The sequence below is a fragment of the Monodelphis domestica genome, chromosome 1 (assembly GCF_027887165.1).
Source record: "Monodelphis domestica isolate mMonDom1 chromosome 1, mMonDom1.pri, whole genome shotgun sequence".
In the NCBI taxonomy this organism is placed as follows: Eukaryota; Metazoa; Chordata; class Mammalia; order Didelphimorphia; family Didelphidae; genus Monodelphis; species Monodelphis domestica.
The window spans coordinates 408,990,640-409,062,264 of record NC_077227.1 but is presented as its reverse complement, the minus strand read 5'-3'; the positions used below and the strand labels follow the sequence as shown (position 1 = coordinate 409,062,264).

Genomic DNA, 71,625 nt, shown 5'->3' with positions numbered 1-71,625 from the left:
GACGGGCTTGTGCTGTGGTATTCGACTGCAAGTTCATTGAGACATCAGCAGCCCTCCAGCACAATGTGACTGAGCTTTTCGAGGGCATTGTGCGCCAGATCCGCCTGCGTCAGTTGGATCAAGAAGCTAATGGGCCCCGTCTTCCAGACCCTCGCCCCAAGAGCCTCAGCCAGAGGGCCCGACGGTTCCTGGCCCGGCTGGCCATACGAAACAACAGGAAGCTAGCACTAAAGGCCCGATCCAAGTCCTGCCATGACTTGTCTGTGCTCTGACACTAGGCTCAACATCACTGAGCTTCAAGAATGTAAGAGGGAGAAGGGAGGTACCTGGAATAGCTCCAGATGTTCCTCTAGCCACTTTCCCCATCCTTATAGCCACCTCCCTCCTGCACTGAACCTATTATCTTATCCTCCAAATATCACTGACATGACCAACCAGAATGATTTCACATTGGAAGGAGAGAGATTCCAAGCCTTCAGAGGACAAGGCAATTTGGAAAGGATAGTCTATGTCTAAGGGGGTGAACCTAGATGTATTCTCCAATATTATGAGGCCCCCTCCCTGTTCATACCCCAAAATAGGGAAGCCAGTGTGGTCTGGTTCATCCAAAGAATGGAGTACTGGCACCTCTGCTTTGCCTGGGAATCAGGATAGAGAGTGCCAATGTTGACCAAGTGATCCAACTGCCAGCCCTGAACTCTCAGGAGCAGTAGGTAGGTAGCAAGCTAAGGGAAACAACAGGTGGTAGCCAATAAGGCCAATAAAACCATCCTTTACAGGAGTAGAACTCCCTAGCTGGAGACAGGATGGGCAGGAGGAGATATATGGCACCATTTATACCTTTTTTTGTATTACCTGTCTCATCACCAAGCTCTCCAGCCAATTATGGTCCCAGAAGTTCCTGCAATAAAGCAGACCTAATACTCCCATCCATTAGTTGCTGTGTCTGCTCAGAGACCTACTTTTCCTTTTTTTTAAGTCAGGACAGAATCTGAGAGAGAGAGAGATTGAGAGAGAGAGACAATTAAAGGATTTATTTCTCCCCTTCCTAAATCTGGCTCCATCAATAATACTTCCCAAACTAGACCTCTGGTTGGCCTAGGATACTCAAATTCATTTATCTGGGCAATAAGAACATATGGAATTATAGCTGTGTGTTCAGCTTGGGCTAGAAGTAATGAAGAAACTGGAGCATGCCAGCCCCTGGCCTCAAAAAGCCCTGACAACATTTGGTACAGTTCTGTCTTAGTAACCTATTTTACAGATTAGAAAAATTCAAGAGCATGTTAGAACTGAAAGGAATAGATTGTTGGAAAAAGAAGAGTCTTTAGAAAATAGAATATTTGAGTTGAAATTATCCAGTCCCACTCACTCATTTCATAGAGAAGAAATCCGAAACTTAGAAAGGAGAAGGACTCACCCAAAGTCACATAGTGGGCTTGTGACAAACTTCCTAGGATCATGCTTTTTCCATTATAAAATGCTGCCTATCTACCAACTCTAATGGAAGGTGCCAGGGTTCCCCTCCCTGACAACCCCAGATGTGGGGAAGATTGGAAGCAGCCCAACATCTGGCTGATGGGGGTTGGGAAGAGGAGAGAATGGTTCCAGGGCCAAGATCAGCCAAATATGGAGTTTCCAGCTAGAATGGACTTGAGAGGCCCCAGTGAATTACTGTCTCTTGTTGGGATAAGGGGAATGGAGTTTGTGATGGGTACTGACTCTAATCCTGTCCTAAGGCAAAAGTCCTTCCTCCACCATATTCACACACACACACACACACACACACACACACACACACACACACACACACACACACACACACCCCTCTTCTAAATCCACCCCAGACATCTTCAGCATAAGTATCTTTACTGCCCCTGAAATGATACAAGTAAGCTGGCAGCTACAGCAGGCACCCAGAATCCTTGGATGGAACTCATCCTTCCCTTCTCACCCCCTCCTCACATACACACAGTAGAAAACCTGATAAGGATCTTCGAATATAGGATGTTTATGACAAAGGAATCCTTAGAACAGAGGATGTGTGCTAGAAGATCCCTCAGAACATAGAACAGTAATTATAGAACTTTAGAACATAAGGTAACAGCCAGAAGGCACTTTAGAACATTAGTAATAGAAAGATTTTTAGAACATAGCATATTGCCTCGGTTGGATGGTGGAGAGAGTGTGAGACTTAACAATCAGGAACACTGGAGTTTAACTACCTCTAGATAAAATGGTGATAATAACTGGGCTTACCTGCTGGAGTTGGGAGGATCAGATTCATTAACATATGTAAAGTGCTTTGAAAACTTCGTAGTGGTTGTTCAGTCGCATCTAACACTTCCTGACCCCATTTGAGGTTTTCTTAGCAAAGATACTGGAGGGGTTTGCCATTTCCTTCTCCAACTCATTTTCCAGATGAGGAAAGTGAGGTAAATAGGGGTAAGTGACTTGCCCAGGGTCCCAGAGCTAATGTCTGAGGTCAGATGGGTCTTCCTGACTTCAAACCTTGCACTCTATCTGCTCTCACACCTAGATATCCTTAAACACCTTAAAACCTCCTAAAAATGCTGGCTATTACTATTACCTGAAAGGAAATTTAGAATACAGAATTTGAAACATCAAAGGGATGTTAGAACATGGAATGTTGGAGATTATAAAGATTAAAAAAAAATTGAATGTTAGCAAAGTAAGGTTCTTAGAACAGAGAATAGCTAGATGGGGAGCTCATTGCATAGCGTCCAAGCTGGAAGAGCATTTGAATGTAGATCTAGAAGAAATTTGAAGACATTGAACATAGGACGGAAGAGTTGGAAGGACCTTTAGAACAGAGAATTATTGTCCACCTTCCCTGCCCCTCCTCCTTCCTAGCCTTAGGTTGGCCCATCCAGGCAGAGGGAGCTAATAGACCCAGGAGCCTGATGGAGCCTTGAGCCAGAGGGGTGGAGCCCAGCTGTAATTGTGGAAAGTTGGCAGGAGACAGCAGCGGCGGGGAGAATGGAAAGAATGATATCAAACCCAGAAAAATGTAACCCAGATAATAAACCCAGCAGACCCCGCCTGAGATGAAGGAGGGAATGATGAGCCAACCCATTGGTGACTGGAAAGGGCTGAAAGCAGAGAAGCTTTTGGAGCTGGTCAATCTATCCCCATATTTCCATCAGGGGAAGGCTGGGTGGGCAGCTTTTGAAGGGATCACTGCCTTGGAGAGCATGGGGAAGCCCACCTGGTCCTAGGGTAACCTGTATAAGGGATCCCTCATATGCTGGGAAGTGCTAGATGGACTGTGTTCTAGGAAGGCAGGAGCCAGACTTCCAGTTGAGCTGAGGGGATTTCTAGTTTCCCTAAAAGACTCAAATCCCACATCAGCTGGGGAAATTGCCCTTCTGTTACCAGTGCCACCAGCCCCCGCCTAGGCTTTGAAGGGTCCAGATTCCCTCAGTTCATTTATCATATGTTTGGCCAAAAGTCCTTCCCTTAATCTCTCCAAGATAGTCTCTTTTGAAACTAAACTTCACTTGAGAATTAGAGGGAAAAGGGACATTAAGAGGGTACAAAGTTTATAGTGGTTTAGAGATCTTTTACTAGAAACTCGGTCTTTTTTTTTTAACCCTTACCTTCTAACTTTGAATCAATACTATGTATTGGTTATAAGGCAGACAAGTGTTAAAGGCTAGGCAATAGTAGTTAAGTGACTTATCCAGGGACATATGGCTAGGAAGTATCTGAGGTAGGATTTGAACTCAGGATCTCCCATATCTCTTCCACTGAGCCACCTACCTACCCCTTCACTATATCTTTAGGCAAAGGTTTTCCCCCCTCTCTGCAGCTCAGTTTCTTAACGGATTAAGTACCAAGTCTAGAGTCAAGAAGACCTGAATTCAAATCCAACTTAAAACACTTATTAGCTGTGTGACCCTAAGTAAGTCATTTAACTGTTTGCCTCAGTTTCTTCAACTATAAAATGAGCAGGGGGAAAAATGGCAAAATAATCCAGCATCTTTGCCAAGAAAATCCCAAATGGAGTCATAAAGAATGGGACAGGACTGAACCACAGCAATACTCTGTAACCTTAAAAGCCTCTTCTACCCTGTGGTCTAAATTGTCCATTCAATGATTGGACCATCCACAATCTAATCTAGCCATCCCTTCCATTTCTTACATTCTGTGTTCTATATTCTAAGTTTCCTTCCAGTTCTAATGCTCTGTGACCTTTGCTGCAGCCCAGGGACATGACTTGTTTGCTTAGAAAACAAGTGGAGGGTAGAGAGACATAGTGAGTCTTCAGCTTCCAGAGAAGGTAGAGAGAACAGGGAAATAGGATATACCCACCATCCCTAATCCCTCACCAAGGTAACATGACAGCTCCTGCAGCAAAGTCAGTCAGTGAAACATTTATGAACCACATACTATATGCTGGGTGTAGGAATTAAATGTTAATGGTTTGACTAAAATATATGAAAATTATAAATAATATAGTAGTTACTAATTTAAAATATTATAGCTCAAAGTCAAAATGACTTTTAATAGCTTTTATTTACAAAAGAGATGGAAAGAGTAGAGAAATACAAAAAAAGGAATAGAGAAGATGTCTAGCCTATCACACTAAATATTGTTCCAGTGCTAGACTCAGTCAGGCACAACTTGTTAACCCTCTCAAACAAAGTTAAACTCTCTCTGGAAGTCAGGAATGGAAAGCCAGCTATTCACTCACCCAAGTTCCTGCCAAGAGGCAGGTCAAGACAACTGGAGCTGAAGATGACTGCTGAAGCTGACTCTTCCTGAAGTCAACTCTCTTCTTGAAGCCAACTTCCTTCTTGAAGCCACCCAGCCCCAGAAATTCAGGGCCTTTTATAGTGGCTTCTTGTCCCTTCCTCTCTTCACAGGGGCCAAACACAGCTTCCAAATTGCCCAGCACTCTGGGGGAGAGAGGAGGCTCAGTGTCTTGTGGGATCCACTTCTCACCTCTGGAGGTGTTCATTCTTATTATAGGCCTCTGAAGGTGTAAACCTTTTTTATCATGGGATTCACTCATTTCTGACTGATTGGGTTAAAAGGGTGGAGCTCTCTTTACTTAGTAGAGGTACTAAAAGAGTTGAAGTGTAAATTCAAAGTAGACACAGAGAATAAAGAATTCCCTTTTACAAGTGTTAGCTCAATATAGACAAAGCACTGTGCTAATCAAAAGATGGTTCCTAACTTTAAGAAAAAACATAAGCAGAAGCAGCTAGATAACTCAGTGGTTTGAGACTGAGGCCTAGAGATCATAGGTTCAAATCTTCCTCACTGTGTGACCCTGAGTAAGCCACTTAATCCCAACTGCCTAATCTTTACTTTTCTTCTGTCTTGAAACCAATACACAATATTTATTCTAAAACAGAAAGGTAAAAAAAAGATAGATAGATAGATAGATAGATAGATAGATAGATAGATAGATAGATAGATAGATAAACAGTGATATCCCTACTTAATACATGGGGAGGAAAGTGCTTTGTAAGCCTTAAAATGCTCTAGAAAGATGTTAGTAGTAGTAGAAGAGAGCCCTGGATTTGGAGGCAGTACTGCTGAGTCCCAGGCCTAGACACAAGGCTTACTAGCTTTGTAACAAACCTTCTGACATGAGGCTGAGATTCCTCATCCATAAAATGGACAGTGCAATCCTTATGATACCAACCTCAGGGAGCTTAAGAAAGGATTTTGTAAATCTTAAAAGACTAGAGAAATTTGAACTATTATTAGATTTATTATATTCCACCAATGCCAAGGTCGTGGCCATGTTTTCACTTGTTTCCTCACCCCAACATGGCCCTTCCCTGGTTTCTCCCTAACTGCCTCCCCTACCCAGAAGAGGTTTCCTATCTGGCCCTGCTGAAAGCTGAGCTCTCTTCCTCCAGGCATGTTCTTCCCTGTCTGGTCCAGCCTAAGCCTGACCTTAGAGAGATGTCAGCACCCTACCTACCACCCATCCTTGATAGCAGCATCTCATATTTCTCTAGGATTCCTTCCTTTCAGAGGACAGAACGTGGTCACCCGCACCCTGTGAGTCAAGCTCAGTTAAAGACTACCCAGCTATAATATCTTTTGCTTCCATTTTCCTATCCAAGTTGCAATTCCACTCATTAGTTTCTTTCTTTTGGGTTAGGGCCCTGTCCAAACATGTTCTATTGGGCATGAGAGTGGAAGTGAGGGTCATCAGAGACTATCTGGAATTTTGGTTCCACTTTTGGCTACCATGTTTTATCAGAAATGATGATGATGACTCAACAACTCCCATTTCTAGGTAGCACTTTATTGTTTACAAAGTATTTTCTTCACCACAAACCTGTAAGGAAGAACAGGCAAGTGTTATTATCCCCATTTCATTTTATAGGTAGGGAAACTGAGGTTTGGAGAAATTAAGCACTTTTTGTAAGTGTTAGAATCAGATCTCCAACCAGTTCTCCTGACATCTCAGGCTCTTCTGGAAAGACTGCAAGCATAGTGTAGAAGACCCCTAGTTTTAATAATCAGGAGGCCTACATTTGGTTTGAGAGGACTCTCAGAGTGGTTCCAGCTTTCACTGCTACTAAGCTACAATCTTGGCTCTGCCTAGGAGGCCTAAGTTTGAATCTTCGAGTTTGCCATTGACTAGCTGTGTGACTGCAGGCAAATCATATCATCTTCCCAGCCTCTGCCTCCCCAACTGTAAAATGAAGAGTCTGAATGAGCTCATCCTCACTGGATCCCTCCCAACTCCAAGAACTTCTGTTTCTATAATTCACACCTATCTCTCTGTGACTCGGTTTCCTGGCATGTACAATGAAGATACTAATACTTGCATGCACTACCTCACACACAAGGTTGTAATAAGGAAAAACATTTTTCAAATTTTAAAATGCTATCGAAATAGAATCTGACATAGTAGCAATACTGGCGTGGTAGGAGTTCTAGCAGTGGCAATTTCTTACTCCATCACACTGCCTAAACCTGGAGCATGTCCAGAGGGAAAGCTGCCAGGTTGAGGAAAGCAAGTGCGTAAAAGAGGGACATCCTCAACACAGAGGAAGTATGAAGGAGGAGGCTTCTCCTCTCTGGGGTTCCAAGATTTGCCTTGGAGAACTTCAGCAAATTCAGAAGGTCCCATTCTGCATTCGGCCCAAGGGCAGAACTTTCCATCCTGAAGGGATGGGAACTGTTATGGAAAAAGTGATAAATCTCTGGACAGTCAAATGTCTCCCCAGGGCCTGCCTCACTCCTTGCTACCAGAGAGGGCTTGCACGTCTTCATGGTCTTAATGAAGTTTGGATTTAGGGATTTGGATCAAACCAGCCACCTAGCTCCACCCAGAATTTCCCAGAATAGTGAGGGTGGGCCAGCAGAGGTCCTGGAAAACAAAAACTTGTCCCAAAACCTCTTCCAGGACATCTCATTCTTTTCATTTCTCTGAGACACTTGCTCTAGCTCTGGCTTCTCCCCGAACCCCACTGAACTTAGAGCAGTTCTAGTCCTGAGGAATCTGTAATTGAGGCTTAGGCAGAGGGTTGAGGATCAGAATGGAACCCAACAAATGAACAGCAAACTAGCCAGAAAAATGTGTCTCCCATCCAATTGTCCTGGGAAGAACTGACAGGAAGCCAGCTGCCCAGAACGGAAAATTTGCTGTTTTCAGGGAGGGAGCCAAGGCTGGAGAAACTGTTGATTGAGAAGAGGAATGGAGGTAGGGGGTAGAGTGGGTGGAGAGGAGCAATAGATAAAAGGTAGTTTGCACCAGTTCAGCCCTGGACCTCCAGAGAGTTTGTGGAGGGAAACACGGGGTCCACTGAGTTGGCCTTTCCTTGGGAGACATTATTTCCTTGCCTATTCTTCTGCTCTTCCCCCTTCCCCCTCTCTCTAGTTTTCCCTATGTTCTTTCCACTGGTCTGGGCATCATCAACTCCTGGATCAGAATAGTTGGCAGCCTCTGAAATTGAGCATGGGCAGGATTTGAGGTGGGAAAATATGCAGTGCCTGAAAATCTCCTAGCATAAGACTAGACACAGGGAAAAGTTAAGGTGCATTAAAAAGCAACAGACTTAATCAGGAGGCCCAGTTTTGAGTATAGTCTTTGCAATAACTAGCAGGGATTCTACCAGACACCTCTGTATTACTTTGGGCAAGCAGTGTCACATTTCTTAACTTTAATTTCTACATCTGTATAATGGGGTAATAATCACTGCCTTCCTTACATGGTGTTTTGTCAATATAAAATAATATAAGGGGGCAGCTGGGTGGCTCAGTGGATTGAGAGCCAGGCCTAGAGACAGGAGGTCCTAGGTTCAAATCTGACCTCGAACACTTAACTAGCTGTATGACCCTAGGTAAGTCACTTAGCTCCCATTGCCTAGCCCTTACTGCTCTTCTGCCTTGGAACCAATAAATAGTATAGATTCTAAGATGGAAGGTAAGTGTTTAAATAAATATATAAATATACATATATGTGTATATATGTATAATACTATAAAAGCCCATAAGACTTTAAAACTGAAATATAAACATCAACTCTTATTATTCTCTCCAGGAAAACAGCTAATGTTTAGTTCCAAATTCACATTTAAAGAAAATTACTCTAGGATCCCTGGAGGGTCATGGGATCTGCCTTGTACTCAGTGATCTTGTTTTTGCATAAATTTTCCCACACTCCCAATGAAGTGACCCTGAATTGCTGCATGAGCTTGGGGAAGTCACTTTCCTCTCCAGGCTCCAGTGTCCTCATAAAAATGATAAGTGGTATAGCACTGAGGACTATTGATAACAACAAAAAAGGGTGGAAGGTTTGGGGAGGCAAGAAAAAGATCAAAGAAAGGATAGGGCTGCCAGTAGGGGTGGATGGGATGATAATAGTAAGTCATGGAGAGAGGGCAGAACAACTCAAATTTTATTTTTGCCATCCCTTCCTCTGCCAAAGAGAATTATCTTTGAACTGGGAAGGATAAAAACCAAAATAGTTCATAAAAAGATGAAACCCAGGTGGGAAGATGAGAACCCCATCAGAAAGAGTCCTTCCTTTAGGTTGACATCATTCTACAAATGGACTCTTAGGATTTCATTCCCTTTCAGCACCTGAACACTCCTTAGATATACATCCTCCACAAAGTTACTTCAGATCGAATGTACTCTGTACATCATAGTTGATTAATCACCCAGAGAATTCATTACCACTAACTATCATTAATTCATTATTACCATTAATAATAAGTAGCATTTATGCGATGCTATTTAAGATTTACAAAACGTTTTACAGATATTATTTCATTTAATCCTCACAACAACCTTGGGGAAGTACGTGTTACTGTTATCTTCATTTTATAGATAAGGAAACTAAAGCAAACAGAGGTAACGTGAAACGTAAGGATCATGAAGACATTAAGTCTGAACTCAGGTCTTCCTGACCTAAGGTCCAACACTCTATCTGCTGCACCACATTAGCTCAAAGCAAAAGGTATATCTATTTAATCAGTCAGCTAGTGAGTAAAGTGATGAGAAAAGACCCCCCCCCCATGCACTCACAGAGTATCTGCTTCCACAAGTTACTACACTACTAGTAGGAGAAGGCACCTACACAGAAAACACTTGTGACCTGGGCACATTCATGGCAGGTACCCCGATACACATGGAGAGGCATGTTTGGCTGTGACATATCCTCAACTGGAGCAATTCACGGAGCTGCTGAGTCCTCTAGTGATATCAGAGCATTACTCCCCATTGCATTGACTCTGGTGGGCATCTCCACTGGCTTCAGAGTTACCACTAGGGTCTCTCTTTTTGCCATCTGCTAGACTTTAGCTCCTCTTTGAGGCCAGATTTGGTGATACAGTGTCTTTGAAGTCTCTCCCTGATAAGGGCAGGCTGGTGGTGTTTCAGTGTATGGTTTATGTCTACAAACTACCAGGTGACTAATCAATAACAACAGCAAAAAGCCCCAGACTAATGTTAATTGTGTCCTGATCATCTTCCTCTTCTGCAGCTTCTTCTGACCATTTCAGTTGTGTGACCCTGGGCAAGTCACTTAACCCCCATTGCTTAGCCCTCACTGCTCTTCTGCAGTATAGACGGTAAGGGTTTAAGAAAAAAAAAAGAAAGAAAGAAATCATTTCATCCAGTCCTAGTAAATGACTCCATAAACTGCAAAGAAATTGGATGAAACTATGTTGGGAAGGTTGCTTTCAATTTCTGAGCACATCATGCCTCCTTGTACTTTGCAAACCAGAAGGTTGAGCTAAGTAGAGACAACTGCAGTCATCCATCCTATGACCCCATTTAACCCAGGAATGAAATGGTTAAGATTTCTTTCTTTGTACTTGCTGCCTTTTTATGCGACAGTTTAACAGCATCTGGCATGAGTTTCTCTACAAAAACATTGTGAAACACAGATCTGGTCATTTGACTAGTTCTGTATTCTCCTAACTATGCCTTGTGAGCTAACCTGAGTTCAAGTCACCAAGTCTGAACAATCCTCATGCCAGAGCAAAGAAAGACCTGGCATATATGATCACAGAGCTGTTGTCACTGATTTTTGAAACTTTTGGAGAACAAGAGGTTGTCACAGGATTGGATGGGGGGGGGGGGGTTTGCAACTTAAAAAAAACTTAAAAAAAAAAGGTCAATGTTTTCTTGTCATTGACTCTGACTTCAATTCCAGGCAAAATTCTAGAATGTATCAGTCAATGTATTATGAACATACAGAAAAGCAAATTATGTGTATTATGAACAGATCACAACATACTAGTCAGTCCTCTTTGACAGTTATTACACTCATAAATCAGGGAAATGCCACAGACAATCCAATTCCAAATTTCAGCAAGATGTTTGACAAAAGTTCTCAGTGCTACAAAATGGAGAATTGTTGACTATACAGAGAATAGTTCATTGGAGTCATAACTGATAGAGAGACCAGATCAGTGCTTAGAAAATATTTGCTGAGGAGGGCAGCTAGGTGGCTCAATAGATAGAGCTCAGGGCCTAGGTTCAAATCTGCCCTCAAACACTTCCTAGCTCTGTGACCCTGGGCAAGTCACTTAACTCCTATTGCTTAGCCCTTACTGCTCTTCTGCCTTGGAACCAATACTTGGAACCAATTCTAAGACAAAAGGTAAGGGTTTAAAAGAAGGGGGAAAAAAGAAATATTTTTTGAGAAGATGTAGCAAGAACCAAAATATAAACACCCCCCCCCAACCAGAAGCACACTGGTTCCCATACCCCTCTCATCAAGGGAGGGCTCAGCATTAAAGAGGTTACTACCAGCATTTCCCCCACCAAGCTGACTTCAAATATGGTGCTTGCTCCCTTGCTTTTAGGACTGGATCCCTCAGAATGCTCCTCTGGCCTTCAGTGGGGCTCTGGGCTCAGTTCAGAAACTCCCCCATCTCCAATGCTCTTTTACCTAAGAGTGGGAAAGAGCAGACAAAAGAGAGGCAGAAGGAACAGCAGAGCGAGGTCCCCCCAGACAGCAGCCCAGGCAGGTCAGAAAGAGTCCATGGTGCCTCCTCACCTTCTTCCCTTGGCACTGTGGGGAAGGAAGGAGACAACATGATTTTTTGGGTTACTGGCTTCACATACATATTCAGTTCCTGCTTGGCAACCAATCAAAGGAATGCCTTTGCCACACTGTAATTGGACAGAAAATAATTCTTGAAAACCTTCAGGTATTTCTTAGCCCAGGGTAGGGAACTGCATTAGGCAGGGTGTGCTTATAAGGTCTGAGCTTTTATTAGCCAGTCCAGATAAAAAAGATTCCAGGTTTGGAGCTGGAAGGAACCTTAGAGACCGCTAGTCTAACATCTTCATTTGACAAAAGCAGAAACTAAGTTCTAAGGAGAATCAATGGGGTAAGCATTAGAGAGAGGTTATTGTAAGAGAGGAGAGCAGATTCATCATACTGGAAAGCCAACTCAAGCAGGGGAAGGGCAGGAAGGAGAGAGAATTCTGGAGAAGGAACAGAGGAACTGAGAAGATCCAAACAGTTGAACTCACTTCTCTTTGGGAAGCCCACCAGAGAGGTTGATCTGAACGAACCTCTGAGCCTCTGAGTATCCTCCTGTGAAACCAGACCCCAGCATCCAGGGAAAGACAAACAGGAGTGAATAGGATTTGCCAGAAAGCTATCCACCCTGGAAAGATTTCCTCTCTATCCCCTGGAGCAGTCTTTGAACTTGATATCACAAATAAGAAGTTAGGACAGCTCTCACAGTTGACCCCAGAAGTTCAGGCAGATAAAGTCTGATCCTGCCGGATTTGGGGAGAAGGGGTCCAATTGTTATCTTTAGGGACTTCCTATTCTCCACCTTCCTATTGCCTTATCCCCCAACTCACTTGCCCTACCTTTCATGTGATCCTTTAGAATAAATAGCTGTTTACTAGATCAAGTGCTTGCTTCATAGTATCCTCGAAGGGAGACCTGGAGTTTGGAGGGAGGAAAGTTACACTTCTCTCCTCAGAGAGGAAGAAGTTGTTGTCTGTCCTGTACTTTATTTCAACTCAGTCTCTGAGGGAACAGTAACCTGTGATTCTGAAGGCAACCAGAGTGGGGTTTACCAGGGAAAGAGAAAAGGAAACCAATCTATCCCCTCTCTCCACCTTTTGGCTCCATTCCATCTCTATCATACTCTGGTCCTGAATTAGGTAGTGGGGGACTCCATTTCTCTCCCTCCATTACATTATGAACCCAGATTATAGGGTTCTGTTTGCTCATCTCCCACCCTCACCTCCATCCCTGCCCAGAAAAGAAAAGTAAACCTGAACAGATGCAAAGGGAAGTGAAGTGGAGGGAAAAAAAACAAAACAAAACATGCACAGTGATTATTATCATTAAAATAGAACCATATCAACAAAAACCCAAGTGCTATGGAATTCCAGTTATCAAGCAGAAAAGGAAGGAAGGAAGGAAGGAAGGAAGGAAGGAAGGAAGGAAGGAAGGAAGGAAGGAAGGAAGGAAGGAAGGAAGGAAGGAAGGAAGGAAGGAAGGAAGGAAGGAAGGAAAGAAGGAAGGAAGGAAGGAAGGAAGGAAGGGAAAGGAGGGAGGGAGGGAGGGAGGGAGGGAGAAAGGAAGGAAGGAAGAAGGGAAGGGAAGGAAAGGAAAGACACCCCATCCCCAACCTCCAAACCTCTCATTGCATATACTCCTAGTCTCAGGTCATATTTTGACTAGTTTTGCTGAATTCTTTTTTTCCTCACTATTTTAAATTTTTTGCCCATGGGATGACTCACTCCAGGTAGTGAAGAGAGAGGGAATTTTTGTTTTTTTGGAAATGAAGATACTATGAGGACAGTTAGGTGGATCAGTGAATTAAGAGCCAGGACTAAAGACAAGAGGTCTTGGGTTCAAATGTGATTTGAAACATTTCCTAGCTATGTGACCTTGGCAAGTTACCTAACCCACATTGCCTAGCACTTAGTGTTCTTCTGCTTTGGAACCAACACACAGTATCAATTCTAAGGTGGAAGGCAAAGGTTAAAGAAAAAGGAAATGAAAATGATGTAAACACAAAATGTGTCCATAAGATTTACAAAAAGAATAATGTGTTAAAAAGGGGGGGGGAAAAGATGAGCTTTGGCATTAAGAATTATTATGGGAACAGTGAAAGCATGCTATCATTTCTGACATACAATCCAGCCCACTTTCTTTGTCCAATTCTGGGCCCAGCTCATTTTCTTTCTTCAGGGTTCAGCTAAGATATATACACTTATGAACTAACTCAGTGGGTGGTCCCTCTAACAATAAATCATAATTTACACTATAAACATTCTTCCTTCAATTAGTTTTCCATTTTATTTTATCCAACATCTTTTGAATGGCCAGGGTTGTCATTTGGGACACTCTCTACTGAGCCTGGCCTTGAGGCCAGTAGCACCACATCATTAGCAAACAGCAATGTAACAAGAATGATAATTTTTTTTCCTCTTTAGCAAGTGTGGCAATTACCAAGGGAACATTTAACTTCCCCTATACATCTCCTCATCCTAGATGTTGGGGAAAGCAGCTCCAGGAAATTTTAATACTTCCATCCATTTGGCCTCAAAGAGACTAAAAGGACATAAGGGACAGCTAAGGAGAAATCAGGTTTTGTTAACCACACTTTTAAACCATGGAAAGTAACGATAAGGCTGAGAAAGCTGGCAGAATAAGGAAATCAAATGATTCTTCTAATTACTTGTCATAATTGCATTCAGCATCTTCTCCTAATCTTTATCCTCTGTTCTAAGTTCAGCCTGGATCTTCACGCTGAAAAATTCCTGTAGCCTCTGCTGCTTCTTCTGAAACCTCCATTTTAAAGAAACATCCAAGCCAAAGGTAGCCACGTTTATTTTTTTATTCCTCTTTCTTCTCCACTCCTGAATCTCCAGACTTCTTTCTCCACTGTGCTCCCATACCCATACCTTGTTTCTTCTCCCCTAACCCCTTCTTAGCTTCTTTGTATGTGTAATGTTCCTGTTAGAGGGTAAGTTAAAAGAACTGTCATGTATTTGTATTCCCAGTACTTAGCACAATGCCTGGCACATAATGCTTAATTAATGCCTATTGACTTTACTAATTTGATTTTCTCTTATTTTTCTTTTTTTATTACCAACTTAATAAACATTTTCATAAACAAAAATCAGAAAGGAAAAAGATTTTATAGGGAATTATGGATCTTTTAATATATATTTTAATTTTTTGTAAATATATATTAAACTTTAAAAGATAGTACCAAGGTGCAGTTAGATGACTCAGTGGATTTAGAGCCAGGCCCTGAGATGGGAAGTACTGGATTCAAATTTGACCTCAGATACTTCCTAGCTGTGTGACCCTGGGTTAGTCATATTGCCTAGCTCTTACTGCTCTAGAACCAATACATAATTTTGATTCTAAGACAGAAGGCAAGGGTTTAAAAAAAAAAAGATATTACCCACACCGTCCTGCTTGTCAACCTAGGTCCCTTTCTGAATTTCCTCTGTTCTCTGCTATGATTTTTTTTAATGTTTCAACTTTTTTAAATTTTTATTATATTATATTTATTATTAATTAATTAATCATATTAAATTTGTTTTTAATTATCAATATTAATTTTGACCTTTTCCTTAGCAAGTCAAAGACAGGAATGTGCACAAATAGCTGATTTTGAAATGACTCCCACAGTCATAACCAGTCATTTCCAAACTACCAGGATGTGGTCCATCTCATTTTTGTTACCCTTTTCTGTGTGAGCTAAGTTTAGTGCTTTATGGCTGTAGAGGGGGCAAAGCCTGAGACCCCATGGAGCAAAGCTCTGGAGGAAATAGACCCTCAGTTAAAGCCATAGCTCAGCTAAAGTTAGACACATAGCCTGAGGCTTCAAACCTCTCCTTTTCTACCCCTCCCAGCTGTACCTGCAGTAACTGGATGTTCTTATAAAAACCTACTGAAGCAAGCATTTTCTGGAAATCTGGGTTAGATGGTTACATATTGACATACTGATTTATTAGCCTATAGAAAACTCTGTCTAGATTTGATGAGGTAAACTAAATCCTTTGTACTGATATAATAAATCATTACCATTAATTGTGTATGTGAAAAGCTTACCTAATTCCTCAACCTGTACCAAAAATCTCTATATAATAGCAGCTGTGATCAATAAACTTTGCAGTGATTCACAACCAAAATTCTCTAGCTCTCCTAATCCCAAAAACCTATTCATCTCTCCCACCCGGTCTTGGGATGTGGATGAGAGAGATACAGCTATTGAATATACCAATGGAAAATCTTCTTGGGTGGATAGTCTCTTATCTTCCCCAAAGAGAAAAAGTGCTGTGATCCCTCATCAATCTGAAGAAATCAGATTAGCCATCCTTCCTCAATAGTGGTGGATAGAGACTTTTTCCCTTTGGGGAAGATAAGAGACTATCCACCCAAGAAGATTTTCCATTGATATATTCAATTACTGTATCTTTCTCATTCACAGGGACCCACAGTAACTTTGTGAGTAGGTCTTACATATAACTGTAATATTTTCAAAGTCATATTATACAAATGAGCAAAACATGAAAGAATAGGGCATTGCAACCCAAAATGCCAACTTGTTCTTGGGCTGCTTCATTAAGAGAGACTGATTCCAGAGCAGAAAGAGGTAATAAGGACTCCCACCCCATCTCATCACATCTCATATACTGTATTCAACTCTAGACATTACATTTTAGGAAAGACTTTGACAAATCAATGTGCAGAATTTCTTTTTGAGCTCCTCTCCTGATTCTCCCAACTATCCTCACCATGACACAGCAGCTTCCTCACCTCATAAGATGTGGAGAAATCAATAATGAATTGGAGTATTAGTATGGTTTCTCCTTTTGGCCCCCAAGAACAGTTTGATTTTAAAGCTCAAAAAGGTCTTCCCTAGGCTATGAAACTGAATTGGGTCCTCCCTTCTTTTGTCTAAATCTTTTACAGGAGTGGAGACCTGTTCCTAATTTATCTGTAAACAAGGAATCCCTTGGGTGATGAAATCAGCTCTAGTCACCATCTTGGTATGTAAATGGAATTATTCTTCTTTGTTTATTTTAATTGAATCAATCAAGAACTTGGAGTGTCCCTCCTTTCATACTTAGTCAAACACTTAAAGAAACTTTTACTAGAAAAAGAAGTTCACACCCTCAGAAACCAGAAGTGAATCCCACAGACACTGCCCCCCCACCCCTACTCCCCCAGTACCAGGCAAATTAAGAAACTATGATTGTTTCCCAAGATGTGATAGACCAGACCAGACCACAGTGAGAGGAAGTAGGAACCAGAGAGACAAGAAGGGACATGGGGAAAGGGCTATAAAAGGCAAGATCAAAGAGCTGGAATTCATTCTGCCTTGGACTTCTGCATTGGAGGCTCTTGCTGAAGAGACTACCACTACTCCTGATTGAATATTGGGACCTGAGGGAGCCTTTGTCCGAGTTGAACTGGATTCCCAGGATCAGCAATTATAGGGTATTTAGTTAGGATATTTAGCTAGGCAATATTTTCTACCTCCTTCCTATATTTCCCTCTATTATCTCTAATTTGCTGTAATAAAGCTACTAACAGCCTCATGACTTGAGTTAATTTTTATAAATAGCAACCATAACAATTTTTAAAATTCTTATATTTGTCAAACCCATTTAATTCTTACATTGGGAAGCTGTATGGTGAGTCTCTTGGCATCCTTGGGACATGCCTCTTCCTGTGGTAAAGAAGTTCAGATCTCTGATTCCACTTCCTATGTGACCATTTTCCAATCAGAGATGTTCTGGGGAGGGATTTAGTGATGACATTAGAAGAGATAGATATTGGTTTACATGACAAGAAGTTGGCCTTTTGGGGGGCTCACACAGCTCTGCATCTGCAGCTCCCTCCTCAGATGGGTTGCTTCCAGTCAGAACTTCCATTATCCTAAACTAACCATGTTCCCCTTTGGATTCCCCTCCTGACTTCTGGGACTTTCTCTCTGTTATGTTTCTACACACATACATTGCCCCCTCACACTCTTTAACTTCCTTTAATATGTTGTCTGTTCTGTATTACAATTACAGTATGTAGCATACTAGGCATCTTAGCATCTGGGAAGACGCACTAGCAAAGGACAGGCAAATTCTTGGGCTGGGCCTTGACAGCCATGCTGCCCTGGCTCCGAGTACATTCATTTGCAAAGTGCGAGGTTTCTATTAGGGCATTAACAGCCATGCCATGGCTCAGAGTACATTCATTTGCAAAGTGCAGGTTGGATTAATCTCCACCTCTTTGATCTTGTCATTGTCAATTCAACCAATGTTAAGACCTATGCCATGTTACATATTTGTTGATCTCCCAATCCACATTCCTAAAACCTCCAATAAAGGCTGGGGAACAAGCGAAAATTCCCCTTCTCTCCCTCCTTGTCTCTTACTCTCTTACTTCCTCTTGTCTTACAGCTCTGACTTCCCTGTATCTTCAAAGTGCTCTGTTCTATCTTTTCCTGCTGATCCTCACGACGCTGTCGCCCCAATGCTTCCTATTAGTGCTCAGACTCTCTTGTCTATAGGAGGCATTAAGGAGTTGGTACTCCCCATGTATTTTCTTATTCCTCTTATTTCCCATTAATTCTCAGTGGGAAATATTTCCAGAATTCGTGTTACTCTCCATGTGTTATAACTCGCTGTCTCTGAGTCTTTATTATTTACCCATTTCCTTAGTCTCCTCTCCCCTTCTCAGGTTATTACACACAGATAAATAATATAAGGCTCCTGTGGGGGGGTCTCTATACAGTAAGCTCCTTAAGACAACTATTTCTGCTGTATTTGGATTCCCAGAACTTAGCACCATACTGAGCATGTTCATTTGTTGACTTGTTACAAAAGAATGTGATATGGACCGTGGTATCAAACTCAAAAAGAAACAAGAGCCATTACATCTTACATGAGGATTCTTGCGGGCCACATATTGACTTAGAAAACTATACATATAGGTCAAAGGATATGAATAGGTAGTTTTCAGGTAAAGAAATCAAGGCTATATATGATCACATGAAAATGTTCTAAATTCCTCTTGATTAGAGAAATGCAAATTAAAACAATACTAAGTAACCACCTCACACCCTTCAGATTGGCTAATGTGACAGAAAAGGAAAACAATAAATTCTGGAGAGGATGTGACAAAATCGGGACACTAATGAACTGTTGGTGGAACTGTGAACTGAAACAATCATCCTAGAGAGCAATTTGGAACCATGCCCAAAGAGCTTTTAAGCTGTGCATACCCTTTGATTGAACAAGACCACTACTTGGTCTACATCCCAAAGAGATTTTTTAAAAGCCAAAAAGACCTTTTTGTGCAAAAATATTCTTTTTTGTGATGGCAAAGAATCAGAAACTGAGAGGATGTCCATTGGTTGAGGAATGGCTAAACAAGTTGTGGTATATGATTATAATGGATACTGTGTTATAAGAAATGATGTGAAGGATGACTTAAGAAAGGCCTAGAAAGTTCTACATGAACTGATGCAAAGTGAAGTAAGCAGAACCAGGAGAACACTGTACACAGAACTAGAAATATTATATAATGAACATTTATAAATGACTTAGCAATTCCTGGCAATACTGTGATCCAAGAGAATCCTCAAGGACTTATAATGGAAAATACGATCTGCCTCCAGAGAAAGAACTGATGGAGTCTGAATACAGACCAAGATATACTATATTTCACTTTATTTATTCTCTATTCTGTCATTTGTTTGAGTTCTCTTTCACGAAAGGATTACTATGGAAAGATGGTTTACCCTATTACACATGTAAAATATACATCAGATTGCTTGCTGACTCAGGGAGGGGAAAGGGAAAGACAATGTTACATAGCAATATTAGAAATCAAATGACATGGTGTTTTGTTTTTGTTTTTTAACTCTTACTTTCTGCTTTTGAATCAATACTATATGTTGGTTCAAAGGCAGATGAGTGGTAAGGACTAGGCCACTGATCAGCAACCTTTTGAGCTTGGTGTGTCAAAATTTGCCCAAAAAAATCATAATTTGGGTGGTGTGTCACTTTGAGAAAAAAATAATAATTTTGTGATATTTATAGTTTAAATAACAAAAATGTATAATTGTAATATATAACTGTACTTAATAAACCAAAAACTAATTAACTTACCTGCTTAGTAACTTCTTTGTTCATGTGTCAGTCGGTTTCTTTTGTTGGTCTTGATATTATTTAACTTGGTGGGGTGATGTGAACTAAGAAAAGTGAGGGGGAGGGGGAATTCTTTAACTAACCTGCCTATTAGTGACTTTTTTGTTGCTGAATTTCATTGGCTAAATCTTCAGTTGAAGGTTGGTATTTTGTACACTTCAAGCCCAAGCAAACGCTATTAACTTCATCTGTCAATCTGTTTCTTTGTTGGTTTTGATATTATTTAATACTGAGAATAAGGTCTCACAAGAGTACATAGAGGAAAAAATTGTGAGTAAAGCCATTGTTATATTTTTCAGGGTGCTAAAAGTGTCTGGTAATGGATTCCAGGCACTCCTCCATGACACTTCTGCCATAGCCCTGCCCAGTCTTCTGCAGACATGCCCTGCCCCTCCCCAGCCAGCTGGCCCAGGGGCAAAACTAGAGCAGCAGCTGCCACCAGCCAGCCTGCCTGCCTGCATGCTCCTTCTCCCCGCCCCCACGGGAGCCCTAGTCACCTGCCTGCCACTCCCCTGTCCCCAGGACCAGCATGTGGAGCAGTCCTTCCCCCCACCATGACCAGGGCTACAGGCTCTCAGTCCCTGAGTGGCTCCCAGGTCCTGAGGCTTGCTGAGTCTGCATGTGGCCACATGTCATCAAAAATGACTATGCATGTCAGTGCTGACACACATGTCATAGGTTCGCCATCACAGGACTAGGCAATGGGAGTTAAAGTGATTTGCCCAGGGTCACACAGCTAGGAAGTGTCTAAGGCCAAATTTAAACCTAGGTCCTCCCATCTCTAGACCTAGCTCTCAATCCACTAAGCTACCAAGCTGCCCCCCATATGGTATTAAGAACACCTCTTCTCAGGGCAATGGGAAGAGGTTACAAAGAGGTAGATTTCAGTTTAATATCAGAAATATTTCCCTAAAAAGTAGAACTGGCCCCTGAAAGTAGTAGATTTCCCATCAATCAAGGTATTCAGCCAGAATTTGGATGATAACTATTTCAGAGAATGCTGTGAAATTGGGAAGGGGCTTCCTTTCCAAGTTCAAGTTGCCCAATCCTTACTGCTTTTCTGTCTTGGAACCAATACATAGTATTGATTCTAATACAGAAGGTAAGAGTATTTTATGTTCTAAAGTTCCCCTTAGCTCTGACATTCCCTGTTTAATGCTCTAAAGCCTCTCCCAAAACTGATACTCTAATTCCATGACGTGAATCCATCTCCTAATGATAAATAAAACTGAAATATACACTCTCCCTCTGAGGAAAGTGGGGGTTGTTAGGTCAGTAAAACAACCCTCCCTAAACCCATCTAAAAAGAAATAAAAAGGACTAAAACAGAGAGAAATTGAAACAAACCCCAAGATATGTTGAAAAAGAAAAAACAAAACAAAACTGAATACATATTCTCTCTGAAGGGAAATGCAGGTCAGGGCCAGCTGACTCCAACCAGGATGGAACTGGAAATTTAGCCCTATGGTAAATTTAGAGCACATTGAGTGAACTTGTACTCCTTGAGGTGACTACAGTAAGATTTCAATGACAGTCTTGTGACAAAATAATGAGATTGTGAAGAGGAGAGAGAGGAACAAACTTCTCCAGGCAAATATGGGAGTACAGCTCTGCCTTCAATGGGAGCAAAAGGGTAAAGGCCAGATATGAGCTCCAGCCTAAGGAAGGAAAGAGAAGCTGGTCTCCTCAGGACCCACATCAGGATGGAGAGAATGAGCTTGCTCCTCAATTCTAACAAGGAGTTATTAGCACATAGTAGTGCATTTTTGCATACTTGAAGGGCTGGGGTCTCATTGCCTAGTATCCTAGTTACATTAATCAATATTTAGTAAGCAAAGAATTATGCCAGAATATTGAAATAGGCAAATGGATCTATGATCTCAAAACCCATCTCCCCATTTTGGAGGACTTTTGCCCTTTGGCAAATCACTTGTCCTCTCAGCACATAGTAAGCACTTATATAAATGCTTGTTTCAGTCATACATTCATCCTTTGCTCTTCTGTTTTCTCTTCTCTGAAATGAGGGGGCTCCCCAACCTGCTTTGGAGGAATCTTCTAACTTCCTGTCCTGAGAGAATATTGTCCACATCTTCCTGTAAATTTGCCACAAGGGACCTCCCTTCCTCTCCCTTGAGTTCCAGATCTCATCTTCTTGCTCTCTGGCATTGGGAGAGTATAGTGGAGTACTCTGATAGTATAGTACTTTTTTTTTTTTTGCTGATTTTTTGCTGATTATAAGAAAGCATTTGATTTGTTCAGCTCTAAAACTACACAGGAAAAAAGTAGTCCCTGCCCTCAAGGAACCTCTGTTCTTAGGATGGGTGGATATAATGCTCAGAGAAAAGCAAACATAAGGTAATTTGAGAAGAAATAAGAGCAATAACAATTAGATGGGGGTAGAGTAAGATCCAGAAAGGCATTAAGTAGGAAATGGCACAGACTTGGCCCTTACAGAGTTCACAATCTCAGGATAAGTTGTGGTGGTGGTGATCATTCAGCCAAGGCAGACTCTTTGTGACCCTGCTTGGAGTTATTTTAGCAAAGGGGCAGCTCAGGAGATAGAGAATTGGGCTTGAAATCAGGAAGATTCATCTCCATGAGATAAAAGCTGGCCTCCTACACTTACTAGCTATGTGACCCTGGGCAAATTACTTAATCCTATTTACCTTAGTTTCTTCATCTATAAAATAAGCCAGAAAACAAAAATGCAAACTATTCCAGTCTCTTTGTCAAGAAAATCTCAAAATAGAGTTAAAAAAGACGAGTCATGTCTAAACAATAAATACATCCCCAAATCACTTTGGGCAGGTAGGTGTCACAGTGGCTGGAGTGCCAAGAAAACTTTAAAAAGGGTCTTTAAAGAGTTAGAAGTGACTGAAGTACAATAGAACAACAACTGGCAAAGTTACTAGAGTGGTTTTCCATTTCCTTCTCCAGCTCATTTTATAGATAAGGAACTGAGGTAAAGAGAGTTGAATGACTTGCCCAGGCTCACACAGCTAGTCAGTGCTTAAGGTCAGATATGAAATCAGGAAGATTACTTTTCCTGACTCCAACTCTATACACCAAGCTACCTAACTGCCCACACTAGAAGACACAATACTGAATGATAGAAAATTTTGCATTAGAGAAATGGAAACCAAAGTATTTTGAGCTTGGTTGGACATGTGAGGACTTATGGTCCCTCCACATAACCTTCAAGAATCCAGTTTGCTTCCATCCCCATGAGGAAGAAGATATTAACGGCAAAGAGATAAACTATATCATGCTATCATGTGAGACTATCTATATGAGATATCTAAGCAGAGACTCAACAATAATATGGCACCAGAGCTAAATTGTCTATCTGGCCTGGTAGGGAGAATACTGAGGAAGAAGACTCAGGAATGAAGAGATTGATGTCCACATCTCTATGGATTCCTCTGAATCTCAGCAGTCTTGAGTCATGAAATTAGAAGGACTAAAGATATCTGAGGAAGATGCCATGATGGAACCTTGAGTCTGGCAGGTCCCCAGGGATACAGGATCCAGGGTAGCTTTTATTCCAATTCTGTGGCAGAGATACCATTGAGGCCACCTCCAAAGACAGTGCCATACCTGCTTCAGAGTTTGAGACCCACAGACCCTGATGAAGTTAGGAAGGGCCTACAGGCTGACCCTGGAGTCATCTACCTCAGCCCAGATGCCAATGCCTCTAAGACCTGAGGACAAAGACAAAGGCAGATATGTGGACAGACTGGTCCCCAGGAGGGCCCAAGGGCCCATCCACCTCCAATGGTGCTTCTGCAGCATATCTCCTTTAAGAATAAGTCATGACAGGTTAATCTAACCTTTCTTTTTTAATAGGATTATCAAACTAGTAAATGAGGAAAATCCTAGAATATGGTCTACCTAGATCTTATTAAAGCATTTTATTAAATATCTCATATTCTTGTGGAGAAGATAGAGAGATATACATTGGACCACAGGTTTCAAACATGGTCCATATATCCCAACTTACACCCTCAAGTGTAACTCAACCAGATTAAAATGTAATTGGTCTAGCAGTAGCAGATTTTTTTTTTAGGGCTTTAAAGTTTATTTTTTGTTTTTATTTTATTTTATTAGATTATTTAGAATATATTTCTATGGTTACAAGACTCATGCTCTTTTCCTCTCTCAACCCCTTTCCTGTATCTGACACGCAATTCCACTGAGTTTAACATGTGTCATTGATCAAGATCCAGTTCCATATTATTAATATTTGCACCAGGGTGACCATTTAGAGTCTACTTTCCCAGTCATAGCCCCACCAACCTATGTGATCAAGCAGTTGTTTTTCTTCTGTGTTTCTTTTCCCACAGTTCTTCCTCTGGATGTAGAGAGCATTCTCTCTCATAAATCCCTCAGAATTATCCTGGATCATTGCATTGCTACAAGTAGAGAAGTCCATTACATTCGATTGTACCACAGTGTATCAGTCTCTGTGTACAATGTTCTCTTGGTTCTGCTCCTCTCACTCTGCATCACTTCCTGGAGGTTGTTCCAGTCTTCATGGAATTCCTCCACTTTATTATTCCTTTTAGCACAATAGTATTCCATCACCAACATATACCACAACTTGTTCAGCCATTCCCCAATTGAAGGGCATCCCCTCATTTTCCAATTTTTTGCCACCACAAACAGCATGGTTATAAATATTTTTGTACATGTCTTTTTCTTTATTATCTCTTTGGGATACAAACCCAGCAGTGCTATGGCTGGATCAAAGGGCAGACAGTCTTTTAGTGCCCTTTGGGCATAGTTCCAAATTGCCCTCCAGAATGGTTAGATCAATTCACAACTCCACCAGCAATGAATTAATTTCCCTACTTTGCTACATCCCCTCCAACATTCATTACTTTCCTTTGCTGTCATGTTAGCCAATCTAGTAGTACTAGATTTTGAGCTATATTACAAAGCAGTAATTATCAAAACTATATGGTACTGACTAAAATAGAATGGTAGATCAGAGGAGCAGAACAGACAACAAATAGCTATAAAAGATTATAGAAACTTTGTGTTTAACAAAAGTAAAGTAAAAGGGGGCAGCTGAGTGACTCAGTGGATTGAGAGCTAGACCTAGAGATAGGAGATCCTACATTCAAATCTGGCCTCAGACACTTCGTATCTGTGTGATCCTGGGCAAGTCACTTGACCCCCATTGCCTAGCCCTTACCACTCTTCTGCCTTGGAACCAATACATAGCATTGATTCTAAGATGAAAGGGTAAGAGTTAAAAAAAAGTAAAAGACAAATTTCTGGAATAAGAATTCACTATTTGGTAAAAATTGTTAGGAAAACCAGAAAGCAGTGTGGAAAACTATATATAGGCCATTATCTTATACCATTTACAAAGATAAGAGAAAAATGGATAAATGACCTATATGAACAATAGTTTATATATGTATATATATATATATATCTTTTTGTCAAATGATACCTTCTTTAATGGTGTGAAAGTAGGGAGTTAACTGGGTATTTAAATGCAACAAACAAATTAATTTAAAATGTTAAAATGTTCAGAAATATTTAATAAAACACAAAAATACAATAAAAACATACATGCATACATATGATATTTTAAAATTAAGTCAATCAGGGATCCCTGATGTAGGGATTAATAGCCCCCTTTCTATTTGAATTTGACATCACTGGATAGTACAGTCAGGTGGGCTTAAAAACAGTTGGATAGTTGGGCTCAAATAGTACTTATTAATGGTTCAATATAAATCTTGTAAGAGGTATCCAGTGTAGCACCTTAGGGATCTACCTTGATCCTATACTGTTTAACATTTTTTGTCAGTGACTTTGATGAAAGGATGAAAGGTATGTACATTGTTTGTAGATGGCACAAAAGTGGAAAGGATAGCTAACAAAGTTGGAATCCTAAATGATCTTGCCAGGCTAGAGCACTACTCTAATAAGATCAGATTATTTGGGATGGATATAAAATCTTGAATCTAAGTACCAGAACAATCATCTTCAAAAACATTTAACTTTTTCTGATAAAAGTAAGAAACAAGGACAAGATATGAACACCAAAGAAACAATATATGCATGGGGGACCTTGGGCAGATGGCATTTGTTCTGAAAAGGATCTTAGTAGACTAAAAGTTTAATACATCAGCATCATTCATAGGGAAGCAAAAAAGAAAATGAGATCTTGGCCTCCCCTACAAGAGGCATAGCTTTCAAGAAGGAAGATGTGATATTCCCAACATACTCTACCCTCATCAGACCTCTCTTGGAGTTTTACATTCATTTCTCAATGCCAGGGTTTAAGAAGCACATTGATCAAAAGCTGGAAAGGGTCTATAGGAGCACAGTTTATTTCCTGCCCACATTTTATTTTATTTTACTAAGTTTTTATACATTCTGTCAATTTGAACTTCATGACAATCCATATCATATGAGGATTGGCTAAAGGAACAGGATTAGAGGAGGAGGAGGAAAAAGAAGAAAAGAGAAAAAGAAAGTGGAAGAAGAAGAACAAAAACAAGAAGAATAAGAAGAAGGCTTGGGGTGGAGGGAAAAGGAAGGGAGGGGAGGAAAAAGAAGGGACATGATAGCTATCAGCAAGTATCAAGTGGAAGACAAATTTTGGACTTGTACCATATGATCTCAAAGACCAGAATCAGAACCAATTGGTAGAAGGTGAAAAGAAGCAAATCTAGTCTTGATATCAGGCAGAACAAAACTTCATAACTGCTGCCTGTCGAGGTGGTTGGTGCCCCCTCCTAAGAGGCTGTCTAGCAGAAGCTGGGTAACTACTCATCAGGTAAGTTATACAGTGAAGATTTTTTTCCTGGATGAGTTGGACCATCTAGGGAGTGACCCTGAGGTGCCTCCCAACTCCTCTGATCTCTGATTCTTGGATTCTGTTCCACATTTTACTCCAACACAGTATCAAAGTGATAGAGGCTTTAACTAAATGGTGATTTTATAAGCCAGAGAGGTTGATCGAAAGGCAGAAAAGGAAGATGGAGAGATGGGTAGACAAGAACACAGAAAGAAGTATTCTCCAATTGAAAGCAGACATCATCCTGGCATTCTCAGTTTCCAATCCCATCGACTCTAATAACTGTCTGTTGTGTTCTTATGATGCACTCTGCTGGTGAGAAGCAACCTGTTTCCATGGAAAAGATCAAGTCGTTTCTTGAATAGAGAATGTAATAGCTGGCAGGGCATTTAGAACATACGATGGTAGAACAAGAAGAACCCTTAGAGATGTGGCAAAATTGGGACATTAATGCATGGCTGGTGGAGTTGTGAATTGATCCAACCATTGTGGAGGGCAATTTGGAACTATGCCCAAAGGGCGCTAAAAGACTCTCTACCCTTTGATCCAGCCATAGCACTGCTGGGTTTGTATCCCAAAGAGATAATAAGGAAAAAGACTTGTTCAAAAATATTTATAACCGCATTCTTTGTGGTAGCAAAAAATTGGAAAGTGAGGGGATGACCTTCAATTGGGGAATGATTGAACAAATTGTGGTATCTGATGGTGATGGGAAAATATTATGCTGAAAGGAATAATAAACATAATTTTCCCAGTTAAAATTTTATTTTTATTTTTTTAATAGCAAATTTCCACATGAGTTTTGTGAAGTTATATGATCCAAATTGTCTCCCTTCTCCCTCTCTCCCCGCTGAGGGCAAAGCCTTTGCTGTATCTAGTTTTGCATCTTACACTACCACACAAGATCCAGTACAGAATAAATCAAGAGCTGGACTTAAGGTACCAGTGTTACTTTAGGTAAATTAATTCCCCTTCTCTGAACCTGTTTCCCCAACTATAAAATAAAGGCAGTGGAAGAAAAGGTCTTCCTCCCTGTAAATGAGAGAATCAGATTACATTATCACTGATGTCTCAAAATCCAATGCTCCTAAAAAACTAGGAAGTGGTGAGGATTGTATAATTAGAACCTGCTCCCCTGGACTTCAATTCCCAGCATCCCACTTTCCTCCTCACATTACATGCTGACTTAGTTAGGATATAAGTTTTGGGTAGCCCTGCCTCTTGCTCTCTTCCTGTAATCATGGCTGCTGCCAGTGAGCTTTTTGAACAGGCAGGAGAATTTACTTACATGGTCTTATTTTTGTTAGATAATTACATTTGTATACTTCTTTTTCCTTTTTATGCCTTCTACTTCAAGCAATTATTAATAAACTTTATAAAATATAATACTTGGAGTATTGAACATTAATTTAAATCTTACAGGATGAAGAAATCTATGACATTCTTGACGCTCTAGTCACCTAACCTGATGACTCAAATAAAAAAAATCTAAGCAACCTCTCCTCTTCCTTTGTACAATCTCCCTCTTAATAGCATTTACATAGTCCTTTAAAATTTGGAAAACACCCTCATCACAGTTAGAGATTCCTGATTTGAATTCAAGTCTTCATCTATTATGCCACCTATATACCTGCTATATACTAAAAGGAGGCAGGATATATTCTGAGTCCAACTATGTCTAATTATAAGCCCCAAAGGGAAGCTAGGTGGCTCAGTGGATGGAGCTCCAGGCCTGGAGACAGGAGGTCCTGGGTTGAAATCTGGTCTCAGACACTTTCTAGCTGTTTGACCCTGGGCAAATCACATAATCTCAATTGCTGGTTCTTACTGCTCTTCTGCCTTGGAACCAATACCTAGTATTGATTCTAAGACAAAATAGAAAGGTTTCAAAAAAATTATAGGACTCAGAAGGAACAAAAGTCATCTATGGTTTCCATCAAAGATGAACTTGGTTTCCTTTTCTGTAAAATGGACATAATAATAGTTGTCTTACCTAGTTTAAAAGGTTACTGTAGAAATAGGTGATATGAAGCACTATTTAAACTTCAATGAATGAAAGTTGAAAGTTTTAGTTTAAAGAAAAAAAAAGAAAGTCTTAGTTTAAGGTTGTCTTTGCTGAAATTCTTGACCCAGACTTCTTGATGTTTCTCCTTGGAAACAAGAGGTGATTTGGACAGTCTAAAATGAGAATAATAACACTAAAAACAATAATTTACATTTTATAGCATTGTTAGTTTTACAAAGCCCTTTATTTGCAACATCTCAAAGACGGATATAGTGCAGGCATTATTATATCTGTTTTATAGGGGAAGAAACTAAGGCTTGGAATAAAGCAATGATTTACTATAACATCTTGAAGCTGGAAAGTAGAAGAACTGAAATTTGAACACAGGTCTACTGACTCCAAGTCTAGTGATCTTAATAGACTGCCTCAATTGTGATACATGTCTGTTCGGATATATAAAAGTCAAATCCAGTAGAAACTCTTATCAATGTAATAATGACCAACCATAGTTCCAGAAGACTGATGATAAAATACATATGTCATCTACCTCCTGAGAGAGGTGAAAGATTCACTGCAGAATAAGGCAAGTATTTTTGGACAGTGTCTACATGGAATTTGTTTTGACTAAGGCATATATATTTGGGGTGTGTTTTTTCCCCTTTTGTTCTCAGTTGGAGGACAAACAATTGGTGTGGGAGGATGAAAAGGCAAGTTTTTACTAACTGAAACAAATACTCACATATATACATATAGATACACAGAGAGTTTATTGATTTGCCTTGTTGACTTATCCACAGCAGGCAGGCACTCAATATTTTTAATGCATAAATGATCCTTTTTGGGGTGCCCAACTACTTCCTGAATTTTTCTGTCCCAGTGACTTTGCTCACACCATCTACTTTATCTGGAATGTCTTTCCCTGCTAAGGCCTCTTCATCTTTCAAGGCCCAGCAAAAATACCACCTTCTTCTAATCACCTCAGGAAGTATGAGGGTGATATTTTATATATTTTTAACTTTCCCACAGAGGGTACAATAGTATAAATTATTTTAATTATTGATAATGTGATCAGATGTTCACAATGCAGCTGACCAGTCCATTCCTGTTGTTTCTGTGAGACAGATAAGGCTCTTTCATGCCCTATCTTAAAATAAGAATTTACCTTGTTTCGAGATCTGATGAAGAGAAATGGGACCAGTTAAAAGGCAACATGCAAAAAAGAGTGGAAAGGATTTGTAGGGAGCCAGTAATAGTAAGGAAAAAATAATTAGCATCTATAATAGAAGCTGAAATATAAAAGGCTTGGGATGAGATGGCAGATACATGAAATGTTGGTTTTAACAGATAATCAGATAGTTGATAGAATGTGAAGATAAAGGATTAAGCAATTTAAAGATGAAAGGGTTCTAATAATGCTGTAACCTCCTCATTTTATAAAGGAAGATGGTTGCCCAAGGTCATTCACATGGGTAATAATAATAACTAACATGTACATAGTATGTTAAAGTTTGCAAAAATGAACTTCAGATCTTCAGAATTTCAGAACTTCAGATCACATCTTCAGATAAGAACTTCAGAATTTTCTCACAATAATACTTTGAGTATACTAAGTACTACAGGTGTTAATCTCTTCCCCATTTTACAGATAAAGAAACTAAGCCTCAAAGAGGTTGGGCAACTTATCCAAGGCCACACAACTAATATCAGGGGCAAGATTTGAATCCAATGTTCCTGACCCCAAAACCATTATGCCACATTGGTAGTAAGAGGGAGAGAACCGAAATCAAAGTAGGACCCCTGACTGTAGATCCAGTGCTCTTTTTACTACATACGCCATGTTACAATTTGGAGGGGATGCTCGGAGTGGTTTAAAAGTCACAAACACTAGACCTTTGGAAGTATCAGGAACTGAGATTGAGTTCCCGGTGGAGGGTGGCGTGGAGGCAGCATGGTCTCCCTTTCTTTCTCCCTCATTCCGGATGCTCCATCCCCACCCCTAGGCTTCTGCGTCCGATTCTTGGACCAGATCCGGTTGCTTAGCAACGCTCTCTTCCCACCCTTTTCCCACCTCCCGGCATCAAGCTTGTTGCTAGGGGGCGGGTCGACGCATGCGCGGCATGTAGTGGGACCCAGCACGTCACATCCTGTTTCTTTAGGAGAACGTGGCCTTCCCCTCCTCTCTTCCCCTCCCCTGCAGTGCCGGCGGCGGAGCTGGAGCCGCAGCAGCCGCAGCAGCCGCAGCCTCAGCCATGGACGCGGCCCTCAGTGAGCCCCACAATGGCAGCGGCCCCGCCGAGCCCTCCGTAGCCCCCAGTCCGACCAACGGCACGGCGCGGCCGCCCTCCACCCCCGAGGGCATCGCCCTGGCCTACGGCAGCCTCCTGCTCATGGCGCTGCTCCCCATCTTCTTCGGGGCCTTGCGCTCGGTGCGCTGCGCCCGCAGCAAGGTACGTCTGAACCCTGTGAAGCCTGAGTCGGTACCCCCGCCCACCAACCTCCGCAGCCTAGTCGCAGGACTGCGAAGCTCCGCTTCCCTGCACGACCCCTCCCTCTTTCTCTTTGGGGGGGCTAGACCCACCCACCCACCCCATCCCTTCCCCTCCCACCTCCTTGCCTGTTGCCCCGTGGAACCAGGACCACCACCGCACCCCTGAGACCCAGGCCCAACCCCAACCGAAGGTCCAAAATCCTCCTTGAGCCACCGCCCAGAATTCCACCACCCACCCAGACACATGTTTAGACCATGACAGACCCCAATACTGGAGCCACACCCCATCAGACACAAACCCCTACAGCGCTGCATACACACATATAACATACAGATAAGTGCCTAACTCCATATACAAAAATACAAACACTAACATACATCCAGATGGTTCCCCAACCTGCCCTTGACAAATGCAACCTGCCCCAGTCTTGGCACACACTTCCCCCAGTCACCCTAAAAGCTCCAATGTGGCCTTGAGACCCCTGAACATTTCCTTCTGGACCCTGAATTATCTAAGATAGATCCAGGCCCATACTCATCTTCCACAGGTACTCACACTGACCTTGGCTTCCCTCCCATTGGCCTTTGACCCAAATTTCCTCCTTCCCCCAGATAGACCCTGCATGAATAGGACCAACATAGGTCCCTTGAGAGACAGAATCAGGCCCCAGTACCTGCTCAGGTCCAACCCCAATCCTGAATTTCCTTTCCTCTGGTTGTAAGAAATCCCAATATCATATGATAAATCTTCTTTCACCTCCTCCTCAAACCTACACCTCATGTTTACATGGCTAAGGATTCAGGGCAGTCCTTGCCTACCAACCTAATCCATCTGGTATCCAGAGGCTATAATTCAGTCTCTGCCTTGAATTTCATCATTCCCCCACTAGCCCTAACTAGCCTGGCCTTTTTCTGACTTAGAGACCAATCTGCTCCCAGCATCCTGTCCATCCCTCAGTCACCTTTTCTATCCTTTTTAAAGGCTGCAACTCTGTTCTTTCTCCCTCCCCCATCTCCAGGCATTCTCTAGCTACAATACCTCTCAACCTTTTCTCCTCTATCATTCAAGTCTCTCTGATCCATGTCTATGATATACCAAAGTTTGTTTCTGTCCCACCCATCTATTCCCCACCCCCATTAAATTTATCCTGGTTCCTGTCAAGTTGACCCTATCTTCTGTGACCTCTTTGCATCACCATCTATCTTTTTTCTCAAACCTTTCCACTCTATACCCTTGACCTTCATCTTTTAAATTCCCATACCTAAAACACAAATTTACTTTGACATAGGCCAAAAGCTACCCTCACTCCCTTCTCTCTGATCAGTTTAGGACCGAAAAACTTGAGGTGAACTCTTCCCCTGCCATTCTCAGAAAAGACAGACAACTTAGCTGTTTCTAATCTGGTTGCCATTCTTCCACATTCTGAAGAGAGAGATGCCTGAGCTTTCAGGATAGTAGCCTGTTAAAGAAATAGTTGACATTTCCCTCTCTTATTCCCACCTCCTAAGATCCCATTCCATTGTACTGCCAGATGGTGCCATGGGAGAATTCTCAGTCTTTATTCCCTCCCAAGAAGTACAGAGCTTGTAGCTGAGTAAATGAAGGAAGAACAATAGTGGTTATACTAGGACCACTCTAGCTTGAGAGGAAAAATAAAAAGAGGCATGGAGGTGACCTAGTTTTCGGTACTTCTCCTATATCTTTATAACAACAATAATAATAGCTGCTGACGTTCCTTTAGAATTTTATGATTTACAAAGCTCTTTCCTCTCAATGGCCCAGAGATAGAGTGTCCAACTCATTATCACTTGTTTTACTTATGAGGAAACTGAGGCTCATCAAGGTGATTTGAATTTATCATAGTCAAAGCTATTAAGGGGACTTGCGCTTTGATCATTTGACACCAGGCATAAAATATTCTCAACTTTAAGCACCCTTCTGATTTCAGACATCTCTATGTAAGCCCTTAAGTACTCCTGTTATAGTGATATAGTAAAGGGATAGACGCACACTAGAAAAAAAGACTGCAGAAGAAAGATAGTAAGTGTCTTAAATGTTGAGGGGTAGCAAGTTACTTTTAATCAAGAAATAGGTTATTCCCAATTGTATGGGACCTTCAGAGAGCTAATCCAAACTTCTCATTTTACTGATGGGGAAATAGAAGCCCAGATGTGAAATTACTTTTCCCGAAGTCATATAGCGAGTCAGTGGAAGAGCTTGGGCTGGAACTAGGTCTCCTGACTTTCCATCCAGGGCCCCATTCTCTATACCCCACTGTTCCAGCAAAGCCCTGAACCTCAGGGCTTTACAGTGAGTTGCTAGTTCCTGTTGCTTTTGTCTGAGTCTAATAACTGCTTTTAGGTTGCAAATGGATGCTGAATTCTTGCTGTTTATATCAGGGTTTTGCTAATTATGTTTGTGTTTCATAAGCCAGCATATATTCATAAATGTGCCTATTTAAGATCTCCAACTTGAATTGGTCCAGAAACCTAATTTCTTTTCTGTGGCTTAAGGAAACTTCCAGATAAGATCCAACATCTGAATTGCCAACCAGATTTTAAAATAGTTTCTCTGACATTATCAAAACCTAACATAAGAAAACTACAAATTTATAATAATCCTAATCATAGAGAAAAGTACCAAACTTCTGCCCGTAGACCAGGTTGGTGTGCAGCACCAACATAAAGAGAAATTTACATCAATTGAAAAAGTTGTGGTGTAGTGGGACAACTAAATGACACAGAGGATAAAGCACCAGCCCTGGACTCAGGAAGACATGGGTTCAAATCTAGCCTCAGACACTTCCTAGCTGTGTGACCCTGGGCAAGTCACTTAACCTTGATTGCCTAGCCCTTGCCATTCTGTCTAAAATGAATACTAAGATAGAAGGAAAAAAGAAAAAGATATAGTAGGTCAAAGATAGGATGACCATAGAGACCACCAAGGCTCCAATCTTCTCAATATCAGTGGAGGAAACTGAGGGTCCAAAAATTGAATTGAGATTATACTAGAATCCTTTTCTAGGCCTTCTCTTTCTAAGGACAACACACTTGCCATTATGTTATACTGCCTTTTTAAAATTACATCTGTGGTATTGACCATTGGACTCCTTTCTGCAGACAGGTACTAGACTGTTCACACTATAAGTGCTATACAAATTTTAACAAGTTTAAGGAATTCACTTGTAATAACTCCATTTTGCAGGTAGAGAGAGCAGCAGAGAGGATGAAGATCTTGGTGCAGGTTACATAATGAGGCAATGTCAAGGATAGATTCCTGGCCTCCTAGTCTTTGCTGCATGGGAGAGGGGAAAAAGGAAGTCCCTGTGATGCCCAAGTTTGTCTCTCTTCCAGTAGGGGATGGCATACCCAGAGCAGTGAGTTCTGGGGTTTTTTTACTGTTTTTTACCCATCCTCAAACTTTTTTAAGCAACTTCAGGTTATGTGACTCAAGTACCTGGGGGAAAAGATGTATTTTAGGGGCATTACCATTGTCCCTGCTTTAACACTCACCCCTATCCTCCAACGTCATCCTCCTAGATACAGAAAAGCAGTCAAAGGCAGATTGGGAAATGCCCTGCCCCAAAGAGGCAAAAGTTCTATTCTTGTGTTTACCAAAACTCATTGTATGGTATAAACATTAGCAAGTCACACTGCTCTCTCTGCTGTAATCTCTCAATTAAGGAAGAAGGTAGATGCAAGGCTGTGAACAAAATCATCTCAAAGCTTCTCACAGGTTCAAAATTTAGAATCCAGTGCCTTCCTCCTACAGTACCCTTGGATCCAGGGTGTTTCTGAAGCCTTCCCTCCCCTTTAGAGCACACAGGTTTAGAGCCTCTTCTTTCACCCCATTGGAGCTGGCCTGATGTGTGTGTGTGTGTGTGTGTCTCCTCCCTGTTCTGAGAGTGGAGCATCTTCTGTTGGCCAGAATGGATCTGATTGCCTGTTTTGGATCAAGTGATTAGTAGTTTTTCCCAAAGGTATTTGTGCTGTTGGAAGAAACAGCACAATCCCCCACCCCTACCCCCCCCAAAAAAAAATCTTTTGGTGAATTTCTGACCTCAGCTATAAGACAGTGGGGCTAATAAGAACCTACCCCAAGGCACTGGTCGCATGGTTTGCTTGGATAAGGTTATGGCATTTGGAATTACACTAGACTTTGGGCAGAAGTCCTGGGTTTGAATTCTGACCCAGCCCCTAAACTGCTATGTGGTGTAACCTCTCTTAGCAGGCTTCTGCTTCTTCCTCATGTGTTCAACAGTCTAGTCAAACTGATCCTGAGTATGCTGTTTCATATGCATGATATTTCCTCTCCTGTCTTAGTCCCTTTGAATAATCTAGCCCCCTTGCCGAGGGTACTTTTTCTTTGTTTGTCTTTTATATTTACTTACCTGTGTGCCTATTCCCCTTCCCCCCTCTCATTATTTTCCACCCCAAATATCCCATGCTATATAAGCTCCCTGAGGCCAGAAACTTCAATTTTTGTCATTGTATCCCAGGGCCTATCAGATAGTAAGTATTTAATAAATATTTATTGAATTGAGAGAGTTGGATCTAAGGCTTCTTCCATTTTGAAATCTCAAGACCTTCTGAAGCCTAATATTTTGTTTCTACAATCCTGTCTCAGAGCTGGGAGGAACCTTGGAGGATATCTCATTCAACCCTGCCTGGCATATGAATCTCCACATCAGTGTCCCCAGTGGTTGGTCATCCAGTGATGGGGACTGCATTCCTGCACAATTCATTATGGCATAGCTCTGATTGTTAGGAAGTAATTCCTTAGAGTGAACTGAAAACTTTATGCATTTCTCCTAACCCCACCACCAATAAACCCAGTACTGACCTTCAGAGCCACACAAAACAAGCCCTCCCTGTGACAGATATTTGAACACATAGATTATGTCTCCCCCATCTCTTCTCCATGAAAACTAGCTCTAGTTCCTCCAGTGGATCTCTCTTAAAACATGGTATCCATTGCTCAACATAGTATTGCAGATGTGACCTAAGCAGGGCAGAGGATGTTAACGCCTTGTTCACCTGATTCCCCAAGTTTTACCTCTGCTAATACAGTGTGAGGATAGTATCCTCTTTGCTGGCCTCTTTACACTTCTGGTTCATAATGAGTTTGTAATTCACAAGGGAAATCCCCTCACAGGTCTTTTTTCACATAAATTGCTATATAACCAGAGCTCCCTATCCTATACTTTGTATTGATAAGAAGAAACATCCTGTAGTGGGAAGGATACTGGACCAGATTTTAAGAGGTCATCATTTTAAGAAGTCACCCCCTATTTTACAGAGAAGAAAAATGTTAAGTGACTTGTGTAAGGCCACAAAGCTTATAAAGTAACAGCTTTGAATTGAACAGATTTTTGGAATTTGAATCTAGACCCTCTGGCTCATAATGCTGCTTTTTTTCCTGCTATACCAAGCTGCCTTTAGCCTCCAAAAGTTTCAGCTTCCTTCTCTGTAAAATGGGAATAATTATCCTTACAATCTACCTCAGGACTGTGGTCAAGAAATCATCTGAAAGTGAAGTTGTCCCTAGCTTCATATTTAGGATGTATGAGAGTTTGCCCTAAGGACATGTCTATGGCATATGTGCCAGAGGGGACTGTTTCCCTCCCCTGTCTGGGGTAAAGTGGGGGGACTCACATACCGTGTGAGGGTTACAGTCTGAGCACTCAGTCTCTAAAAGGTTTGCCATCACTGCCCCAAGGGACTTCTCCCCTTTAAAAGCACCTTAGAGGAACACTTGGATTTCATGATAAGCCAATGCCCTTCTTCTGATTGCAGAATGCTTCAGATATGCCAGAGACCATTACCAGTCGAGACGCTGCTCGGTTTCCCATCATTGCTAGCTGCACACTCTTGGGCCTCTACCTCTTCTTTAAAGTGAGTTTTTTGCTTCTGATCTGGATACTTGTGTATTTCTCCCTACTTTGACCCCAACCTAATACCCTTTCAGAAGCTCTGGGTTCAGATTTACTTGGAACTGTTCCCTTCATGATCTGCCCCCCACTTCCCACCCCCCCTGGGAAATATGGAAGAGAAAGGGCTTTTGACGGTTCCATGGCACAAGGACTTGAGAAGATAAATCCAGCCAAGGGCCCTCCTGAGGGTCAAATGTAGACTTTGCCACATGCTAAGTCTCTCATGATTAGGAAGGTATGAAAGGGGCCAGATATACTTCCATAAGTATGAGTGAGGAAGGACTAGAATGAATATATATAGATATATAAATTTGTGGCTTGGGAAATTTAATTCATTAAATATTCATGAACATGGGCCTGATGCTTGGCATTGGGGCCTGTAAGCAGGTGAGACATCAAAAATAAAGCTTTCGTGTTGTTTTCAAATGGAGGGTGAGGAGACGGTGGCAAGAGGTAGAACATAGAACTAAGATTATGAAGAGAAGTTTATAAGAGGAACAAAACAGTCTGTAAATCTAGAGGAAAGAACAGTCATTTTGCCTGGGTAGCAAGGATAGCTTCCTGGAACAGGTAACATTTGAGCTGGAAGGAGGGAATGTGCAAGACTAGCTACGGTATAGCAGGAATGGCGGGAGTAAAAGAACAGAGCAGAGTGTAGCAATGACTGGTATTGGAGTCAAAGAGACCAGGAAGGAGAGCCAAGATCTCAAAATATGAGGTCAGAAGTCCTGGACAGCAGTCTGCCTGTAAGGTCAGGAGCAGAGGTTCTTAACCTTGGGTTCTCTCCATCAAAGAGACTTTAGATAGATTGTAGGCAGTCATGAATTTGAATGGGGGGGAAATTACATCTTTATTTCAATATAATACATGTAATGGAAAATATAAAATATATATTAATACATAACATATTTTAATATAATTGGTTTCCTGTGGAATTCTATGTATTTATGCATTTAAAAACAATCTGAGATGAGATCCATAGGCCTCATCAGACTGCTATCATGGTCTGTGGCCCCCCAAAATGTTAACTCTTGTTTTAGCAGGAAGAGACTGACAGGGAAAGTATTTATACAAGGGGTACCTAGGACAGAGAAAAGAACTGAGGAGTTACAAAGATTAGATGATTAAATTCATTTTCATAAACACTGAATTCCTACTTTGTGTAAGGGAATGAAACCTGGCTTTAATTCTAGATAACAGGCTACAAGTGATGCCATAATATAGTTGACATTAATAGAAAATGCTTTCTTTGTGTCAGCCCTGAAAGAGATAGAAGGAATGCCAAGATTTTCATGACCAGCTTTGCAGAAGAAGTAAAGTGATTTATATAGGGCTCGACAGCTAAGAAGTGGCAAAGGCAAGGCTAGGAAGAGCCTAGATCTACTGACTCTTAACTTGAAGACTCTTCTTACTGTCCTAAGCTGCCTCCTTTGCATAATGAAAAGGAGATCCTTGGGAGTCTGTTAAGTTCCTAGGGAGAGGGTAACTAGTCATAAGACAGCCATTATCTCATACTGAAGGCAGCAAGCACAGGGCAGGGGAAAGCACACTGACCTAGGTCCCAGTCCCTGCTCTGATACTACCTGTGCAACCCTGAACAGTTCATTCTTGCTCTCTGGACTGCATTTCCCTGATTTGTAAAATGGAGAGAATAATATTTGCCCTACCTACCACAAGGTTGTTTAGGAAAGCATTTGTTAAACCAGACAGCATTATAGTATGGGGAGTTATTATTATCTAATCTATCAGACACCCCTGGGAGATAGGGAAAGCTAGTATTACCTTGAAGAGAGAAAAGTTGGGGAGTTTACTATTTATTGGGAGCCCTGGGAGCCTCCTTCCCTTCCCTATTGCCAATTTTGAGTTGCCAATGTGAACTTCCCCCAGGGGAGAGAATAATGAGTCAATGGTGAATGGGAAACTAAGCTATAATGTCATGCTTATTGAATTGCAGTTCCTGAAGTTCTTGGGGCAGGCCTCATTGGTTCCATCCACTTAGATCTCACCTCTCATTGAGTGTACAGTCTCTTAGGAGAATAAGGGAAAGCCAAAAACACAAATAACTATGAATGGGGGAAAGTGAAATGAGAGCAGAGAAGTGGTCCAGGCAAAGTATTCTGAGAAGAGGTTTGAGGAGGAAAGATATCTACTAGGGAGGGATGGGTTAAGGGGTGCTGTTACGAAAGACCTAATGAAGGAAATAGCAACTGTGTTGGGCTGGTAGACCTTGAAGGAAGAGAAAGACTCAAATGGAGATAAGGCTGGACAGGTAGAAGTGGGGATTGAGACAAAGCACATTTTTAGCCATGGGGAACGGTAATGAGCGAAAGAATGGAGACAGAAGATAACAGGATGAGAACAAATTATCCATTTTGGCTGGATCAAAGGTATATTTGAAGGGGAAAAGTAAAAGATGAAGGCAGAAAAAGAGAGACTGTAGTTAGATTGTGGAGAGCATTCTATGCCAGTACCAGGTATATTCTGTTTTTGTCATTGCATATTTGGGCACATGCCCTATCACTCTGCTAAACTGTAATCTCCTCAAGAGTGATCCTGGGTCAGTTTTTTATCTTTGTGTTCCTCCTACCCTTCAAGCACATTACTTTGCATGTAGGAGGTACTTAATAAGTATGTGTTGACAGCGATCAGAGTAATATAAAGGAAAAGCCACTAACATACATAAAAACTCCAATCAATGCAGTGACCAGCTTCTCTACAAGTAAGGCAAACATTGGCAGACGTGATCAGGATGTTGGTTTGTTTTGCTTAATTACACTTCCTTTTAACAAGGGACAGTTCAGTTGAAATGAGGGAAGAATCATTGGAAGTGACAGTGATGTTTAAAGAAAAAGAACCAATTTATGCATCTTTTTAATGGGTATTAAATAAAGTTAGAAGTAGAGATGCATCTTTGAGTAACACCAAGATGTATCCTCCAGGCAACCCTGGGTTAGAGTTTTGGAGAGCCATCCATAGAAGCCACAGGGAGCCAGAGAACACTTTTAGATTGCCTAAACCCCTTGGCCCCTTCCTGCTTTTCCTGCCACAGAGTGGTAATGCCAGGCCTGAAATTTTAAAATGGTTGGTAATAATGGGGAACAAGCCTTGGCTCTCTAATGGTGGCTATAGGGGAACATACTTCCAACCACTTGTGTGTGTGTTTGCTTCTGTTTCTACCTCAGATCTTCTCTCAAGAGTACATCAACCTCTTGCTCTCCATGTATTTCTTCGTGCTGGGGATCTTGGCTCTCTCTCACACCATCAGGTAATGGAGACCAATTTTCTTCATGTGGGTAGCTGGTTTTTTTGTTTGTTTTTTCCCCAGGGATGAATGAGAGATATTTACAGCCTTCTTCCCATTGTTGTCATATCCACAGGAGGACTTCACAATTGTATAGACAGTCTAAAATTCACAAAGCACTTTCCTCACAATAGCTCTGTATTGGATGGAGTGAAAGCATCCCACTTTACCAGTGAGGAAACTGAGACTGAAAAAGATAGTGTCTTGTTCAAGGCACGCAGCTGGGCAGTGTGAAGAGCTGGAAATTCAAGCCAAGGTCTCTCCTGGTCCAAAGTCTAGCACTCCACACTGTCTATCATGAGCAAATATTTATTGAGTTCCTACTCTGTGCAGAACTCTGGGCTTTGTTCTGGAGATAAATATCAGTCTCAGCAGAAGGCAAGGAGCGTATCAGAGGTAAAGGGGGCCTTAGAAAGCATCTAGTTCAGCCATTCTCCAGGTGTGGTCAGGGGATCCATAGAGGTCCCAAGTCCCTTTCAGAAGGTCCAGGAGTCAAAACTATTTTCATAATTATACTAAAACATTTAAATTTTAATATTGATAGATCTAACCCACATAAACAAAAGCTCTTTCAAGGATTCTGAATACATTTTAAGAGTGCAAAGGGGATCCTGAAACCAAAAGGTTTGAAAATAGCTGATCTAATCTAAGTCTTTTACTAAACTGAAAAGGAAATTGAGGTCTGCTTAAGGTTACACAGAGTTAAAAGTAGAACCAGGACCAGGAATCCATATCTCCTGATTCCTGATCCAGTCCTTTTTTTTCACTATACCCTATTCTCTTCAGCCTGATTTAAAGAGCAAGGTAGGGGTTTAGAGAGGGAGGGTGTGTGTCTGTGTGTGTGTCCCAGCCTGAAGATCATTTCCTATTTTTGGTTTCTTCAGATCATATTCGTAATCTGGGCCCTTCCCAGCCATTGGGGGCCTCTTTCTAGCATTTCTTACCTTCCCAGAAAAGCACCAGACGTTAATTTCAAAATATTTGGGCACACGTGTCCTGCTTCATTTGACCAAAAATGGGATTGGGAAAGGAAGAATACCTGGAATTTCTGTAGTGAAAAGAATACTGGAATTTGGAATCCAGAGGGCCCAAGTTTGAATCCTAGGACTCCTCCTTGGTTCTTGGGTGACACTGAACAAGTTGCTTCTCCTTTCTGGCCTTCAGGTTCCTCGTCTATAAAAGGAGAAGATTGAATTTGAGGAGCTCTAGCCAGGGCAACATGGGGGAAAGCCTCTCATCAGTTCCTCTAGCTGAACCTGTTTCCTTACCTATAAAATAAATGTAATAATCTCTGCTTTTCCCACCCTCTCTCCCCCCATTTATGATGTAAGGCCGAAGTGATCTGATGGGATAGAAAACATAAAGTGCCCTAAGAACATATGAATGCACTTGTTGTTTGGGAGGAGTTTGACCTACGACTCCATCAGTGTAGAGAAACTCCATCCCCAGGAATATAGATGAGTGATTCAGCTCTTGACTGGGAGTCCTGGAGACTCCCATGAAACACTGAGAGATAAAGCAACTTGCTTTTGGTCACCTAGCCAGAAGTGGGGCTGAAGCCCAGAGCTTTCCAACCCCAGCATCAGTTCCCTCCATTGCTGTGCCATCTGCTGCCATTGTCATATGCCAAGCAGCCTTACAGTGTATTGAAGCTCTCCTCGGAATCACTTGAGCATTAGAAGGATCCCTGAACTGAGTGCTGGAGATGCTTTCTTTGGCATACCTTGGGATACTCATTTTACCTCGAAATCTCTGGTACTTGGTATTTGCAACTCTGCCTCGTAGAGTTGTAAATAAAAAAATCCATGGTGAAACTTCAAGTGTGAGAGAATATGAGGTGCTGTTGCTCTTGTTAGTAATATTAACAAAAATCAAATAGAACCCTTCCCAAACAGTAGTTCAGATATGTTGTAAGCAGAGGCCGTGATCCCACTTGGAGGAACTGTAGAGCCAAAGGATGTTTTCAAGGAGTATCCCTGTCCACCAGAGCTGTTTTGGGGGACTCAGAGGTTTTTATTGCAGGTGCATTTTAATTCATGAAGAGGAAACATAAGGCTTAACAAGATATCTCAAAAGCTATGCAGGGAAAAAGAGGTCCAGGACAAAAGATAGATCTGGATCTTTTTCACCAGAAACAGATAATACCAGGTGACAGCTACTAATGGGGAGTGGGGACAAGACCCAGCCATGGAGCAAAATATCTCAGACAGTCAGTTAAGGGATTTCACCAGGATTTGGGTAAGATGACCTTCAGCTTATAGCAGGAGAAGGGAGGGAATTGAGGATCCCACTTGATGAAGCCCAGCTTACTCTAGATCCTCTTTCCTAGTTCATTGCAGAATTACTTGGGTCCCATCTCACATAATAGGGCAAGTTGGTAAAACAGATGTGAGGTCAGAGGTTTTGTAGGTAAGGGTAGATTGTCTCACATATGTTTCATTAGTTTCCTATCTCATGTCATAATCAGAGAAGCTAGTTATTGAGCATAGAATACATATACGGCACAATATAAGATATTTATACCATGTGGAAGTTTCTAGCATGTAAAGTTCCAGGGGTAGAAGATTACAGAAATAGAAAGGGAATGCCAGGTAGGAGCAGAGGCAGCCTATGGTAAGAAAGGCTCAGCCTATAACAAATGGATTTTTTGGGTTGCCACTTCTCAACTGATTTAACTGTGCTGTCAGCAGCTAGGCACAGTTGGACACTTAGGCCACTAGACCAACTAGATTTGCCATGGAGAGCAGTGGCAGTTCTCAAGCTTCTATTTGCTTATGGCACAGTATCTTTTTTTTTTTTTAAATAAAAACCCTTACCTTCCGTCTTGGAATCAATACTGTTTATTGGTTCCAAGGCAGAAGAGTGGTAAGGGCTAGGCAATGGGGGTTAAGTGACTTACTCAGGGTCACACAGCTGGGAAATGTCTGAGGTCAGATTTGAACCCAGGACCTCCTGTCTCTAGGCCTGGCTCTCAATCCACTGAGCTATCCAGCTGCCCCCCACAGGATCATTCTTTACCAGAGGAGATTATGGCACACTGACATCCTCTGTAGACTCCAGCTGGCACATATGATTGCAAGTATATGTTCCCTGCAGTTTCTGGAATACATTGTAGAAACTGATGATACAGCCCAGCTACACCCCCTGAGAATCACAGAGGCAAACTAATGGGACATGGTTCTGGAAGCAAACCCCATAATTAGAGGGAATTCTTACCATTCAAACACTGAGTCCTGGGGTATTACATTAAAGGTTTATGTCTTTTTTTTTCCTTTTTTCTTAATTGTTTCTCAAGGCACAGAAAAGATAATAGGGGATTAGAAGTGTTAATAGATCTGGTCTTGTGTTGGGGGAAAGGTTTCAAGGACACCCACCCCACCCCAACACTGTTGAAAATTTATGATCCTAAAAGAGGCCTCAAATTTAATTCTATATAACAAGCTCCTAGAGGCTGACTCTCTAACCCTGACACACACACCAGGACCTTATCCTTTGTCATCAGCATATTTCTCTGAGGAACCTTTTTCTACTCTTTGACTTAGGGCTGTGTGTTACATTTTGCCTGTCTGCTGAAATTTAGGTCTACAAATCCTTTAATCTATTGTCGATTCCTGGAAAAGGTCGAGTCCAGAATTGCCAGTTCACATTCTATATCTTGCCACTGTTCTAGAGGCATCAGAGACTTCTGATCTGCTAAGTCAAAAAACTGATCTTTCCAAGGGAGGGAAAACAATGGAGTCTTTTCAGAAGAATCCTGCCATCACCTTTGTGAGACCATTCCTCTCCAATTTAAATACTTAGGATTGATTTGGGAATCAGAAGTATCTTTCAGAACCATCATTTTGGCTTCCACAAGCACTAGTATGAAGCCTGATAGGTTTTCCTATTTAAGTGTTGCATCTTCCCCATCAGCAATCCTGACCACCAGTTTGGCCTTCTGTCTCAATAAGCCCCTATTTGTGTATGTAGGATATTTGTACTATGAAGTGTGGAATCCATTGTATGGAAGTGAGGTCATAAACACACTGTGTTCATCAATGCCATGCGCACTTATATCTCCCATTACTTGATAGCAATGGATGAGCCATTCCCTGATCAGTATCTCAGCTAAGGACAGGAGAAATGTGTTAATGCAATAACAAAAACGTGGTTTTAGTTGCTGTTACCCAAAGGCACAATTGGAACTGAAGCCAGAAATACTTTCTTTTAAGTGTCCCCAATAGTCCCATCCACTTTCTCAGCTCCATTTTAGCTCCTGTTTAATACCTAGCAAATTGATGTTCATGTACCTAAAAGGAAGATAACCTTCCTTTTAAGCAGAAAGAGAACCATTTCATGGTTCTTTCCCTTTGCTATTTCTCAGCTGCAGTTGTTGTTAGTTTATTTCCCTGCCCCTTTGCTCAGGTTACATGAAAAATTCTGAGACTGTCGACCTTTAAGGTTTGCACTTGAGTTTTTTTCTAAAATCTCCAACCTAATAGACACTCTTCTATGGGAACTATGGGTGTGTCGATTTCACTATGGTCCCGAACAATACTCCTACTCTGCCTGATCGAAGCATGCAGGTGACTAGGTTCTTGGCAGTTCTGGCCATAGAAGCTGAAGCTCTTCTAGGTTCTACCAGGCTGTGGGGTTGGCAGTGCCTTAGCACTTGCTTAATTATGTTCAGGGCTAATGTTCCTCAGATCCCCAAACAGAACGGAAGAGATGACAGAGGGATCCCAAGTGATCTTGAGAGTCTGGAACACTGAGCTAAATCAAATAAGGTGAAATCTAGTAGAGATAAATGAGAAGCCTTGACTCACAAATAACAGGTGGGAGCCATGGAAAGAAAGAAGCTACCCTGAAAAGGATCTTGAGGTTATGGTGGACTGCAAATTTGATATGAGGTAGCAGTGTGATATGGCAGCTAAAAAAGTTAATGCAGTGTTGGGCTGAAGTAAGAGAGAGAAAGTATCCAGAAATAGGGAATAATAGACCCATTGAACTCAGTGTAATGGGGGCCAGGGTTTAAGAAGCACATTAAGGAGAAGCTAGGGGACTCAATGCATAGAGAGCCAGGCCTAGAAATGGGAAGTCCTGGGTTCAAATTTGACCTCAGACACTTTCTAGCCATGTGACCCCTGGGTAAGTCACTTAATCCCAGTTGCTTAGCCCTTGTTGCTTTTCTGACTTGGAGCTGATATTCATATTGATTATAAGATTGTATGGGGGTCACCCTATGAAGAGCCCCTTTTGCAGATTGGGACATTGAGAGAAGGGGCAGGGAAGTGGCTTTCTAAGTAATGATAGTAACTGCTCACCTTTAAGCACTATACAGTTTGCAAACTGATTTGTTGTGGATTTCATAGCAAATGAACAGGACAGGTAATCCTCATTTTATAGGAGAAGAAACTCAGATCCAGAGGAGGGGAGTAATTTTAGCCCAAGATCAATATGACTAGTAAATAGCAGGTCTAGAACTTAACCCTAAGCCCCCTGACTCTTGGCTCGGCATCTTTCTGCTCCTTCAGAAGCAGGTTCTAAATTCCAGCACAGAAGCCTTAGGTGTGGAGAGTGGAGATAAGATCCAAATATGTGACCAGTGAAACTTCCCTCATGTTATCCAGGCAGCATGTTGTACTCACTGTCCATGTCACTATAATCATCTCAAGTTATCTCTTAAGTCTCAGTTTCCTGGTCTATAAAATGGGAGAGGTTTACTAAGTTTGATCTGATGACCTTTCTACCTTTAAATCTTATGAACTATAACTCCTAGTCTGTCCTTTCTTCTGGGCCAGTCCTCAGCCAGGAATTCACCACACTGGGATGAACCTCAGAGCCTTCAATCTCATAACTCTGGTTGTGCCTGTTTTGAAGGGAGACTCTACTTGCTAACTTCTCTTTCTCTTCCAGCCCCATCATGAACAAGTTCTTCCCAGCAAATTTCCCTAACAAGCAGTATCAACTACTCTTCACACAAGGCTCTGGGGAGAATAAGGAAGGTAGGTTCTTAAGATGACATCCCTGTAGGCCTATGAAGAAAACTGATTGTCTTTTAGTTTCTTTTTTCCTTCCTCAGTAATTTCTGTCTCTAAGGCTCTCCTTGGGCTTTAAGCTGTGAGTTCTTAAGCATTCCACCTCCTGCTTCTTCCCTTTCTGACCCTGAGAGTGGTCTTTCCAGCTCTAGGGTTATGCCTTGGGTTCTGATCTGAAGTCAGATCCTGCCTTATGACCTCTTGCTTGCCCAGCCTCTAAGGGGTAATAGTCCTTCTGTAAAACAACAACATTTACTAACCCTGTGGAAGAGGAAATGCTTCTAGAAGCTCTGACTTCATCACCTTCTCCATGAAATCTTTGCATGTGTGTGTATACCCCCACTGCTAGTGTCCTGTCTTCCAAAATTGTTGCCAGTTTATTAAAAATAGGTAGGAATCCCTACTCTTTGAGGGCAGAGGCTATTCTACCTGTCTTTGTGCCACCAGCTTGGCATATGGAAGGTACTTCACAAATGCTTATTGATTAAGGGATGGATTAATCCTAGGAAGATAGCCTTCATCCATTCCTTCCTGTGGGTAATGACTAACCCACCTTGGCCTCGTCACCCTTGTTTACACTGCTCTGATGCACTCATGGAATACTCTGTATTAACTCTATCTTCTCTATCTTACCTAAAACTTAAATCTTCTCTGTATCTGACACAGGGCTCTAAATGCCCTGTAAATTCTTAATAAATTTTGGTCAAATTAAACTGAATTGTTCTTCCTCCTATTTCTTTATTCCTAACCCTATTATTCTTTTCCTCTCCCTTCACCTTAAAACTGTCAGAAGTTTGCTTAGTTTTATAAGTTATTATATCAGGAGAAAGAGGTTTTATTTCCCACTTAACAGGGAGGGCTTACCTTTAAAAGGAGCCAATTTCTTAGCAAGAATTGCTTCTTCCTTAGTAAGACTCAGGACCTGCAGACCTGATCACATACCTCTTATTCCCCACAAATGCCTGAAGATCTAGAACACAGCCTCATTCCAGCAAAGGGCCTGGATCTGATAATCTTTTACCTTCTTCTCTTCCCCCCCCTCCCCCCCGGCTGTTGTTGCAGAAATTGTCAATTATGAGTTTGACAGCAAGGATCTTGTGTGCCTGACCCTGAGCAGTGTTATTGGAGTCTGGTATCTGCTAAGGAAAGTGAGTCTGGGAAATGGGGGAGCTTGATAGGGGTGGTGAGAAGGAAGATACCAGCTCCCATCAAGAGCATACCTCACCTCCCGGGCTGGGTGGGGGGATGTTGTTCTCCAACAGCACTGGATTGCCAACAACCTCTTTGGCCTGGCCTTTTCCCTCAACGGAGTGGAGCTCCTGCACCTCAATAACGTCAGCACGGGCTGTATCCTACTTGGAGGCCTCTTTGTCTATGACATCTTCTGGGTGAGCCTCCTCCTGGGGTTTCCTGGAATGCACAGGAGTCAGATATAAGTCCCCTTTGCTGTTGCTGTTCCCAAAAAATTTGGTCTGTGCTTCATAGCAAAAAAAAAAAAGTCTAAGAATGTATAAGCTGGGAGGGGCTTTAGACATCATTTGTATGAGGGGGTTCTCTAGGTGACCTCTAAGGTCCCTTCCTGCTCTGGATGTCATCTCATCAAGCCTAATCTAATTTACAAAGGGATAAACTGAGGCTCAGAGAGAGGAAGTATGACCTTTCCAGGGTCACAGCTAATCACTGTTAGAGCCATGAGTCAAACCATGGTCCTCTGGTGTCTAATCCAGGACTCTGTTCCACCACTGTAGTTTCTTAAGGTCACTGTAGTTCTGAAGTGCCCTGACCATGGCTGGTGGGGCAAAGGCTAAAGAAGAGCTTCTGGGAAGATCCAGCTCCTTCCTGATGATACCAAAAGCCCTTGGTTAAGTGAGGTTTTTAGGTACTTTTCTCCTCTTTTCACTATCTTCTGGGTCTCTTTCTCCTAGGTTTTTGGCACCAATGTGATGGTCACTGTGGCCAAGTCCTTTGAGGCACCCATAAAATGTGAGTAAACACACTATCCTGGGCTACCTAGGCCCTGCTCTATTACTAATAATGCCTCTCTGTAGTTCATAGATTTTCCAAAGAACTTTTCTATCCATTCTCTCATTTAATCTTCCTATCCTCTTTGTAAGGGAGACAGGTAAGAGTATGCCCATTTTTGCTACAGAAATTGAAGCCCGGGCAAGAAAAATGGAATTTCCCCCATCCCATACATGGGTAGTTGGATTTTTTAAGCCCAGATGCAAAGAAGGAAAAGATAATGTTAATAGGGGAGGAGGGATGTAGATAACAGTATGAGAAATGGCACTAAATTGGAAGTGGACATGGATTGTGGGAAAGATCACCCTACTCAACCCCCAGAGCTTCTGCTCTGAGAGCTGCCTCAAGAATGGGCCCTCAGCATCTAGGGTTGAGTGCCAATATCCTTTCTTCCTTAGAAATTGGGCCCATGGGGGGAAGCTGAGTAGCTCAGTGGATTGAGAGCCAGGCCTGGAGATGGGAGGTCCTAGGTTCAAATCTGGCCTCAGACACTTCCCAGCTGTGTGACCCTGGGCAAGTCACTTGACCCCCATTGCCTAGCCCTTACCACTCTTCTGCCTTGGAGCCAATACACAGTATTGACTCTAAGACGGAAGGTAAGGGTTTATTAAAAAAAAAAGAAAGAAAGAAAGAAATTGGGTCCATGGCTCTTTGCTCAGACTTGACTACATCATCCCTGAGTGTGGAAAGAAACTAAAATGTCTAGGTGTAACCACAGTATCACCTGTAGCAAGCTAAGGACCTGCAAGAAGGGCTAAATTCCCAGGATCCTAGGTTTTAGAGCTGGAAGGAATCTTCTGGAGATCATCTAGCCTATCTCCCCCATAATGCCTGCTACTAATTATATTAATGATTCACATTTAGATAGCACTTTCCCACACATTTCTCACAAAAGTCCAGTGCAATATCCATCAACAACTATCTTCATTTGAGTAGGAGGGTCCTCAGAGTTTATCCTGTTTAGTAGTCTTAGAGATGAATAAACTGAGTCTGAGAAATTAAATAGCTAGCATTTATAGAGAGCTTTAAGATTTACAGAGTCCTATATATGCTATTTTTTTTTATCCTCATAACAACCCTATGAGGTAAGCATTATTATCTCCACTTTGCAGATGTGACTTACTTACCCCAGTTCACATAGCTAGTGTGTGTCTGAAACTACATTTGAGCTTGGGCCTTCCTAACTCCCAAGTCCAATGTTCTTGCCCGTGGTGACACTTGGCCACCCCAAGTCATGTCCTCTGACTTCCTCTGAAAGTCTAGTGTTCTTTCTTTGAAGTCATACTGCTTCTCAAAAGAAAGGAGAAAACTGAGGTGCCCTAGTAGAGTAGACATGAAGGTGAGGCTCTGGATCCTGGGTTGAAGGCCCTTCCCTTCTCAAAGCAGTTGTTTGAATTAAACATGGAAATCATCTCATATATTCTGCCCTGCTCTTTTCTAAGAGGACTGCCTAACTAACAGCTAAGGCCCTTCCACATCTTTCCTTTTCTCCTACAGTGGTTTTCCCCCAAGACCTGCTGGAAAAGGGGTTAGAGGCTGACAACTTTGCCATGCTAGGACTGGGAGACATCGTCATTCCAGGTACTGTTTGAGGTTTGGGGGTGAGGAAGAGAGCAGTCAGCAATCAGAAAAGGATCTATCCTGAGGTTCAAAGCAACCACATACAGATACACATGCCACCCAGCCCCAGTTTCTTCCTTAAATTCCTTTTTTCCAGTATTCTATAGCTCCTAACAAAACTCTTCCATTATTTTCACTCATACATGTTTTATGGGAGATGCTAAGTAAATACTGTTATCTACATTTGACCCATGAAACTGAGGACCAGAGAGAGTAAGTGATTTGGCCATTTGGTTGGGACTCCAACACAGATTTCATGCCACAAAACAGGCCATGAAGTTACTAGGGATAAGTACTTTTCAGGGCTGGAAATCCCCAAGGAGCCATGAGAAAAATGCTCTTAGAAAGCTCTCTCTCTGTAGCCCTATCTGTCCTGCATCGGGAGGCCCTGGAAGAGATGACCACCTCCCAGTGAAGTGGCAGGCCTTTGCTTCATCTCCTGTGCCAAGTGCCAAGGACAGTGCTAGAACTGGAGACCCCTGCTTAGGTGTGTTTGCAACCAGCTATGGGCATGTGTGCCCAGGCATGGAGACCTGAATGGTTATGACAGGATTCCCATATATTTGTTTTTTGAAAGAGGGCATTTTGCAACTTATCCTGGACACCTCGTCAGTCCTGACTGAAGTCTGCAGGTCTGAGAACCTGACCAAGGGCTCTTAGGTGTATAGGTGCTACCAGACGTGGTCACACACAGGTGCATGGGTAGGTGTGCTTATGATGCTGGGCAGGCTGGAAGAGCCCAGATGGTCTGCCCTGAAGAGTCTAGGCTCTTTGGGGGTTTCATGAAAATCATACAGAATCCAGAGAAGCAAGCCTTCCCCTGGGAAAAGACAAAGGAAGACATAACCTCTTTGGGCCCTTGGCAGTTTCAAAACCCTTTCCAGGCCATTCTCATTTAATATGCATGACAGCCTCCTGAAACCAGGGCGAGACTGCCGGTTATTATCCCCCTTTGACAAAGAAGAAAACCAGCATAGGGAAGCAGCTTACCCACAGCATTCAGTAGTGAGTCAACTGGAGAGCCCAAAGGAGAAGCCAACTTTTTGGAGCCAGCACTCCTTGGCATTGACCACCAGATGGCGCTGTCTCCACACATAAAGCACCCAGAATTCTGGTCTCTCCTTGTCAGCTCTTACTCCTTCCACACCCACACCCACACCCAAAGAAACACATCCACATGTGCCTAAAGGTATCTTTGGGGTATTTTTATCTATAGGACCTTCAAGGTCTTGTGGGCTGACCCTCTATTTTACAAGGAAGATGATGTTCAGAGAGCTTCAAGGATATGTTGAGGGCTATCTAGCACCCATTCCCCATCTATGCCCCCTCATTCCCCCCCCAACCTCTGACTCTCACTCTCTCCCTTTTAGGTATCTTCATTGCCTTGCTTCTGCGTTTTGACATCAGGTGAGCCAGAGACTCAGACAGATAAAGAGACCTGAGGTGTACTAAGCAAAGCTAGCTCCAGCCACACTTTTCATCCTCCCTCCAGTATCTCACTTCCTTCCTCTTCCTAGAATGTCTTCATTACACTCCTGAAAAAGAATGTCTGAGCTTTATGCAAGCCAAAACCAGGCAATGGCAAGTTAACCAGCTCTGGACTACATCAGGCTTCATCCGAGGTCTGGATTACAGTTATCTTAGACTTGAAAGAACCTGAGATACTCTCTGTTCCAACTTCCTCTGTTAGTCAGAGGTAGAAATTGAGGTGAGGAAAAGGGAAGTGTTTGAACCAGTCACAACCACATTCTCCTGTCTCAGCCCAGAGTTATTATTTGTCTTCAGGATGGCAGACAAGGGTTAAGGCTGATAGCCAGAAGCCCTGCCCTAGAGAATCAAAGAAAAATCCTGAAGGTCTTCCCTAGCCTCAACCAGAATAAATTTTGATGTTGACAGGGAGTGAGGGAAAAAGACTAGATCATAAAAGGAGACACCGTGCTCAGTGATAACTTTTTGCTTTTTGAGCCTTCAGCATTTGAATGGCCATTTTATTTTATTATCTCATTTATTTTACTTTATTTTTAATTTTACTTAATTAGATGATTTAGAATATTTTTCCATGGTTATAAGATTCATGCTCTTTCCCTTCCCTCCCCCCACCCCCTTCCCGTATCTGATGTGCAGTTCCACTGAGTTTAACATGTGTCATTGATCAAGATCCAGTTCTGTATTATTAATATTTGCACCAGGGTGACCATTTAGAGTCTACTTTCCCAGTCATAGCCAAGTGATCAAGCAGTTGTTTTTCTTCTGTGTTTCTTTTCCCACAGTTCTTCCTCTGGATGTAGAGAGCATTCTCTCTCATAAATCCCTCAGAATTATCCTGGATCATTGCATTGCTACAAGTAGAGAAGTCCATTACACTCAATTGTACCACAGTGTATCAGTCTCTGTGTACAATGTTCTCTTGGTTCTGCTCCTCTCACTCTGCATCACTTCCTGGAGGTTGTTCCAGTCCCCATGGAATTCCTCCACTTTATTATTCCTTTGAGCACAATAGTATTCCATCACCAACATATACCACAATTTGTTCAGCCATTCCCCAATCGAAGGGCATCCCCTCATTTTCCAATTTTTTGCCACCACAAACAGCATGGCTATGAATATTCTTGTACATGTCTTTTTCTTTATTATCTCTTTGGAGTATAAACCCAGCAGTGCTATGGCTGAATCAAAGACCAGGCAGTCTTTTAGAACCCTTTGGGCATAGTTCCAAATTGCCTTCCAGAATTGTTGGATCAATTCACAACTCCACCAGCATTGCATTAATGTCCCTACTTTGCCACATCCCCTCCAGCATTCATTACTTTCCTTTGCTGTCATGTCAGCCAATCTGCTAGGTGTGAGGTGTAACAGTTAAAATTTAGGGGAGATGGGGAGACTGAGGCATCTGAGGCAGGTAGAAATTAGAAATGATACCTCAGAGTTGTTTTGGTTTGCATTTCTCTGATTATAAGAGACTTAGAACATTTTTTCATGTGCTTATTAATAGTTTTGATTTCTTTATTTGAAAATTACCTATTCATGTCCCTTGCCCATTTATTAATTGGGGAATTTTTTGTACTATTGATTTAGTTCCGTATAAATGTGAGTGATTAGACCTTTGTCAGAGGTTTTTGTTATGAAGATTGTTTCCCAATTTGTTGCTTCCCTTCTAATTTTGATTGCATTGGTTTTGTTTGTACAAAAACTTTTTAATTTAATATAATCAAAATTATTTATTCTAGATTTTGTAATTTTTTCTAACTCTTGTTTAGTCTTAAAATCTTTCCTTTCCCAAAGATCTGACAAGTATACTATTCTGTGTCCACCCAATTTACTTATAGTTTCCTTCTTTATATTCAAGTCATTCATTCATTCTGAGTTTATCTTGGAGTAGGGTGTGAGATGTTGATCTAAACCTAATCTCTCCCATACTGTTTTCCAATTTTCCCAACAGTTTTTGTCAAATAGTAGATTTTTGTCCCAAAAGCTGGGATCTTTGGGTTTATCATAGACTGTCTTGATGAGGTCACTTACCCCAAGTCTATTCCACTGATCCTCCCTTCTGTCTCTTAGCCAGTGCCATATGGTTTTGATGACCACTGCTTTATAGTACAGTTTAAGATCTGGTACTGCTAAGCCACCTTCCTTTGCATTTTTTTCATTATTTCCCTTGATATTCTTAATCTTTTGTTCTTCCAAATAAATTTTGTTGTAGTTTTTTTCCAATTCAGTAAAAGTTTCTTGGTAGTTTAATGGATATGACACTAAATAAGTAAATTGGACCTACCCATGAGCAACTAATGTTTTTCCAATTATTTAGATCTATTTTGTGTGGATAGTGTTTTGTAGTTGTGTTCAAATAGTTCCTGTGTTTGTCTTGGCAGATAGATGCCTAAGTATTTTATATTGTCTATGGTGATTTTAAAGGGAATTTCTCTTTCTAACTGGCTGCTGGGATGAGTTGGAAGTATATAGAAATGCTGATGATTTATGAATGGCCATTTTAAACCACTGCAGAGTACTGTGGTCAGTGGTAAAGAAGCTGGAATTTATATGACACAGGTCCTACCTTCCTGGAGCCCCCACTCTGCTGACATTTAATAGGTGCCTCTCCTAATCAAAGCCCCATGCTTTTAACCATAGTGTCTAAAATAATGAGTTTTGAAACAACCAAGATAAAAGACTCAATTCCATTCATGTCTGTGTCAAACAGGAAACAACTCACCACTTATGAAATAACGCTCAATTTATCACAGCAAACAGGTTGGGTAGGAAACATTATCTTACTTTGGGTCTAGAGAGAGAACAATAAAACAAAGCACAGATACTACACTTATAGAACTTGATGTCTAGGAAGGGAAATAAGACATATACATAAGAAACCAATGTACAACAGAATATGGCAAATGCATGAGAGAGATTCCATTCAGAGGTCTGGAGATTTGAAGCAAAAAAAAACCCGAACTGGAGGGGAAGAAGAAAAGGTCACCAATGAGGGGGCAGCATAGCTAGACTTCAAAGAACAGGATTTCATTGGGCAGAGGTGGAGCAAGGACAGTCCAAGAATGGAAATAGAGTAAAGCCTCAGAGTGTATGGGATAGATATAGAGGGTGGAAAGAGCACCAGTGGAGTTGAAGTTCAACATGAAGGAGAGTAGTGGGAGATTAGACTAGAGAGATAGTTTGGGGTAGAGGAAGACAGCAAATGATAGGCTTTGAGAGTTTGGCCTTTACCCAGTAGGCACTAAGGACCAAGAGAAGGATTTTGAGGGTAGTCTCTATTTTCAGACCTATACAATAGGAGTCAGGCATGATAGAGAGGAAGAGTTATAGGAGGATAGATTGGAGGCTATCTTAGATAAGGACTGGACTAAAGTGGGAACTATTGATTGAACCAGGAGGGCCAGATGCCAGAGATGATCTTGGGGACAGAAAAATAGCATTCAAGGCAAAAAGCCCCAATTCCTTCTCAGCATCTAAGATTCCTGAAAGTAAGAAGCCCACAGATTCATTTGAGGGAATATAAACAGGAAGTTGCCTGCTTTCCTAATACATCTTTCCCCACTTTGCAGCCTGAAGAAGAACACACATACCTACTTCTATACCAGCTTTGTGGCATACATCTTTGGCCTGGGCCTCACCATCTTCATTATGCATGTTTTCAAACATGCTCAGGTAAGTCACAGGGCCAAGTTACTCCTAGTGAGAGCAGCCCCAGAGCCAGATTCTAGCAGTCACCTTCTTCTCTTCTCTACCCCTGCCTTCTCTACTCCCTGGGTTGGGATGGGTGGAGAAACAACAGGACATAAGGAAATGAGCCCTTGCCCTTAAAGAGTTAGAAGACCTGGGTGCAGAGTTCAGTTCCTATCCTCTGCCACTTAACTTATGGGCATCTCAGTTTTCTTATCTGGAATAATTATACTTACACTATGTAATACAAAGGATTGTTGGGAGGAAAGTTCTTTGCAAACCACAGTGCTCCAAAGAAACATTAGTGTATACTTTTAAATCAGAAAGAGAAATTGGGGTGGGGGTGATGGCAGGAGTTGCCAGCAGATGGCACTCCCTGCTCTAGCCATCACTCCAGTGTTTAAGCCCCAAGGTTATGGAATCATGATCCTATTGACTGACATACATCCCTTTTAATGAAACTTTTTCTCTTTTTTCTCTTAATCCTTAACTTTCCATCTTAGAATCAATACTAAGTATTGGTTCCAATGTGGAAGAATTGGAAGGGCTAGGCAGTTGCCTGTCACACACCGAGGATGTATCTGAGGTCCAATTTGGGCTTAAAGATCTTCCATCTCCAGGCAAGGCTCTTTATCTACTGAACCACCTAACTGCTCCTCCATGTCTCTTTTGATCCTTACTGACCTTAACTGATGGGCTGGAGGGGGCAAGGGGGAGAGACAGAATAAGAGAAAGAGTGCTAGATTTAGAAAGAGTTAGAAGATGTGAGTTCAAATTCTAGCTCTCCTAGGAACTTAACAACCTCTGAGATGTGGGCCAAATTATTTCCTTTCTCTGGACTTCAGCTTCTTGCTATCCATTGAGGGAATTGAACCAAATTCTCTCCTGAGTTCCTTTAGCCCTGAAATACTATGGCTATAAATCCTTAATTTTTTCAGTTGAGAAAACTGAGGCACTTAGCATAGAAAAATAACTTCCCTCAACTCATATAATGAGTCTGTCAGAACCATTACTGAAAACCAGGCCTACCATCTGCAACCGGCACATGGACCATTCCCCCTCAGTTGTTTTTCCTTTTCAACTTTAGATAAATTTCACAGTGCCTTTCCTGGAAGGAGTGGAGGAAATGATCTTTCCTGGGCAGGCTGGGTTCTTCAGTTCCATCACTAGCCCCTGGTATTACTGTCCAGCTGGGTTAACTGTAGGAGGGTCTGCAGGGTCCAAGAAAATAGAGCATAGATTATCTAAACCGGAAAATACCTTTAGGGTGACTTAAGCAATGCTTATTCCCCAGTTGAGGAAACTGAGGCCTAAAGAGAGGAACTAACTTAATCTGGGATCTCCACAGGTTTCCTTAATCAGAAATGATAGCTTTGTAGGCTGGGGTCCTTTAGGAGACTCTGCTGGGGGAGCCCTAGCTTCTTACTGTCTTGACAAGAGCTAATGATGTCAGTAGACTCCCTTGAGCCCTGCACCCTGATCAGCCCATGCCTCTGTATCTCATGAGAAATAACTCCAAACACTAAGAACTAACCTGCTTTAGAAGGTATAACCTTGAGCCAGCTCAGAAAGCAATTCTCAGGCTGTTTTCCTTCCAAGGCCAAACAAGGAAGACCAGTCAGATGTGAAGTTTGGGAGGGAGAATAGGAGGAGGAGGTATGGAAGAAAGGAGCATGAACTCCTGGGAGCATTGGAACCTTAAGGAAGAGATAAGTCTCTCTTTCACTCTCCCTTCTCTTTCTTTCTCTTTCTTCCTCTCTTCTCACTCTTTCTTGTTCTCTTTCATACCATGTTCTCTCTCTCTCAACTTCCTCTCCTTCTCTCTCTCCTTTTCCCCTTTGTCTCCTCTTTCTTTATCTCTTCTTTTCTCTGTCTCTGTATTCCTCTCTGTCTCTGCCTCTCTCTGACACTGGTTATATAGTGCTTTACAGTTTTAAAAGCACTTTCCCAATGACACTTCAACAAGGTAGGTAGTGCAATATTATTCCCACTGAACATATGAGAAAACTAAGTGATGGCTGCATGGTCAGGTAGTTAGCATCAGTCCCAGGCTAAGCTCTGTTTCCCTTTCTTCTATAAAGCAATGGGCTAGATTCCTCATTCATGCAAAACTCTCCCCCAGTTCCTAGGGAAAACCCCCTATTTCCCAGCGTAGTCTCTTGGAGCTGACAAGCCTTTGTGTTTTCCCCCACCTCCGCAGCCAGCATTGCTCTATCTGGTCCCTGCCTGCATTGGTTTCCCCCTGCTGGTGGCCCTGGCAAAGGGAGAAGTCACAGAGATGTTCAGGTAAGGGACTGGCCCCACCAGCTACCATTCCCACAGCACATGAAGGCCTGGGGTGTGTTCACAGGTGCAGCCAATGGGCCCCAGGGGTGGAGGCAGTGCCTTCCAAAGTCTGTGGGTTGAGGGGGGAGGACCATGGTGGGGTGTTTGTACACGTCTCTGGGGAAACATCACTCCCTGGCATTCTCTGCCAGTATATGGGAACCTGTCTGTGGGCTCTGGTGGCAATCTTGCTCTTGACCCAACCCTCCCTTCCTCTAGATTGTTGGGATGGCAGTGAAAGCAGTTAGCTGAACATCATACCCCAAGGCAATTTGGAGGACCAAGGAAAGGGCCTTTGATCCTGCAAAGTCTGGATCATCTTCCTCTCTGGGGACCATGGCTTTTGTGGAAAGACCAACACAAGAGCATGTAGGATCCAGTGAGCTTCCTAGCCCCATGCCTACTGAAGGCTAAAATAGCCATGGCTTCTTCCACCAGCTATAAAACCACTTTGGGGAGAGCCTTGTCCCAGACCCCCAAGGGACTAGCTGACATAGGAAAGAGTGACAGACTTAGAGGCAAGAGACCTAGATTCATATCACACTCCTCTGATACTAGCTGTGTGAACTTGGGACTCTGGTCTAAGTTCCCTCATCTGTAAAATGAGGAGCTTAGACAAGATGGCCTCAGAGGTCCCTTTCAGCTCTCTGTGACCCTATGATGCTTCCACTTGATTACCCTGGCTTTTGACAGACTTCCTAGGGTAGGCTTTGTGAGGCAGCAGAAAGCACTACTCTGGGACTCTTAGCAAGTCTTTGTGTGGATTCCAGATTTCTCCTTTGCAAAAATGAGAGGCTTGAATTGGATGATCTCTAGGTCTGTTCCAGCCTCACATTCTTTATTCCATGTTTCAATGTCCCTTTCAGCTTTGACATGATCTATATTTTAAAGTCTTTTCCAAGGCTGCCATTATGTGTTCCACAAGCTATACTCCTTCCCATATCTGATGTTCTGTTATTCTAGGATTCTCTGAGTCAGTGAGCCCTATTGAAAAAATGGCTCGGTGCAAATCCACATATCTTCATCCTCTCCTATACTCCACCCCCAGCCCCAGCTACAAGGCAGGGGTCTATACCTGGCAGCTACACACCTGCATTAGGGAGTGGAAAGGTTAGATAAGCTCCAAGGAGACTGTCCAGGCTGGTGCCATTCCTGGACCACAGGCTAGAGACACATTGTCCCAGGGTGGAGCTGCACCCGCCCACCCATAGGCTCTGCATATCTTTCAGGGCCACAAATGTCTCCCGCTGGGCTTGGCCTCTGAATTGAGGGAAGACAGAATTCTAGGGAAAATCTCCAGGAGAAAATTCCCATCCTCCTCAGTTTCTTACTAAGTCGTAGGCGGAAGGAAGAGTCATTTGGAGAGTGAGATCTCAGAAAGGGTGTAAGCATAACTCAAGGCTTGGCACATGGAGGCAAAGGATCAGGGGACAGTCAGGTTTTTTCTGTGCTTAAGGCTAGGCATCCTGGGTAAGCCCTTGGAGACTGCAGTTCTTCCCCCCTCAGCCTGGTCACCTTGGGCAAATCACTTTCCCTCCAGCTCCCAGTGTTCTCTGTATATGAAGGACTTGACCCCCATGACCCCTTAGGCCTTCCAGCCCTGATCTGCCATGTTCCAAGGACATTCCAGACCTGCGTCCTCTCTGTTCTGTCATTCTGTGATTTCACATGTCCTGCCTTCCAGACTCGGACCAAAATTGTGACAGGACTTAAGTTCCCCATCTGTGTGTGCCCTTTCCTCCTTCCCCTAGCCTGTGTCACAGCCCCAGCCTAGCCCTCCCTCTGATTGGTGTGACTCCCTCAATGTCTGCCCCGGAAAGCTGATCTCTTCCCACCCACCCCACCCCCTATCCCCCAGTCTCACAAAGAGATGGCAGGTGGGCAGCTTTGTACCCCCAGGGATCCTCAAAATAACTCATTGTGGGCAGCTGCTGCCCAGGGGGTCAGACATGGCCCATCCCTCCCCCAGCACCACCACCCGCAGCCCTCCAGGTTATTGGCCAGGCCTTTACCCTGTCCCTTCCCCACCTGTTCAGCCTTTGATGTTTCTCTGGGAACCCAGTGCTGCAGGCACCAATCGTCCCGGTCCTGGCCTTCCTGTGCACCTGGGCGCCCTGAGCCGTGCTGCTGACACACCCGTGACTCATCCCCACCCCCGCACCACACTCCCTCTCTCCCTCCCTCCCCGGAAGCCAGCAAAGCTCATGGTCACAGCCCCATGTCTCCTTGTGGGGTGAAGGGGAAAGGGGAGTGAGCCAGACCCTGGAGCTGGGAGAAACAGGGGCATATTGAGTCCCTCTTCTCAGGCCTCCCACACCCCTCCCTTGTATGACAGGCCCTAGCATCCTCTTTGGCCCTGAGCTGTCCAGTGGTGGTGGTTCTGTTCCAGGCCTCCACCCCTTCCTGATGGCAGGCAGGCAGGCAGGCAGGCAGGTGCTAGGAGTTATGGAGGCCAGGGCCCCATGGAGGACAAACAGCCCAAATTCCTAAGAGACAAGGTCAGTCAAGGCAGCCAGCAATAGTAGCAAGTACACTGGTTTGGATCATAGCCTCAGAGATCTGGCTAATAGTAGCTTACCCTTCACATGCCATTTTAAGGTTACAAAGTACATTTCCCTACAATCCTATGAGGTAGGTAGAACTCACTATTATTCCTATTTTTACAAAGTAAAAAACTTATTTAGAGCTGGAAGGGCTCTTAGAAATTTAGTCCAAGCCCTTCATTTTACAGAGGAGGCAACTGAAGCTGAAAGGGGTTCAATGATTAATTTTAAATCCAGTAGTCTTTTTAATATCCCATGCTGTCAGTCCTGACTCATAGGTTCAAAAAACCTGGTTTGGAACCCTCACTTTGTTGACCACACCCGGTGAAACTGAGACAGCTGGTGGTTCAGTGGATACTGCACTGAGCCTGGAGTCGGGAAGACCTGAGCAAAAATCCAGCCTCAGACACTTAATAGCTTTGTGACCCTAGGCAAGTCACTTACCCTCTGCCTGCTGCAGTTTCCTCATCTCTAATATGGAAACAATATTAACACTTATTAACAACATTAGCACTTGCCTCCCAGAGTTGTGGTATGGATCAAATCAAACAAGGTAAAATATATGAAGTCCTTCATAAACCTTAAGGCTCTAAATAAATATTTAGCTGCTTTTTAGCATTTCATCACTTCCCCTCTCTTGATCTTGGCTTCTTTCTCTATAAAATGAGGAGATAAACATAAGATCTCTGAAGGCCATTCCAATTCGTGATTCTCAGATAAGGTAGAGCTAGGTTTTGGTGTTGTTTTAAACCATTGTAAGGAAAGGGGCAAGAAGCAGGGGTGTAGGGAGAATGGAGACTATGGAGAGCAGGCACTTAAGCCAAAAGGCTACTAGGAAGCACCCCTACCTCTAGGAGACACACACGCACTCACTCTCTCTCTCTGTCTCTAACTTGGTTCTTCCCCTACCCCCAGGGGGCAGACTAGTATAGTGGCAGAATACCAGATTTGAAGTTAAAACCCCCTAGACTCTGCTCTTCACTACCTGGGTGACCTTAGACAGGTGGCTTTTCCCTGAACCTCAGTTTCCTCATTTTAAAGTTTTTTAAAGTTGTACTGGATATTCTCAGGTCCCACCAGATCTAAATCCTTGTAACCCTCACCCACTCGCCCAAACCTTCTTAGACTGGGTAGATCTACTGCCTCCAGGACTATACCAGCTATTAATAACATGCAATGCCTTTGGAGTATCTTTGTCCGTTCTTAGATCTGTCCCTGATGCCTACTCAGCCTTGGCTATCTCTAGAAGAGGAAGCAAGCAGGACCCCTAGCCTTACAAGAAGGAACTGAGTAGAAGAGCAGAATAATTCTGCCTTCCTCTCCAAAAACATTCCCATCACTACCCTTTGTCTCTCTCCTTGCTTCTTTCCTTTCCTTCCTCATCTCCCCCAAACCTACCTACCCATCCTTGCCCTTCTCCAGAGTTCTGGTCCCCGCTCTACCACTGACTTGCCGAATAACTGTGGGCAAATCCCTTCCTTTTTTCTGGGCCTGTTTCCCCATCTAAAAAATAGAAGGGTTGGACTTAAATGGTCACTAAGATCCTTTACAGCGCTAAGATTCCGTGATTCCTCCTCTTTTCCCTCTCTTCTTCCTCTGTCTTTTCTGCAGCTATGAATCTTCTGCTGAAATCTTGCCACATACTCCTCGGCTTACCCACTTCCCCACTGTCTCGGGCTCGCCCGCCAGCCTTGCGGATTCCATGCAGCAGAAAGTGGCCTGTCCCCGCCGCCGCCGGCCACACAGCCCCAGCGCCCTGTAGCCCCCAGCACCCTATTTCCCCTCTGTCTCCCCTCTGCTATGTCAGGTAGGGCATCCCATTCTTCCCCCTCCTCCCTCCCCTCCAAGTCAGCCAACCCTGCCATTCTGTAACCCCACCCCTAATTCCTAAGGGCCATTGGCGCCTTGCTCCTTTCTCCATGGGGCGCCAGTCAGTGGTGGAATGTCAGCCCCGATTTAGCTTGTCCAGTTTCAGCCATAGAGACAGGGAGGACTCCAGAGGAGCAGAGCATTCTTTCCTTTTGTCTTGTCCATAATCCTAGGTTCCAGCCCCCAGGCCTCTTCATCTTTCTGGTGAGTTGGCCATCTTATACTTGCCAAACACCTCTCTTGGGATCTCTGAACACCTTGTAGACCTTAGTTCCTCCTAGGGCAAATGTGTAAGGGCTGTGTAGAGGCATTCTCCCTGTTGGAGAAATGGCTGGCTGATCAAGGTAATTACCCAATGGAGCTGGAAGAGAAGAGACAGGAAATCTCCACTTCAGATCCATTCTCTGTCTACGAGGACTTGATACTTGGAATGAGGGAAGAGAAAGATATGTCACTGCAGGATACATCAAGCTGATAGTTAAGATAGAGGTGTGGTGAGGCTGTTTGTTGCCAAAGAAAGATGAAGAAGTGAAGCTACAGGGTGGCAAGGTACAGTGCCTAGAGCATTGAATGTGGAGTCAGAGAGACCCGGATTCAAATCCTTGCTCTGCTACTTATTAGCTGTGTGCCTTTGGGGAAGTCACTTAATCACTAGCCTCAGTTTGCCCCATCTATAAAACAAGGGGGTAAAACTAGATATCCTCTAAAATCTCTTCTAGCTTTAAATCCTAACCCTATAAATTAGTCATAGTAAACTGTGAAGTCCTGGTCCTTCACACTGTTTGGGACCTGAGCAGGAAAAGAATCTTAACTGCTAAGTGTGAAACCAGAAGAATGGAGGCTCTGCCCTATTTCTCCTGGAATAAGCAGGGGTCCTCCCTCTCCTCTCTTTGGCCTGTTCTTGTGGTGAGTGGGAGGGTGGTATTGAACCTTCTTCTCCCTCCCTCTATTCCTGTCTATACCTTAGAAGCCTCCCTTTCTTCTCTGATCTGACATTTCTTCTCTCTCCCCTCTTTCCCCCACCTCCAGTTACGAGGAGACAAACCAGGAGAAGGAGTCTGCCAGTGAGTGCAAAGAGGGAATGCCGCTGTCATCATCATCCCCCTCCTCTGAGATGGAAAAGAAGGAGCAGTAAGGGTGGGCTTGGAGTCAGGCAGGGCTGGGCCCTCCTGCTACCAGTTCAGGGGCTGGGGGAGAGAAATGAAGGCCCTGCAGAACTGGGTGTGGATGTTCTGGGCCTGAGGCTGCCCTCAGGCTAGGCCCTTCTCCTCCCTCCTAAGCCTGGCCTTGGAATTTTCTTTGTTTCTGATCGTGTATCTCCTTTTATCCTCCCTCCCCAGAACTGGGCTGAGAAACCCCAACTACCCTTTATGACGAGGGGGGTGGGTGGTGAGGGGGGGGGTCTGGTTTTTAAATTTTTTTGTATTACCATGAACCCCTCTCTCACATTAAAAGTCTATGTCAAGTGGAAACCGAGGACAAGGAGGCAGCACATTTTTGTCTCCTTCGCCCTGGGCTTTGGGGAGAGGCGTTGGAGAGTAGATGCCACTTGGCCTTCCCCCACCCCCCATCCTAGTTTCTCTTGAATCTATGCTGGATGCTAATTTACATGGTTCTTTTCTGGGAACTCTGGAGAGCAGTCTCACCCCTGGGGTAAGCTCAGACCCAGGAATGGTCCCCGGTCCCCCTTTCCTTCCCCCTGGCCCAGAGCAGCCTTCCCTTCCTGCTGTGTGCACAAAATCCAGGGCAGGGAGTTTTCAAAAGATATAACAATCTTTGGTTTAGCCTTTAAAAGGATTGCAGACAGCCAGCAGGAGGTGCTGACAATCTTGCCTTCCCTAAATGTAGATCCTCCTCCAGCCTCTCTCCTTTCTTCCCCAGCTGCATTGAGGTGAAATGGGAAACAGCCAAAATTGGCTCAAAGATTGTACTTCTTATATGTCCTTTCAATCCATGTGAGATAGAGAGGGACAGAGATAGGGAGAAAGAGAGGAAGGGGGAATGGGTCTTCCTTGCTTCATCAGGGCCCCACTTTTTAGCTCCAGGCCTTAGAACTAGTTCCATTTGGGAGTGGGAAGCCATACCTAGTAAGAAGGCAGAGGAACTCAGTATGTAGTCCACTGTTCCCTAGAAGGCTTCTCTTTTCCTTATCATACTCTTTCAACCTAGCTGAGGTTTGGGTTGCTATCATGGGATGAAGGGCACATGCTTGAGAATCTCAGGGCTGAGATTTTGGCTCAATACAAGATTTAGAGCTGTCTGAAAAAAAGGAGTGACTAAGTGCCTACCTTTTAGGGGGATGAGCTCACCAGCCTTAGAGGTGTTCAGCAACCACTTGGAGGTGCTGTAGGGAGAGGGTTTCCTGCTTAAATAGGGGTTCGATTAGATACCTTTTGAGATCCCTTCCACTTGTCTCTGATTTGGGGAAGCCTCAAACCTAAATCCCAGTAGCATTCCTCTCTAGGCATGAGGTCCCATCATTTAGCCATTGTTAATAAGGCCAGGATCATGGGTTTGAGCTTGGGACCTTGCTCAGCTGCCTTGCCAAGGGTAGCTCTTGAGCAAATGAGAGCTGTTGGCTGAGGATAGCTTTTCCCTGCTATTAGAAAAGAAAGACTCCAGGTCTAGCCTCCTGGTAGCAAGTCAGGATAATCTTCCACAATAAATCCATTCAATTAATGCATGTGTTGGCTTTAGGGTTCTCTGCCCTCATTGGGACCAACAGCCACTCTGGTTTTTTCAGGTAGAAACCAAGGTGCCCCAGCTGGACCCCAGACAAAGGCTACCCCACCCCACCAGGGCCACAGACAAACTGTCTTTGAAAGTAAGGGATCCCATTTGACATTAACTCAGCTCTGCCCTGCCCACCCTGCAGCTGGGTGCTGATTTGAAGATGACTCAGAAGCAGTCAGTGCATCACAGGGCCTGCTTCCTGAACAGCAGGAAGGAGGAGCTACTGCTGGGTAGGGATGGCCCACAGGCCCCTCAGCCCCAGGCATCAACCACAGGAACAGAGAAAGTGCCTGACCCTGGGGAAGGTATTCAAGGAAGCTGGTGAAGCAGGCATCCTAGTGGTTGGGAGGTGTCAAAGGTTTGGCCTTTGGACTCTAGGATTTCAGTTAATAGAATTTAAAGCCTCTGAGTTAGCCTTCAGAGATGACCTAGTGATTAGGTTCCTAAGAGAAAATTAGGAAATTTTCCAAAGAGGAGACTACAATCACAGCAAGTGGAAAAGCTGGGCTATTTCAGCCCACACCTCCTAAGTCTTCTGTTGCCCAGTTCCCTGTCTGCTCTGCTAGCTATCCTCTTAAACCAAATAGCCAGTCTCTTCTCTGCCAGGATAATGAAAGGAATGCTTGCCATTGATTAGGGTGGTGATACTTAAATGTCTTCCAATCCCTCTGAAAATATCTCAGAGACCTTAAAGAAAGTAACAAGACCTGCCCTGGACTCTCCACAATTTTACTCCCAGCCTTCCTTTCTGTGAAACCCCACAGCTTCCAAAGCTCAGGTGACCCTTGAGGCCTTCTCTTTCCCTTCCTTCCCCCCCCTCTTTACCCCCACACACATTTACACACTCACTGAAGCTAAGTCAGAGCTCCCCCGCCAGGTTCCCTTGGGCCATGTAAGAGGCAGCAACTCTCATCCCAGCATGCAGAGTGGGGAAAGGTGGGAAGAGGAATTTGGCCCAAAAGCTGATTCCAAGTCCTTAGGGACTTTAGGAGGAGGGAATTTGAGGACTGCTAGTATGTTGGTTGTAAAGAACAGCTGTTGAAGGATTGGCACTGAAAAGGGGACAGAAGCAGCTCTCTATAAGGACTATGAAGAGAGACCCTACTTTCCTTATTCTTTCACTCATCTCCAGCATGAACTCTTCCCCAATTGAGGTGATATGGCTGATCCCTCAGAGAGGCTCGTACCTTAGGATGGCACTCAACAAATCCAGGAAAGAGCCTTAAACAGAATCCAAAAGGGTCCTGGGTTGTATCTAGGAGACTTGGAGGGATCTTGGATTCTAGGCCATGAATTCTGTGGGTATTGCCTCCAGAGGAACACTGGATCGGGTAACTAGCATAGGGCTCACATAGGGCTCTGGTTTGAGTTTTGAATGTGTTGGTAGCTAGGAGAGACTCAAAGGCATTGCTCAGGAATCCTGTGGTAGAAAGGAAGTTCCTAGAGGTAGGGCCTTTTTCAGTTGACATCCCTGCTGCCTAGTAAATAGTTGGTGCTCAATAGATGCGGACTAGACTGATGTCCCTCCACCCACCAGCCCTCTTGGAATTTGGTGTCAGTCTGTGACTAAAAGTAAGGCCACTGGCACACTGGGCAGAGCAGTAGGCTGAGCCAAAGACCTAGGATCAATCCAACAAGTATTTATTGGGTGTCTTCTATGGACCCAGCACTGTTCTAGGCACTGTAGGGGTACAAAGACAAAACCTAAACAGTTCTTGCCTTCCAGAGGCATATCTTCTACTGGGTTCATGGCCTAGTTTGGTAACTGCCTAACAATATGACAATGAATAAGTCACTTACCCTCTGGGAGCCTCCAGATTCCTTGCTTATAAAATTAGGGGATTGGACTAGATGATCTCTGAGTTCCTGACCATCTCTGGTCCCTAACCCCAACCTCCTGCTTCCTGCCAAGTTGAAGGGGTGGGGGAATCTACTGGCCAGAAATGATAAATCCTGGAGTGAGAGGAACAACAGTTAATGTTCTCCTGGGCCCCTCTTTTCAAGGAGGTAGATAAAGAAAGAGGCCAGACCCCCCCCCAACAAATCCCAGCTTCCATTACCCACCCCTACCCCAGCAGCAGCAGCACACACCCCCCCCCCCCAAGATCCCAAAGTTTGCCAGAACAAACATTCAGCAGAGAGTGTTTGCTGCCTTGGCAGCTTGGCCTGGCCCTGGCTGTCCATCCACAAAAGCCGTATTGAAACAGCTCTGCCCCACACCGGCTGCGGCTGCTCTAAGCGGCGCCTTGCATTCTGCCATCTAATGACCCCTTGCAGCCTCCCCCAGATGTTTTCTATGACTTCCAGCCCAGCTTCCAGCGGGCCTGTCCGCAGGAACAAGGGAGGCCACTTTAATTCTAATTAAATACCTCCAGCTAAGCAAACAGTGTGGAGCAGAGCAGGCCAGGCCCAGCCTGGAAGCCCAGCCCACAGAGTCTCTGAGTCTAGACTCCAGATGTGATTTCACCAGCCTCCAATGTCCCATGGAAAAATGACACTCAGGCCAGGAAGGGCCATAAATGCTGAGGAAGATGGGAAGGGAAGGGGGGAAAGCTGGAGAGAGGAGCCATGACCTAGAGCAGCATGCTTAGGGTGCTGGGTGGCCTTTTAAGGCCCTCTTCAGAATACTAGGGCTGGGGATTGGACACAGATTTTAGAGGATCTAAGCAGCCCTGTATCCATGAGCTCCTTGAGTTCTGGGAATCATATGCTAGAGGTATCTTTGGGAATGGTCAGCCACAAGTTGCCATTACTCTCCTACTCCATGGCAGGCTGAGTCAAGGAAAAGGAGAGAAAGGTCATGGCACCACTTTTTGTTAGCTATGTCGGCAAATACCTTCATATCCCTGGGCCTCCTCATTTTCCTTTTCTATAAAATAGGAATAAGGCTAGGATATCTACCTCCTAAGGTGGTAGAAGGGGTAAGTGTTTTATAATCTATCAAGCCTGAAGTGAGCAATATGAACTTTTATTCAAATCCTTCCTGTTAAAAATGTATTTAATTTGGAAAGGGGGAAGGAAAGTAATACAGTGGGAAAACCGTACATATAAAATTATTGAATTTATTTAACAGGGAAGGAGAGTGGGAAAGGCTGAAATCTAAAGGTTTTACCCACTAAATCAACATCCTCTAACTTACACTAAACTAAAACCTAAGTTCCTAAGGACAAGTCCAACAGGGAATCAAAATCTCACAAATAGAGAGTCCTTGGTAAGTCAGATACTGAAGTCCCAGGTGTGATGTCCACAGATGGTCTCATCAAAGTAGGAAGGTCAGATAGATATTCAAAAGCCCAGTAGCTTGATAGATGGGTTTCAAGAAGTCTCAGCCACACACCTTTTCTCCTTCACCTCCCCAGTTCAGAGTGACAGTTGGGGAACTGTTCCTAGGAGTTCTGACTCAACCAGGTACAAGAAGATTCTGGTCTCAAGCCCCTGTCAATCATCCCTTGCAACCTTTATTTCCCATTGCTAAAATCCCTTCCTCTCCTTTCCACATCCTACCTACCCAGATTTCCAGTTCCTACTTCCTCCTAGTCTAGATAGATTGCTCCCCAAACAGGCCTCCATGTACCATTCAGTTAAAGTGATAGCAGAAGTCAGAGGGAGGAAACACCATCTGCCTTCTTGGGATAGAGATGGGGGGTGGGGGGGTGGCCGTGCCAGGCTAATTGTGAATCCTGTTGGATTCTGCCAAGCCAGAACGGCTTTTGGATTGTGCCTTATGTTCTGACCTCCAAGGACCAGCCTAGCCAAATCCAGGGGAAGCTCATTGCCAGAGGGTTGTTTGCTATCATAGTGACAGTTTTGATTCCAGTGACTCATGAAGAGTCTACAGAGGAACTAAGAACGGTGGCCGAGGAAGGATCACTCAGTTGGATGGGGTTCTGGGTCCTTAAAAGGATCAGCCTTGCCCTCCAACAACACAATTGGGTCATAGACTGCCCTCCACACACCACCCCAAACTGGTATGAATCCGCTTCCTGGTCATGGCCCGCTCATCTTCTCTGCCTGCTGCCTAGCTGTCCCTCCACTCCAGAGATTCTTAACTGTTTTTGTGTCTTGAATCTCCTTGGCAGTTTGGTGAAGCCTATAGAACTTTCCCAGAATAATGTTTGTAAGTGCATAAAATACAAAGGAAATCTGTTACATTGATATAGCAAATATTTTTATGACATCCAATTTATGCCATGGTAATCGATCATCTAACCAGACCTCAGGTTAAGAAGCCCCACTTACCTCAGCCTGACAGGCCCACATTCTATTCTAGACCTCTCTTTACTTTGGGCAAATAGCTTCCCTCTCCTGGATTTAAACAGACAGGCTACCCCCAGAAGTTCTTTCAGTGATTCAGGGAGCAAGGCCCAGGTGAAGAACATTTACCCAGGCAGGCCTGGTACCTTGTTTGCAATTATCTATCCTAGAGACGTGCCTCAGGGTCCACAACCATTATGTGATCTTGAACCAAGGCCTTCCTGATGAATGTCAATTCTCTACACTACCAGATGCCTCCTCTCTGTTAATACCTGACATTTCTGTTATGTATTCATGGTTTTGCAAAGGCCTCTACTTACCTTTGATACCACTACCCCATGAGGTAAGTTCAACAGTCATTGTTCTGCCCATTTTACAGATAAGGAAATACTCAAACTGAATGACTTGCCCATAGTCACACAGCTTCAGAGGTGGGATTCAAACCTGAATCTCATCTTTCAAGGCAGTCACTCTACTACCCTGCACTGCCTCACAATGATCTAAGGTCCTTTCTGGCTCTGGCATTCTCTGTTCTGTGACTCCCAGCAGGGGAGCATACTGGGTTCATGTGATATCCCCCCTCCCTGCATATTGGAGAGGTTCCCCTGCCCCCACCCTGTGGTGCTTCCTCCTCTCAGTTCCTATAGGCTTCATGGCACCCTAAAAGAGATCTCTTTAGTCCAACTTGGCATGGAAGCTTGGGGATGGTCCTTGCAAGAAGTAAGGCTGTGGGTCCCAGAAATGGAGGCCATGCTACTTCATTGGCCCCTTCCTTCCCTTCCCCAGCCAGCTCCCCAAGCTCTGAGATTTTGGTTCTTGGTCAGTCTTGCTTCAGTCTCACTTCCTATGAATGAAGCTTGTCTTTCTCCAAGCCAATGTGCAATAAGGAAGAGCTTGCTGATGGGCCCCTGGAGATATGTTTGTGTGGCACCCAACACAATGGAATGGGGGGCCCCATCCATGCTGGGTTTTCCCATTTATAGAAGTTGAGCCCCAGAGAAGTTATGCTTTTATGAAGAACATCCCTCATAAATATTGGACACTGACTCATGACCTGTATTGGTAGCCTCAGAGGTGCCCCGGAGGACTGGACTAAAGGATCCCCAAGGTCGCTTACAGCCTTGCTGGTCTATATCCCAGGTCCCTTCCTGTACGTGCAGGTAGGAGGAATTGAAGGTACTGAGGTATTGGAAGGAGATCTGGATTTGAAACAACAAATCCCAGCTTCCTTGCCCACAAATCTGGGATCATTTTTTTGTTAATCTCGCCTAAAAGGTTGGTGTGGGGAAAGAAGACAAATGTCAAAGCTCTAGAAGGTAGAGTTAGGATGTTCTAAGGGCCCTCCGGTCTCAAAAAGTACCTCCCCCCAAGGGCGGGGAGGTACTGGGAAGGGGAAGGTCAAGGGTTGAATTTTGCCCATCCCCCAAAAACTTGCCCAGTCCCCAGAGTGTGTGAGGGGGAAACCGGCTGTATCCTGCCCTTGGGGAGGGGAGGGACAGGATGGGACCGGACAGGGCGAGGCTGAGTTCAGGAACCCGACAAGAAGTCCTACAAAAAAAAACCCTACATATATATATATATATAAGCAGCCTCCCCTAGCTAGCCTGAGCCCTTGAGGGCGGCTGCCTTCCCTCCTTCCTCTCCCCACCACAGCCACACACCTGGCCTCCTTACAGGCGGCCCGGCAGCAACCCGCGCGGCGCCCCCCTTCCCGCCCCCGCCCCAGCCTGGCTCCAGTGAGTCTGGGCAGCTGCGGGGGACCGCCTTCCTTCGCCCCGTGGGGTCCGCCAGATGGGAAAGCCGGCGGGCTGGGGAGGAAACTGCCCAGCGCCTCGTGCAGGAAATCTCGGGGTGGCCCTCCCGGCAGCGAGGAATGCGGCTCCGCCAGCAGGAGGGGAAGCGGGGCACAGGCCGCTGGAAGGCTTTCCAGGACGGGGAGCGCGTCTCCACCCCGCTTTCCTGCCCCTGCCCCCCCCCCCCCAAGTCTTAGAACTTACGGGAGAATGTTAGAGCATGAAAAGAATGCGCCGGCTGGAGAGAGCTTTTCAGCACGGGAATGGCGCTCTAGGCTGGCTGGAAGCCAAGGCCCATGGGGGGGGGGCTCGCCTTTGCCCCGGCCCCCCTGGAGCTTCCGGCGCCAGCTCTCCACCCTTGGGCACCCGTAAGTGGAAGCCCCTTGAGGGCAGGAACTGTTCTGGTTTTGTTTGTGCTCCCTAACCTGGAGTAGATCAACATTGGTTCAAATGAATTAGGAGGCCCCCCAGAACGGAGCCGGAAGGGACCATCTGTCTAGTTCCACCCTCTCATTCTTCAGATGGGGAGAAAAAGAGGGAGCCAAACAGAAAACTAATGGCGGCTGAGACGAGGCCCATCTTTCTCTCCCTTGTAGCCCAGCAGCTTCTAACATTTGGACTTCCTTGGAGAAGTAGGACACCAGGCTATCCATCCCTTCTGGCTCAATGGACACGACCCCACCCTCACCATCCCTTTCAGTTCTTTGCCTCACCCCAAGAGTCCTCTCATCAGAATTATAAGGATCTCTTCCCCTTCCCTAGGGCCTTATGATTTTCACCACAGGGGGAACAGTAGGTAAGCTGGCTAGCTCAGGCCTCAGAGGGAATGGGTTCAAATCCTGACCCTGCCATTTATTATCTGGGTGATTTGGGGCAAGTCACTGTGCCTCCATTTGTTTCCACATTTATAAAATGAAGAGGTTGGATAGGTGGCTTTAGCACCCTTGCAGCTCTGGATCCAAGATCTCACAGCTGTTTACACTTTACCTCACTCCAGTGAGTTAGCCAGGATAGAGATGATCATCTCCATTTAGCAGAGGAAGAAGCTGGGGCCCAGAAATGGGACCA

General features: G+C 43.4%; 2 protein-coding genes across 6 annotated transcripts in view; both read left to right on the top strand.

The window, feature by feature from the left end:
- The window catches only part of REM1 (RRAD and GEM like GTPase 1), an 8,861-nt gene extending 6,549 nt beyond the window's left edge, over positions 1-2,312 (top strand). For all 3 annotated transcript variants that reach the window (XM_056811979.1, XM_056811978.1, XM_056811977.1), the window contains one exon: positions 1-2,312. This exon is cut by the window's left edge and continues 3 nt beyond it. In XM_056811979.1, coding sequence (XP_056667957.1) covers positions 1-272 — 272 coding nt within the window. In that variant the 3' untranslated portion in view covers positions 273-2,312.
- A 28,262-nt stretch (positions 2,313-30,574) lies between these two features.
- On the top strand, positions 30,575-63,253 carry HM13 (histocompatibility minor 13). 3 transcript variants are annotated; one of them, XM_001363074.4, is made up of 13 exons: positions 30,593-30,931; positions 36,769-36,867; positions 40,088-40,170; positions 46,102-46,190; positions 47,286-47,371; positions 47,486-47,611; positions 48,149-48,206; positions 49,743-49,826; positions 51,236-51,272; positions 54,923-55,025; positions 57,241-57,326; positions 61,520-61,666; positions 62,807-63,253. In XM_001363074.4, exons 1-13 carry the CDS (start codon positions 30,734-30,736, stop codon positions 62,910-62,912), a joined length of 1,302 nt encoding a protein of 433 aa, XP_001363111.1. In that variant the 5' UTR covers positions 30,593-30,733; the 3' UTR covers positions 62,913-63,253. The 3 variants fall into 3 exon arrangements, with proteins under 3 accessions (XP_001363189.1, XP_001363111.1, XP_007474536.1); XM_007474474.3 differs by having other exon boundaries at positions 61,520-61,715; positions 62,807-62,942; XM_001363152.4 differs by lacking the exon at positions 61,520-61,666 and having other exon boundaries at positions 30,575-30,931.
- The last annotated feature ends 8,372 nt before the right edge of the window (positions 63,254-71,625 follow it).

What these genes read in the sequence shown, in the direction of transcription:
- HM13 (XM_001363074.4), top strand. Translation starts at nt 30,734, where the DNA reads ATGGACGCGGCCCTCAGTGAGCCCCACAATGGCAGCGGCCCCGCCGAG. An exon ending in TCTGGTATCTGCTAAGGAAA is followed by an intron (nt 47,372 to 47,485) that starts GTGAGTCTGGGA and finishes GTTCTCCAACAG; the next exon opens with CACTGGATTGCCAACAACCT. An exon ending in CTTCTGCGTTTTGACATCAG is followed by an intron (nt 51,273 to 54,922) that starts GTGAGCCAGAGA and finishes CCCACTTTGCAG; the next exon opens with CCTGAAGAAGAACACACATA.